The sequence below is a fragment of the Chiloscyllium plagiosum genome, chromosome 4 (genome assembly GCF_004010195.1).
Source record: "Chiloscyllium plagiosum isolate BGI_BamShark_2017 chromosome 4, ASM401019v2, whole genome shotgun sequence".
Lineage (NCBI taxonomy): Eukaryota > Metazoa > Chordata > Chondrichthyes > Orectolobiformes > Hemiscylliidae > Chiloscyllium > Chiloscyllium plagiosum.
Genome location: NC_057713.1, coordinates 111,917,790 through 111,979,998, shown reverse-complemented (window position 1 = coordinate 111,979,998; position 62,209 = coordinate 111,917,790). Strand labels below are relative to the sequence as shown.

Sequence of the window (62,209 nt, the reverse complement as noted above, 5' to 3'; positions counted from 1 at the left end):
AAAAAAAGGGGGGGATATAAACCAAAGTGGGGGGAAAGGCAAACCATCATCCATTATCTCTTACAGTTTATCTAAGAGAGTCCAAGAATTCCTTAGCCTTTTCTGGCGATCCGAAGTTATACACGGATCCTTCATGGTTAAAGCGTAGCGTCGCTGGGTAGCGTAAGGAGTACTGAATATTTAAGTCCCTTAAATGCTTCTTCGCCTCGTCGAATGCCTTCCTCTTTCGGACCAGAACTGGTGAAAAGTCCTGGAATAACATGATCTTGGATCCTTTATAGATCATAGCTTGGGGGTCTTTTCCAAGATTTCTAGAGGCTTCTAGGAGTATCTGCCTCTCCTTGTAGCTCTGCAGCTGGAACAGGACCGGGCATGGGCGCTGGTTCGAGCCGGGCCCGCGTACTGCGACCCGGTAGGCCCATTCCACCCTTACCTGGCCTGATCCACCCTCCAGATTTAAAAGCTGTGGCAGCCTCTGCTCGAGGAATGCTGTAAGCTGGCCTTCCTCTTCCCGTTCGGGAAGGCCCAGCAAACGAATATTTTTTCGACGATCTCGATTATCGAGGTCATCAATGTAATTCTCTAATGTCCGGACTCGCTATTCGAGAGTCCGGACCTGATCCACGGCCGATTGCGCTGTAGTTTCGGAGGTCGCGGCCTTCAGCTCCGCCCCTCCGACTCGGCGCTCGATTTCTTTAATGTCTCGGTCGTGCTTCTGCAGCGCGGCCGAGAGTGAGTCCCATCGACTTCAGGATTCTTCGATGAAAGCGTCGATCTTAGCATCCAGTTTGGAGATGATTTCCACAAGGCTTGTCACTGTAGGTAAGTCCTCCGGGGCGGCTGTGGACGCCTCAGCTGCAGCTGGAGAGGGTGGGGGAGGGGTTCCTGCTTGCTTAGAGCTGTGGGCTCCCTTCTCTTTAGTCATTTTTACTAAAGATTAGATTGTTTAAATTTAATATTAAACAACTAATTAAATTAAACAACTATTATAAATGATTTGGTGAGTGTGGTGGGGGTGGGTGATCCACTTTACCCAAGTCTTGGGAGGAGCACTGGAGACTCAGACTTGCTGGGTCGCCGCCATCTTGGATCCCCTCCAAGCATGCAGATTCTTAAGGGTAGTCATCTCCAGATTACTTATTGTGACACAGACTAGTATGGTATAGAACTACATTGGTACAGCAGTCAAATGCACAAATGAATGAGTGAATCAATGATTGAATGGGTGAGAGCAAACTGCCATCTGAGGAAAAAAGTCTCACGCTCTCTAAAAAAGCACCATCTATTCATAAAGGTACACGGAACTCTTAGGTGAAATTCCTGACACCAGAATTCAATGGCATGGAGTGTTCAGAATGGAAGAATTCCCAAAGAAAACATCCCTGAAAGAAGGATCAGTGGAAGAAAGCATTTATGACTATAGAGAAAGTGGAACATTCTGGAAGACATATCCTGCCTGGACTTTGAGAGTCTAAGTTTTAATTTAGTTTTTCTTTTATTACCTGTGTTTATTGGAACAGCATACCAGTAGAATTTGGTTCAGTAAGGGAATAGTTAGTAGTTAGGAGGGAATTGTTCGTAATTCTTGTTAATTTGTTCACTGTTAGGGTTAAATAAATAAATAGTGACTTGTTACTTATAAAGTGAGTATCAGGGATTCTTTTCATTTAACTACATTTCTAACTGTGAGAAACAAAAGCTCACTCACTTTAATAATTTCAGTCCGAGACCAAAAATCTGAAACAGAGTTGTTTATTTGTACACTTGCAAGCGGGTGCCATGTCTAATTGCCAGGTAAGGCAATGACAAATGCACAGTAAACCCCAACAAACCCTTGCAATCTATTCAGTTTTTTCCCATATGTTTTCCTTATTCCATTGTTTGCCCCCATCCTCCGCTTACGTCATTCATTTCCTTAAGACTGATCCCACAACTTCTGTTTATCCGGCCTTGTCAGTGATAAATGTCTATCTCTGCCTCCTATAAGGTTGTTTGACGTCATCCCATCCTTTGCTTACCATTATCTGCTCCCTCCATCTGCGCTGCCCCTCACAGCATCTTATCACTAAGCCCTTTTAATTGGGGTTTGTTCCTGTGTCTCTGTACAAGTGGGAAACAGATGTTTTTCCTGTTTGCCCATACATCCACCATTGTTCTGTAATCACGTCTCATGCTAACATACCATTTTCTTTAACGGATTATATGTTTCCTCATTTTTGCTAAGTCAGCTCTCGTCCGAAACAATCCCAAACTAATGTGAATTCATTTACTCTGTATCAGAACTTATAATTGCAGAAATAACATTAATTCACCTATATCCCACATAACAGATTACAAGGTGCAAGGCAAGTTTCTCTGAGTGTTTCAGGTTTAATTATTAGAACAGATTGGGGCTGGTGTTTTGGGTTAGTTATCAGAGGGGCTCAACTTTTTCCCCTTCGTAACAATTCTGTCACTGCTTTTCTTCATTATTCAGTATACTTCCAAATTTTATATCTTGCAGGTTTAAAAAGCCTGACTGTACAGCAAGCCTGGATCATAAATTAATGTCATACTTTTATCATAGATCATATTCATGTGGGCATCACTGGCAAAGCCAATACTTATTCTCAATTTGTAATTGCAGTTGAGATGGTGCAGGTTAATCTCTGTGAAGCATTGCATTGACTGTGCTATTGGTATGCCCCACATCCAGTAATAGTAGAGGAACTGTTCCAAGCCAGGATAGTGTGTGGCTTTGAGGAGCACTTGCTGTTGGTGAGGATCCCATGCGTAAGCTGCAATTGTCCTTTTAGATGGTAGAGGTCAAGTGTTTAGAAGGACCTCTCCAAGAAATTTGTATTGCTAGTTGGATTGATTTTCCTGTCAATGGCAATCCTTAAGATAATAGGAAAAGGAGATCCACATCCCAAGCTCAAAAAAGGGAACTTATATGTGGGTTAATCATCAAGCAGAGGAATTTGAAGAATCAAGGCTTGTGAAGAGTTAAAGACCACACGATCACAGAAGAATACCTTATTCCTAGAAATCCATTTAATTATTCTCAGAAGTTGGGTTATGGGTACTTTGTTTAAAGAACCTCTGAAAGATTGGAGTGAGGACCAGAGATCCTGTTAAATCTGGGAGGAGCCTGAGACTATAAAAACAAGGGTGGAATTATAACCATTCTCAGCTGTTCCTAATGGCAGAACAGAAAGTTGGCTGAGATCACTATCAGCAAGGTTTACTTAAATATTGTAAGTGAATTCAAAGCCCTATAAGGACTCTTCTAGCCAATACCCTGAGAGTCATTCAATTGTAGACATTCCTGACACTGCCTTTTAGGATCCTTAACCCTCAATAACTTAGTTTCACTGACTGTGCCCTTCAACAGCAATCCCCTACCTCTCCTACCACCACAGCCAGGATGTCAGACCTTCCTCCATGGCTCCAGCCTGACTCCCAGTCCTCGTTTGGATCCCTCTTCCACTTCATGTCTGACATCACTCTACATCCCCAGCCCTCATTACTGATTCTGGTCCTGAGCTTTCTTGCAAGCTCCCCTCTCTTGTGCCACAGAGTTCGACATGGAAGACTGTTCATGCCAGATATGACTTCACAAACCAGACTGGCATGCCACCTTGAAACAAATACATACCAACTGCCAAGAGATATTAAAGATTCCAAATGTTTGCAGCACAGAAGGAGGCCATTTGACCCATTGTGGCTATGCTGGTCAACAATGATCTGACTGTACTAATCTCATTTTGCAGCTTTTGGTCCATTGCCCCAGAAGCTATGGCAATGTAAGTGAATATCTAAGTAGTGTTTAAATATTATGAGAATTTGATTTAATCACCCTTTCAGGCAATGAGTTCCAAACTTCCACCCCCCTCTGCATGAAAAGAAATCTCAACTCTCCTCTTAACCTTCTAACTGTTACCTTAAATCTATGACCACTGGGTATTGGTCCTTCTACTAATGGTATAAATATCTTCTTAACCACACTAGCTATGTCCCTTATAATCATATATACCTTTGTCATTTTTCCTCTCAACATCCAATCTTTCACCATATCTCAGACCTTCCAGTCCAGACAGCATCATGGGAAATCTATTATACCCTTTCTAGTGCAGACGTATCCTTCCTATGCTGTTATGACCAGAACAGCACACAATACCCCTGACATGTCCTAACCAGCATTTTATAGAGTTCCGGCATAACTTCCTTCCCTTCCTTGCCTAATCCATACTGACTAATCCATGTCTGAGATATGTTCTTTCCTTCAGAACTCTAATAACTTCTCCCTCAACGAGGTTAGATTAATTGGCATGTAATTTCCCTTCCTCCCTTTTTAAATAATTAGACCATTAGTCTACTCCATTCCTTTGGAATATCACTTGTGGCCAGAGCAGATTTGAAAGTTACATCAGGGGTCCTGATATCTCCCAACTTGTCTCCATGAACAGCCTGGGATACAACTTAACCAGGCCAGCAAATTTATCTCCTTTTAAGGCTGCTACATCTTCTAGTACCTCCTTTCTCTGTCAGATAATTTCTTCTAATTTGTCACAGTCATAGACCTATAGAGATATACAGCACTGAAACAAACCCTTCAGTCCAACTCGTCTGCACCGACCAGATGACCTAAACTGATCCAGTCCCATTTGCTAGCATTTGGTCCACATCCCTCTAAACCCTTCCTATTCATATACGCATCCAGATGCCTTCTAAGTGTTATAACTGTACTTGTTCATTCCATACACACACCACTTTCTGTCTGAAACATTGCTCCTCAAGTCCCTTTTAAATCTTTTCCCTCTCACCTTAAATCAATGCCCTCAAGACACTCCCCTATCCTAGGAAAAAGACTCTGGCTATTCATCCTATCCATGGCCCTCATGATTTATAAACTTCTGTAAGATCACCCCTCAGCCTCTGACGCTCCAGGGAAAATACCCCACTATTCAGCCTCTCCCTGTAGCTCAAACCTTCCAATCCCAGCAAAATCCTTTCTGAACTCTTTCAAGTTTAACAGCAACATTTCTATAGCAAGGAGACCAGAACTAAATGCTGTATTCCAAAACTGGCCTCACCAATGTCCTGTACAGCTGTAACATGATGTCCCAACCCCTTTAATCAATGCACTGACCATTAAAGGCAAGGATGCCAAATGCCTTCTCACCATTCTGTCTACCTGTGACTCCACCTTCAAGGAATTAAGCACCGGCACCAGTGAGTCTCTGTTCAGCAACTCTCCCCAGGACGCTACCATTAAATGTAAACAGTTTAACCCACTAAAATGCAGCACCTCACGTTTGTCTAAGTTAAATTCCATCTGCCACTCCTAAACCCATTGGTTCATCTGATCAGGATCCTGTCATACTCTGAGATAATCTTCTTCACTGGCCACGACAACAACAGTTTTGGTGTCATACACAAACTTACTAACTATACCTTGTATATTCACATCCAAATCATTTATATAAATGACGAAAAGAAGTGGACCCAGCACTGATCCTTGCGGCATACTACTGGTCACAGGTCTCCTGTCCAAAAAACAACCCTCTACCACCATCCTTTGTCTCCTATCTTCAAGCCAATCTTGTATCAAATTAGCTAGCTATCCTGGATTCTGGTTAATCTAACCTTACTCATCAATCTGCCATGCGTAACCCCCATCGAACAGCTTGCTGAAATCCATATAGACAATGTCTACTACTTTGCTTCATCAACCTTCTTTGTCACCTCTTCAAAAAACTCAATCAAATTAGTGTCTCATAATTTCTCATGCACAAAGCCATGCTGACAATCCCTAATCAGTCCTTGCCTTTCCAAATGCATGTAAATGATCCCCTCCAACAACTTGCCCACCACTGATGTCAGGCTCACCAGTCTATAGTTCGCTGGCTTTTCTTTACCACCTTTCTTTAATAATGGCACCACATTAGCCAACCTCCAATTTTCCTGCACCTCACCTATGGCTGTCGATTATACAAATATCTCAGCAAGGTACCCAGCAATCTCTTCCCTAGAATTCCACTAAGTTCTGGGATACACCTGATCAGGTCCTGGGGGTTTATCTACCTTTATGCATTTTAAGACCTCCAGCACCACCTATTCTGAAATATGGACACTTTTCAAGACATCACTATTTATCTCCCAAATTTCCTAGCTTCCATGCCGTTCTCCACAGTAAAAACTGACATGTAACATTTGTTTAGTAATTCATCCACCTCCTGTGGTTCCACACTTAGACGACTTTGTTGATCTCTAAGGACCCTCCACTCTGATTCTATAATAGCTGTCTTTTTCCATTGTGAAAACCGACCCAACTTCGAGGAGGCAGTGGTATAGTGGTAATACCACTGGGCTGGTAATTCAGAACGCTAGGTCACCGTTCTGCACTCATAGGGATTTAAATCCCACCATGGTAGATGGTGAAATTTGAGTTCAATAGAAAAATATCTAGAATCAATACCTTGCCTAAGAGTGACCACGTAACCATTGTCAATTGTCATAAAAGCTTAGAATCATGAATGTCCTTTTGGGAAGGAAATCTGTTGTCCTTACCTGATATTTCTTTCCCGACAATTTGGTTGACTCCTAACTGGTCTCTGGAATGGCCCTAGCAAGCCACTCAGATCTAGGGGCAGTCAGGTATGGGTGATAAAGGCTGGTTTAGCCACACTTCATGAATGAATAAGAAATTATTCAGTGAGGACGAGGCCCATAACTTCTAGGTTCACACACAGATTACCTCTATATGCCCTAGTTATTCTTATATATATTTTTAAAAATCTCTGGCATTTCCTTATTATATCCACTAATGTTTCTCATTATTTTCATGCATCAATACCATTCTCATGAAGGTAGAATATAATTATAAAATTATTTTCTAATAAGAGTAATCAAGACATGCAGACATATTCCACGTTGGAAACGTGACAGGATCTCATGAGACCTGACTTACTACAAACGCTCCTCTTGAGTTTATCGCTAAGTTTGAATGGTCTTAGGAGAGAACATTTCAGCAGCCTGGGGCTGTTTTCCCAGGAGCATTGGAGGCTGAGGGGTGACCTTATAGAGATTTACAAAATTATGAGGGGCATGGATAGGATAAATCAGCAAAGTCTTTTCCCTGGGGTCGGGGAGTCCAGAACTAGAGGGCATAGGTTTAGGGTGAGAGGGGAAAGATATAAAAGAGATCTAAGGGGCAACTTTTTTCACACAGAGGGTGGTACGTGTATGGAATGAGCTGCCAGAGGAGGTGGTGGAGGCTGGTACAATTGCAACATTTAAGAGGCATTTGGATGGGTATATGAATAGGCAGGGTTTGGAGGAGTATGGGCCGGGTGCTGGCAGGTGAGATTAGATTGGGTTGGGATATCTGGTTGGCATGGACGGGTTGGACCGAAGGGTCTGTTTCCATGCTGTACATCTCTTTGACTCTTATCCAGTTAACTCATCTTTCTCGTCCTTTCTCAACACCACCAGTCATCTGCAATTCTTGCAGGTCCCATAAAAACCCCCATTGATTTCAGCTTAAATACATAATGTATACATATGGAGTGGAATTTTTTATTTCTTAAAATGTGAAATCTTGTCATGCAATTTTTTGCAAAGGTTGCGGCATAATTCTTATCTCATTTTAAGAGTTAATTATCTCCATGGCAATCATAACACTTTTGACATGATCAAAAGCAGATGTGAGGGTGTGATAGGGCAGGGTGGTAACTGCTGAAATGTCATTGTGAATGCAGGGCAATGGCCAGGTAGTTCAGATCTTTAAAGTACAGTTACAACTGAACTGAAGGAGTTTTTTTCCCAAAAGGTGCACATGGTTGAAACTAGCATTGGGAGGGGAAGGGGAATGTCAGAGGAGAGTGATACAATAAACTGCTCAGAGAAAGCACTCTTTCTGATTGGATTGTCAGTAGTAGCAAGGCTATATCAGATGGCAAGATCAAAAAGAGGGATATGAATATGTAATTGAAGAACAATATCAAAAAGAAGGGAAGATTGGAGATGCAGGATTAGTTTGAAGGCTCAGTAGGTCAAGGATGAGGAAAGAAGGTGATATTGGTTTTGAAAGGGAGTTGGATGGGACCTGAGTGTAGAGAACCAATTACAATGCCAACTAGCGTTGTAGCCAAAGGCGGGGAGATTGGATAGTGAGCAGCTTAGTTGAATTGACCCAAGAGAGAAGGAGGTGGATCTTCCATGTAAAAATAACAAAGTATTTGTTCTTCACACCGGCACAGAAAGTGGAACCTAATTTAAAGACATTTGGAAAAGTGAGTGAAACTCTTTTTTTGGATGTGTGAATTTTAATGATGTTCTTAAAGATAAAGCAATGAAGAGGCAAAGGAGTTAGGAAGGGAACTCCAGAGAATTTATACCAGCATTCCTTCAGCCTGATTGTGATGATGAAGCCAGTTGTTATAATTTTAACGTAGACAAGGCCAGCTAATATCATACATCGACATTCAGTAATGCTGTACCATTCAGTAATGCATTTAACCATTAAACGACAAAGCTATCTTGGCAGGTTTGAATTTCAGCATTGTCTGATATGGTCACAATAACAATGTCTTGTGACAAAACTGTATCCAGTACTTGAAATACAATGCAACATTTTCAAAAATGAAATCTGCTAAATTGCATAAACACAGTCATTATTCAATATCTGCCACCAGAGGGAGCAACACTCCCACAGTGCTCCAACTGAATCCAGAACCAGACATCAAGTAATTTACCTGTCATGTTTCCTTGGCCTCCTTGAAATTGGATTTTTAAATTCTTAGTTAAGTTTTGTGAAGACACATCAGATTAAAACTTTGCATTTTAATTCTGCTTCAAAATGCACGTAAGGTTTGGAATAAATTACTGCTATTATTAAGTGACCTTAAAGGTACTTAAAACATTCCTGACGAAGGGCTTATGCTCGAAACATAGACTCTCCTGCTCTTTGGTTGCTGCCTGACCTGCTGTGCTTTTCCAGCACCACAGTTTTCGACTCTGATCTCCAGCATCTGCAGTTCTCACTTTCTCCTTAAAGCTACTGAACTCTTATAAAAAACAATCTGGTTCCACAATGACTTTTAAGAAAGTAAACCTGCTGTCCTTACCCAGTGTAGCCTACACAAAGCTCTTCAAAGTGGTTGACTCTTAGCTGCCCTCGGAAGAAACCTGGCAAGCCACTTAGTTGTATCAAACCAGTACAAAAAGTAGTGAGCCCAGAAGGACAACTTAGCTGTGGCCAATTCAGACACCTCAAAGGCACATCCTGCTTAACGCAATGTCCTTCTCAAGAACAGGGAAAAAAATCAAAATACAGCAACAGAACCACCATAATCTCTAACTTCATGGCCTGGCACATAGCTTACTGCTCTATCAGTAATCCATGTCCGATTAATGAGCAGTGGAGGAGAGCATACCAGAAGTAGCACCACTCAAATCTAAAACTGAGCTGCCAATCTTGTGAGTCTGACAGTAAATGCATGGTGATCAAACAAAGCAGCATGCTATAGACAAGAGCTAAGCAGTCCAGTAAAGCAATCTAACAGCAAAAGATCAAAGATTTGAACTCTTCTGTACCCCTCTAGCCATGATGATGAGAAATTAAACTACGACTAGGAGGATGCTCTCTGAACAGCATGTGGTTGAAAAGACACGGTTGAAGCATTTGCTCATAATCTTCCACTAAATGTGTTCAGTGAATGATTTTTCATGTCTCTTGAGGTCCCTGCCATCACAGATGCCAGGTTTCAGCCACCATGATCCACTCTACATAATAAGAAACAGCTGGGGGAGCTGAACATAGCAAAGCAATGGAACTGGATATTCCAGTTATATTGCCAAACATCTGTGCCCCAGAACTAGCAGTTCCTCTAGCCAAGCCACTCCAATTCAACTGTAATACTGGCATCTAGCTGACATCAGATATATCATAAACAAAACAGTCCAAAATGGATTATTCCTGCCAATTAACTTACACCCAATCTTCAGCAAAGTGATGCAAGAAGTCATCAATAGTGCTATCAAAAGGCACCTCATCAATAATAACCTACTCGCCAGTGCTGGATTCTGGGGTGAGCCAAGTCCACACAGCTACAAACTCTATAATATCATCATTCCGAACATTGATAGGAGCTCAATTGTCGAAGTGAAGTTTGAGTCCTGATGAAGGCCTTATACCCAAAACGTCAACCTTCCTGCTCCCCTGAGATTGCCTGATCTGCTGTGCTCTTCCAGCACCACATTTTTAGACAATGACTCTCCAGCATCTACAGTCGTCACTTTCTCCCTATATTATTGAACAGTCCAAGTCAAAAATGAGGCCTGTGGGGATCAGGTGAAAACTCTGCATTGACTGGAGTCATACTTGGTGCTTAGGAAGACCATTGTGGTGTTTGTATACCAAATCATTCTCAGAACTCAGATCACAGTTGAAGAAGTTCCTCAGAGGGGATTTTAACTTTCCAAACATAGACTGGGATTGCCATAGTGTTAAGGGTTTAGATGGAGAGGAATTTGTTAAGTGTGTACAAGAAAAATTTCTGATTCAATATGTGGATGTAGCTACTAAAGAAGGTGCAAAATTTGACCTACTCTTGGGAAATAAGGCAGGGCAGGTGACTGAGGTGTCAGTGGGGGAGCACTTTGGGGCCAGCGACCATAATTGTATTAGTTTTAAAATAGTGATGGAAAAGGATAGACCAGATCTAAAAGTTGAAGTTCTAAATTGGAGAAAGGCCGATTTTGATGGTATTAGGCAAGAACTTTCAAAAGCGAACTGGGGGCAGATGTTCGCATGTAAAGGGATGACTGGAAAATGGGAAGCCTTCAGAAATCAAATAACAAGAATCCAGAGAAAGTATATTCCTGTTAGGGTGAAAGGAAAGGCTGGTAGGTATAGGGAATGCTGGATGACTAAAGAAATTGAGGGTTTGGTTAAGAAAAAGAAGGAAACATATGTCAGGTAAAGACGACTGACGGGACTGCTTCCGTGTTGTATGACCCTATGACCTTATTGAGAGAATGGAAGAAATAGAACAAAGAAAAGAATATTAGTTATTAAAACAACACCAATGAATAAAACTTGAATGAAAAGAACACCATATTTGTAATGGTTAATTTTGGTGACTGAGAGGTCAGCTAACATTAATTAACATCAGTCACACAGTTCAAAGAGTACTGAAGCATAAACTAACTTGTCCTAATTTTCTGTAACATCTTTGAATCAAAGATGGGAAATTGTGTCTCAAAAACTTGATTGAGTTTTTTGAAGAAGTAACAAAGAGGATTGATGAGGGCAGAGTGGTGGATGTGATCTATATGGACTTCAGTAAGGCATTCAACAAGGTTCTTCATGGGAGACTGGTTAGCAAGGTTAGATCTCATGGAATACAAGGAGAACTAGCCATTTGGATACAGAACTGGGAGGTTGGAGGTGGAGGATTGTTCTTCAGACTGGAGGCCTGTGACCAATGGAGTGCCAAAAGGATCGGTGCTGGGTCCTTGACTTTTTGTTATTTACATAAATGATTTGGATGTGAGCATAAGAGGTACAGTTAGTAAGTTTGCAGATGACTGGAGGTGTAGTGGACAGCAAAGAGGGTTACCTCAGATTACAACAGGATCTTGACCAGATGGGCCAATGGGCTGAGAAGTGGCAGATGGAGTTTAATTCAGATAAATGCGAGATGCTGCATTTTGGGAAAGCAAATCTTAGCAGGACTTATACACTTAATGGTAAGGTCCTTGAGAATGGTGCTGGACAAGGACACCTTAGAATGCGGGTTCATAGCTCCTTGAAAGTGAAGACACAGGTAGGATAGTGAAGAAGGCGTTTGGTATGCTTTCCTTTATTGATCAGAGTATTGAGTACAGGAGTTGGAAAGTCATGTTGCGGCTGTACAGAACATTGGTTAGGCCACTGTTGAAATATTGCATGCAATTCTGGTCTCCTTCCTATTGGAAAGATGTTGTGAATCTTGAAAGAGATCAGAAAAGATTTACAAGGATGCTGCCAGAGTTGGAGGATTTGAGTTATAAGGAGAGGGTGAACAGGCTGGGGCTGTTTTCCCAGGAGCATTGGAGGCTCAAGGGTGACCTTATAGAGGTTTACAAATTTGTGAGGGGCATGGATAGGATAAATAGACAAAGTCTTTTCCCTGGGGTCAGGGAATCCAGAACTAGAGGGCATAGATTTAGGGTGAGGGGGGCAAGATACCTAAGGGGAAACTTTTTCACACAGAGGGTGGCACATGTATGGAGTGAGCTGCCAGAGGATGTGGTGGAGGCTGGTACAATTGCAACATTTAAAAAGCATTTAGATGGGTATATGAATAGGAAGGATTTGGAGGGATATGGGCCAGGTGCTGGCAGGTGGGACTAGATAGGGTTGGGATATCTGGTTGACATGGACAGGTTGGACTGAAGGGTCTGTTTCCACACTGTACATCTCTATGACTCTATGACTCTCACAGCAACCTAGACTACACCTCCTCCCACCCTACCTCCTATAAAAATGTCATTCCTTATTCCCAATTCCTATACCTCCCCCGCAGCTATTTCTAGGATGACCAATTCCACCTTAGAAAATCCCAGATAGCCTCCTTCCTTGCTCGCAATTTCCCTTCTCACGTGGTCGATGATGCCTTCCAGCCTATCTCCTCCACTTCCCACACCAACACCCTTGAACCCCACCCCTCCCAATGCAACAAGGACTGAACACCCCCAGTCCACACTTTCCACCCCACCAACCTTCGCATCCATTGCATCATCCTCTGCCACTTCCACCAACTACAAACGGACTCCACTACCAGACATATATTTCCCTCCCAACCCCTATGAGCCTTCCAGAGAGACCATTCCCGCCACTTCCTCCTCGTCAGGTCCACGGCCCTCGTCAGGTCCACGGCCCTCACCAGCTCACATCCCACTCCCGGCACCTTCCCCTGCCACCCCAGAAAGTGCAAAACCTGTTCCCACATGTTCCCCTCACCTCCGTTCAAAGCCCCAAAGGATCCTTCCACATTCAACAGAAATTTACTTGTACCTCCACCAATGTCATCTACTGTATCCATTGCAACCGATGTGGTCTCCTCTACATCGGGAATACAGGATGTCTCCTTGCGGATCATTTCAGAAATCATCTCTGGCACACCTGCACCAACTAACCTTACTGCCCCACAGCTGAACCCTTCAAGTCCCCTTCCCACTCTGTCAAGGACATGCAGTTCCTGGGCCTCCTCCATCACCAAACCATTACCACTCGACACCTGGAGAAAGAAAGGCTTATATTCCACCTTGGAACCCAGCAACCACACGGGATCAATGTGGATTTCAATGGTTTCCTCATTTCCCCTCCCCCCACATTATCCCAGTCCCAAGCCTCCAACTCAGCACCATGCTCCTGACCTGTCCATCACCTTTCCCATCTATCTGATCCACTCCTTCTCCAACCTATCATCTTCTCCCTCACCTTCATCTACCTATCGCATTCCTAGTTACCTTCCCCCCAGCCCCATCCCCCCACCCCCCCACTTATCTCAGCCCTCGGCCCACAAGCTTCATTCCTGATGAAGGGCTTATGCCCGAAATGTGGATTCCCTTGCTTCTCAGATGCTGCCTGACCTGTGCTTTTCCAGCACCACACCCTCGACTCTGATCTCCAGCATCTGCAGTCCTCACTTTCTCCCAGCACTGAAATACAAACATACAATGTTGCATATTTGGTTTGAACAATAAACCAAAAATTTACAAAGTAAAAGAAATGAAGATAAAATAGAATAAATCAGACTATTTACTTTTTACAAAATTTAGAGATTTTGAAGGAACAGTAAAATATAATCCCATTAATCCTGTACTTACAATACAGGAACCAACCTCTTGCTCTAAAACCTTGATAGGATTAATTTAACTGTGGCTTCAACTCACAAGTTGGAAAATCTGCTCCCCTCTTTTGAGAGCTTTCATACACCAAATTTAAACATACTCAACTGCAAATAACCTCTTCAGAGTTTTAACCAAACATTTCAGGTCTGGGATTATTACTAAACTCCTTACTCGAAGGTAATCTATTTTCTATCTTGACCTTTTCTCATGAGCATTGCTGTAAATATCCAATGACTTCTGCAGTACTGCCCACAACTGAAACTCAACATGCAAAACTATATGTTCAAGTTATTGGTGTTCCCGTGAAACTTGTTAAAAATCTAGAAATTTCTAACAGAAACCCTAACTCACCATTGTTTCTCTTGCTCGGTTGTAACTTATTCTGATGTACACAAAAACAACATTTATTCTGAAAGCTTACTCTCAATCAAGTTGTTTTCAAAGAAATGATCATAGCTACTGAAATATTTGCATATTAATCAATAAGTCTTTAAGAGACCCAAAAGCCCATTTGTCACTAATTCAAAAGTCAAACATCTAAACTTGGAAAATAAATGATGTTAAAATATATGTGAATCTCATACCCTACACAAGTCATCAGATGTTAATGAGGAGAGCTTTGAATGCTTGACTGGGCTAGGTCTATCTGTGTCATATGCAGTGCCTCGGTCAGTCCGTCCTCTTTTTATATTTTTCTGTTTTAGTTTGATACTGCCAAGAATTTTGCTGAGGTATTTTAAAAGGACACATTGTGACAAGTCTGGAATCACATATGACAGACTGGATAAGGACCAGATAGGTTTTGTGCAACAACAATATAGTTTCATGATTAACATCAAAGACATTAAGTTTTCAGTTCCAGATGTATTTATTTAATTGAATTTAAATTCCTCAACTGCTATACCCCTATCTGTATCTCGATCATTAGATCAAACCTTGAATTATTGTTTGCTATGTTACTATATCAGATACTAATAAATTTGAAGGTTATAAGCATAGATCTGGTGAACAATACATTTGGAACTTAATGTGCTGTTTCAAATCTGCCTGCTGCTATTACCGACTGGTTCTGGAAGTGGACTCCCACAGCATCAAGTGAAACAAGAGGACACCAATCCTGGCATGCAAGTCAGACTATGATTTATATAAGATCCTAATATAACTTCAGATTCCATAGTGCATAGTGTGTTCCAAATATCGTCCATCCATCGGGACAAGATATTAAGTCACCACACGAGTGGTAATTAAAGAGACCTCTGTAGACTTCTTTTTGAAATAATTCATTTTTCATAGCCTCAGAAAAACAATGTTGGCTCCCTTTTTGTGATCCCCTCCCGTCCTTCAGATTTCTAACTTTCCAATCAGGTCGTGATTGGGGCACCACTATTACAATAGCTTAGACCTCTTGCAAGGGTCCTTGGGCAGATGATATGGCCAATTAATCAACTATAAATGTCTAATATCTACTGAAAATCAAAACCAAATTAACAGATTTTAAGGGTATTCACATCACAGTCATGTGTTCAGAATGAGGCATCAGAATATAAATACATCTGAACTCCAGGGGAGAAATTTGTCTTTTAATTTGCCTTCTGTTTTTGGATCACATACTTGCTCTTGTTTTTCTTGCTGCCTGACCTGATCCTTGTGCTTCTCTCTGCCTGTCCCAAATTTAGTGCTCGTCTCTTTCAATATTGTTTTATTGATAGCTTGTATGTAGTCTTTTAAATTTTGGACACCATATTCTTTAATGAAATTTCATTGCCGAAAACAATGACATCTGATGACTAATGATTATTAAACACAACATGCTGAAGATATTAATACAATTCAACCAATCTATCAAAAGACAAAAGTGCATGCAAGGCATCATTCCACTTGCTCAATGCTCAGAGACTCTTTGTAATAAGGTAATACTCCAAACAAGCTCATACAAGAATATTTAGCAGAAATCACTGGGTTAGGTTTGGTCAATGTCAACACCTCCTATGATTCAGCAATTTACATCCTACTTTATTGTACAGGAAATGTGCCTTCTTTAGTCAGATGTCAGACAGCCCTGACTCACAGGAGAAAAAAAGTGGATGCTTCACCAACTTAAAAGTTACTGTTCTATTTTGAGCCATCTGAACTCCGCTCGCAATTTGCCAGCTTCTTTTTTAGGAAAGGTGTCCGGCAGCCATAAGTTATGTTTCTGTCTATTTAAGACTTTAAGACTTGAAGACTTTAAAAGCCAGAACTTATACTAAAAGCTTTATATGGAGTTCTATGACTACCAACATGAGAGTTGGTTAGAGATATTAGGGCTTAAAGTCGTTATGTAATAATGAGACTAATATAAAATATAAGCTACTAATCAAAAGCTTCAGTCCATCTTACACTTCAGATGTATCTATTATTTTGTAAAACAAAAACTAGAATGCATTAAATAGTGAATGATTAAACAGGAAAGTTCCTGGTACAATTTCTGGGCTATTCTGAGTTAGTTGTGGTAGGGGCCCGACAGTAACCTTTAGTATCAGGAGGGGAACCTGCAGTATTCACATTCCTAATTACTGTGCACCAAACCTGTGAGTAGGTAAATATTTCGGCTCTGAACCAGAACAGGATCACATCTTCTTGTGGCTCTTTCTGAATTTAAATAACCTGCCTTCGTGCACCATAAAATCTCAGAAATGCACATGAACATTTGTATAAGGCACCAAGAAATAGGATTCCCACAACAGCAATGGGAGAGAATTTGAAATGGGTGAAGGGAAAGATTGCCCTTTAAAGATATGGGTTCTTCCTGTGAATAGCATACACTATTCACTCTTGGGGCTTAAAATCCAAATGGATAGAACTTGAATTTTCTCTGCTTTCTGCCAGAAGGAATCATAGCAAAAGAACAGTCTAAAACTACATTTAGAAAAAATTTGGATCAATGTTAGAAAACTCAGTAATCTGGTGAAATTTGAAAGGACATAGTAACTAATGGAGGTGATGGAAAGGTTTCATTTACAGAACAACCTCGATTACCTGAACGAGACGGGCGGGGAGTATTTTGTTCGGGTAACATTTTTGTGGGACCTTGAGATCTTGTTCAGATAATCCAAAATTCAGATAATTGATGTTCAGCTAATCGAGGTTGTTCTGTAATGATGATGAACTGAGAAAAAGAACAAAGCATATTGTTGAAGAAGAATCTTTCAATGTAATTCTATGATAATTGAGGGGTGATTGATAAAACAGCATTGTTCTCAGTATCAGCATTTATTGCCCTCGCTTTGCTTAACAAAGTAGGCCTTCTATCCAAACTATGAACAAGGAACAAGGGTAGGCCATTCAGCCCTTCAAGCCTACTCTGCAGTTCCACAAGATCATGGCTGATCTGAATTCAACCTCAATTCTATATTCCTGCAAATCCCCGATAATCTTTCATCTCCTTGGTAATCAAGAATCTACCTACCACTGCATTTAAATATTTAACGATCCAAATCTGCTGCCTTTTGAGGAAGGGAATTCCGAGGACATTCAAGTCTCTGAGAGAAAAAAATATTTTCACATCTCTGTTTTAAATGAGCACACTCTTATTTTTAATTTATGACCTTTGGTTCTGGATTCTCCCACAAGAGGAAACATCCTTTCAACATTAAGTTAGCTCTAACTCTTCTAATCTCAAGAGGTTACAGGCATACTGCAGTTCCTGTAATGATAACTCTCACAAATGATGTTAGGTTGTGTTTTCCAGGGCATCAACACAGAGGAGGAATGGCAGTATAAATTCTACAAAGTGAAGCCATCTATAGTGGTAGATGTAGTCCAATATAAGTGCATCCATCCAATGTTTTATTTGTATGATGTTAAGCTCAAGTGTTGATAAACAATGAATAGTAATTAATACATGGCACTGGTAACTTTAGTCTTCTCAGTGAGGTGGCAGAATTTTTTTATCGAAGAATACCTGACCCTTGCTATGTTCTTGTGCTGACTGGGTTGATAGTAGCTGATTTAGTTCAGCTTCTTTTCAATGTCAGACCAGGGGACAGGAAGACTCTTTTTCCAAACTGTCTTTACCTTGTAGTTACATGGCACACACCAACTCTGCAGTCAGGGTGGTTGGTGAATTCATCCACAGAGCCATTCAACTGGTCATCTTTTATGATTCATTGCCAGTGCTTTATCTTTATTTCACTTGCAGTTGGAAATCCAGAAATATTTCAATTATTTATGAATCATCTGTGCTATTACTGCAATATGCTACATTATTCATTTGCTTGATTTGTTATCGCTGTCAAACTCCAGAACTGGAAATATATTTCATTCCTGAGCACCAAGCAAATATTTGGCCATTGGCTGAAAACTGGACAGTATGACCATGATGCAGTTGCAACTTGTTGAGAAATATAGCTGCATAATGTGTCAGTGGACTAGAAACATATGTGTGCGTTTACCAGGGAGAAGAATAACTGCAACTGACCGCATATTTTTCAGTTTTCCCAAGCCAAAAGCCAACAATAATTTGGCTGACCATCACTTTTAAAAAGGACTCAGTCACATCAAAAATGGTGAAAAGAAGGACAATTGAACCACACTACTCAGTGCAGTTACATATTAAGCATTTTTTCCCTTTATTACATAAGCACAAGGTCTGGTGTAATCAGTACTCCACTCTCAGTCATCATTTGCTGCAATGCAATTGGATATGTGATCAGCTTATGTCAAATATTGTATTCACTGTACAATCAACATGAAGTCAACACCGACTGAATACACACAATTGTGCAAGACTGGAAAGTGCAACAAAGGCTGCGATTTTCATCACAGATAACATAACTACAAATACATTGAGGTTTTAAAAAGAAAAGTATAGCTAACACATCTAGATACAACATTGTGGGCCCCTTGCTCAGATTTTGTATCATCGATAGCCACAGGTGAGGTGCTGGAAGACTGGAGGTTGGCTAACATGGTGCCACTATTTAAGAAAGGTGGTAAGCAAAAGCAAAGGAACTATACACCAATGAGCCTAACATCAGTGGTAGGCAAATTGTTGGAGGGAATCCTGAGGGACAGGATTTACATGTATTTGGAAAGGCAAAAACGAATTAAAGGTAGTCAACACAGCTTTGTGTGTGGGAAATTGTGTCTCATGGACTTGTTGAGTTTTTTTGAAGAGGTAACAAAGAGGATTGATGAAAGCAGAGTGGTGGATGTGATCTATATGGACTTTGGTAAGGTGTTCGACAAGGTTCCTCACGGTGGACTGTTTAGCGAAATTAAATCACATGGAATAGAGGGACAACTAGCCATTTCGATACAGAACTGGCTTGAAGGTAGAAGACAGGGGTTGGTGGTGGAGAATTGCTTTTCTGACTGGAAGTCTGTGACTAGTGGAGTGCCACAGGATCAATGCTGGGCCCACACATTTCATCATTTTTATAAATAATTTGTATTTGAACACAGGAGGTATGGTTAGTAAGTTTGCAGATGACACTGAAATTGGAGGTGTAGTGGACAGTGAAGAAGGTTACCTCAGAATACAACAGGATCTTGATCAGATGGGCCAATCGGCCAAGGACTGGCAGATGGAATTAAATTAGATAAATGGAAAGTACTGCATTTTGGAAAGGCAAATCAGGGCAAGTCTTATACACTTAATGGTAATGTCCTGGGGAGTGTTGCTGAACAAAGAGACTTTGCAGTGCAGGTTCATAGTTCCCTGAAAGTAGAGTCACAGGTAGATAAGATAGGGAAGGAGTTGGTATGCTTTCCTTTATTGGTCAGAGTATTCAGTACAGAAGTTGGGAGGTCATATTGCAGCTGTACAAGACATTGGTTAGGCCAATTTTGGAATACTGCATTCATTTCTGGTCTCCCTGCTAATAGGAAGGATGTTGTGAAACTTGAAAGGGTTCAGAAAAGATTTACAAGAATGGTGCCAGGGTTTGAGGGTTCAAGCTATAGGGTGAGGCTGAATAGGCTGGGGTTGTATTCCTTGGAGCATCGGAAGCTGAGGGATGACCTTATCGAGATTTACAAAATCATGAGGGGCACAGACAGGGTAAATATGCAACTTTTCCCCGGTTTGAGGGAGTGGAAAACTAGAGGGTATAGATTTAATGTGAAAGGGGAAAGATTTAAAAGGGACCTGAGGGGCAACTTTTTCATGCAGAAGAAGCATGTATGGAATGAGTTGCCAGAGGAAGTGGAGGCTGGTACAATTACAACATTTAAAAGGTATCTGGAATGGTACATAAATAGGAAGTGTTTAGAGGGATATGGACCAAGTGCTGGCAAATGGGACTAGATTTATATGATGATACCTGGTCTGCTTGGACGAGTTGGACTGAAGGGTCTGTTTTCCTGCAGTATATCTCTATGACTTTATTCTACTACAGAAGTTTAAAGTAACAGCCTATTCCTTTGACAGAATTAACGGCAGTGCAATTCCAGGAAATATATCTTTTATTTTTATTAACAAACCCAAGATATACCACGTGGATTCTGAAAAATACTTTCATGACAATTTCGAATCGACAAAAATGGGAGATGGAATGAGAGGCAAACATGCACTTGCATTGAACATCTTTTAGGCAAACCTTCTTCTGTTGGATTTCAAGCATTAAAATTCATCATTAGACGGGCCTTCTGGAGCTAAACACCTTCATACCATTCTGCATCGATGAACGAGCATATTTTGTCAGTAAAGTTCCAATGGTCTGCTTCTCTCCACATAAACCCCTGTTAAAATGGGAGATTAATCAAAGAGCTTGTAAGTTGGTTTAAATACAAGGTTAGATATATGAAATGATATTAACAGGTTTTTCAGTAGTCAGCTTTTTCTTAAAAAAATTAAACTAAGACGAACTCCATTTATCCTTCTGGGGAAGGGAACAAATAAGTTTAAAGCTTAAAAAATGTGGAGGGTAAATCTTAGTGAAAAGTTCATCCCAACATTTCCACTTGGAATAAGAAATAGTTTACAAATCTACCAACGAGATATTGTTAATTTTCCAGGTTTTTGGTATTCTGTGCAATTGGCAAATTTGGTTCTTAAGAGTCAGCTTCACTAGTGGGAGATCTGATGGCGTCAGTGGGAAGTTTGTGCAGCAATACTTAATTCTTATTCAATTTCAGTTAGTGCAAATCTCAATATGGAAAGGGGAGTCTTTTGAGAACAGGTTTTTCTGGGTTCGATGCAATGCTGCCTACAACAAACATTAACCATCAGCCAAAGATGCTCCTGATGACTGATGGTAGGCAAAAACACAAAATAGAGAACAGGTAACTATTTGAAATCATTAAGCGAAAGCCTCCGTCCAGGAAGATTTTGTGAAAAGATTATTTCTGCCTGTATGAACAGACTCAGGAGTTGTTTATTATAAAAGTTGGTATCAAATAAAGGTGTGCAACTTTTTGTAATTTTCTTAATATCCAGAGCTATTCAATCAATCAGAGTATAAAGGCCATTTGAAACTTCACAGCTTAAACATAAGTCAGGTAAGCCGAAGAATTCAAAACAGAATTTCTGTCCTATTATTAAGTGACAAGTTTGTATTTGTATGATATCTTCCTCATGTGTGCTTCACGGTCAGTTCATTAATTCTGAATGTAATTACAGTTGTTCACAAGTAAACAAGCAGAATCAATTTGTACATTCAACAGCAACTTACATATCTAACAGAAAATATCCATGTGCTTCATAACAATTGATGCCAATGTGATATTCTATGTTACCTGTGCAACATAGTTCACATAGAGTTAGGTTCTTGAGAAACAAATATCCTGAACTTTACTTACAACACTAACTATATACAAGACTACAAAGTCAGACTTACATGTGAAAACTGGGTTCTCTGATTACTGATGTTAGCTGCATCACACATAGATAGTTGTTTGAATATAATGATTGCATAAGAGACAGCTATTGAGGGGAGACTTGCATCTTTATATCAGAACAGCATGTTGTGATGTCAAGCATATCTTACAGGTTTAAGCCTGTTGTGACTTATTAGAGAGATGACTGGTGGTGGTTTATCGTCAGTGTCACCATGCCTCTTGTGATAAGAGAGATTTAGGATGAAAGTCCTTCGTGGTAACCTAAACTTGTGTGGAAATTGAACTCATGCTGTTGGCATCACTCTGCCTTCCAACCAGCCATCTAGCCAACTGAGGAACCATGTCAAAGAAGCTTCCAAAGTTCCGTCCAAGGCTTAACCATAAACTTAATTAACATTTAATTGACTTAAACAGACTATCCACAGCTGCCAGACAGATAGACACTGCTATGTTGATCTCATCTCCAAATCATACACTTGGAATCATATTGTTGTGATCAGCAGTGGGAATGTAAGCTGATTTTGGCTCATTTAGCTCTGTGAACTCAGCCAGCAGAGATAACTCCTTCTTAAATGTACATTTCAGATAGCAGAGATAACTCCTTCTTAAATGTACAGCTCAACAAAAACTATTTTTTGTATGAAGACAGAGTCAGCACACTGCTACATAAGGTTTGAAATAAACAACTTGAGTGTAAGACAGCAAGCAGTGAACTTTATTCTTCTAAAACTGTCTACCAGGCACTGAAAAAGCCTTGTTGAATGCTTTTAAAAGGAGTAGATTGGATGAAATTGAATAACACAAAGCAGATGCCATGGTGACTAGCCAACTGCCTCTTGAAATGGCTGTCAGAATGTTAAAATGTGAAATCACAATCAGGCCAGTGATTAACAAAAAAATCTTAAACCAAAATCACAATGTCAATTAAGATACTTCTCACCCAAAACTTTTTAAAATTCCTAACTGACGTCATTTCACGAAGTTCTCCTCCAACTTTACAACACTTTCCATGCTCCCTTCTTTGCTTCTCCCCTCTCTCTGCCAGTGGTGGCAGACTCTTCCAATCACCCTGATCCTATCTGTCTCAATTTCCCATTTAAACCTCATGACGTCTCCAACTTTGTAAATCTTCGAACTCCCTTCAAACACATCTCTCTGATGAAGCCTTCACTCACAACTCCTCAACCAAGTTTGATATTCACTCTTCACATTGGAGCACTTCAGGAAGTTTGTCTATGTTAAAAATGCTACATAAATTGAAGGGTGTTGATAAGGTGCAGCGATTGTTTATATTCAATTAAAGTGTAAAGTCTTATCAAGAATAGACACTTAGTGCAACTTTCTGTCATCAAACGATTTAATTCCAATAGGTTTTATAACTCAGTGGGCAGCATCCACAGCTCTGAGATAGAAGGTTTAAATCCACTCTGGAATGTGTTGGCCTTGGGAGAAAATCATGACTAGTTCACTATGTTGATAATCAGTTGGCTAATCCTTTCAATGCTTCCCCTTTATTCCTTAGAGGGAACAAAAGTATATGCTAAGGTATGAACTAAGAAAAGTTCAATTCTAACTTGTTCAATTCATCCCAGAACCAAAACTTTCAGTGGAATTCTCTAATTCCTGGGCTGAGGTTGACAGAATCCATTGTGTTTTTTTAAGTGATGTCTCACAGAGCTCAAATAGTGTTGCTCATCTCCTTCAGCTTACTTCCTTCACATTTCAAGTATATATTATTACAACCCTGTTCGGGATCATTAATACCTGAAGTAAAATCCAAACACCTTGTTTTACCAATGGAACTGCATCACAAGATTTCATACCTCTAAGTAAAAGCAAACTTTTTATTGTATCCAATATTTAAACAAAATAAGTATAATTAATTTAACAATGTCATCTATAACTGTGGATGTTTTGCATTCGCACTTACTTCTTATTTCCCCCAAGAATTCCCTTATACTTTCTGAAATCTTAAGTGTTATTTATTTCTATCAGGACCATCCAAATTTTTGCCAGAAGCTTCTGAAAACTACTTTGATTTGCTTCAGTTCCAGCTTTTCTGAGGCAAGACTTTCATGACCCACCAATCATCCCCTCCCCCAAACCCCTATGACTGGGGATACCTCATTCTCATGTTCTGGTTGTCTAATCAATAATTCCAAGCTCATCTGGATGCTTTGTTTTCCTCCGAGAGTCCATGAAGTCCACTGCAGGTTCTTCCAGTAGCCTCAATCTGGGCTGTCTTCCAGTTTTGCTTCCTTCAAGTAACACCAATTGACATTAAGCCCAACCTGCATTCATGCAGCAAATAATGAAGTTTGCTTTTTTTTACCACCCAGTTGCAGCACAGGTCTACTAACTGTTAAGTATTTTGGCTCCCTTCTCTCAGTGATCTGCTACTTGCAAACACCAGGCCTAAGTAATTTCTGCTATCAGCTTACAAGGATTGTAAATGACTGGTCTCTAGTTCGTTACCTAAGTGAGCCCACGTGCTGTTTTATGATCTTGTTTTTCTAGCTGTTAACTTTTTAAGTCAACATTGTTCCATCTTTAACATGTAATTAACTCTAAGCCTTTTTCAAAATTGCACTTATTCAAGTTTGGCTTTTTCTAGTTTCTCAATCAGGGAGCTTATGTTCTACGATTAAAACTTTAAACATTGTTTCTAATCCTTTGAAATAAGGCTAATGCTTGTGTGCCACCAACCTGCATATGTACTGTTTTCACATGAGGAGACTATTGTGCTGCAGTTACCATTTAAGTCTAACTGACCAGGAAACTCTTCCAGTCCTACTACCTGCCACAGGCATATCCCAAGGCTGCACAGGTTGATAATCAACCTATCGGCCTTGTTACAAAACTCCTTTGGTGGCCATCAAATCCTGAGGTCGGACCTGAACCCAGAGTTTATGGCACAGAGATAGGGACACCACTACTGCACCAGAAGATCTCCAAGTGAACTATCGACTAGATAAATGCAACAGTAAGGCCTGCTTTCTAGCATTGGGCGTATTCAAAACATATTCAAGTCTAAAGTAATTCCATTTCCCAATTTACATGGTTTCAGTGTTCCTGATTCATTTCCTATTCATTCTAGACTTGACCTCGATCAATTCTCAGTCCAGCATGTATATGTTCAGATTAGGGGGACCAGGATGCTCAGCATTGAGCTTATGGGAGTGAGAGTTTGGTGATATGTCAGTGCTGTATCCAATGACTTCAACAGTTTACTGTGATCTTACAGACTGAACTGAATTCACACCTTCTTATTAATGACCATTTATGACAGAATATAGCAGGGCTACAGATCTTTGATCCCGCCTGTTGGTTGTAGAATTGCTTAGCTCTAGCCATAGCCATTGATATGTAAGTTGCATGTAATTCTGTGTTTAACATTACTAGGTTGGCACCTCATATGCAGGTACAGCTGGTGTTGCTCTTCAATGTGAAATCAGTGTTGTGGCAGAAGGGTAGGATGGAAGAACGGTACTTTGGATCTGAAGTTACTGCTGGCCTGGATTATTAAAGTGAGAATCCAGGCTTGGAATCAAATGTTGAGAAGTGAGTAACAGATGGGCCAAGTTCCTGTTCCGTTAATCCTCAGAACATTAGAACAAATGGTTACACTTGAAATTTAAAAATATTAGAAAGCACAAAAGTGAAGAACGATAAAATATTGGAAGGTCGAGATTCCCAGAGAAATACAGTCGTACAGTAGATTCAGTGAGCTGTACAACATGGAAACAGATCCGTGGGTTAGTAAATTTGTAGATGACACTAAGGTTGATACAGTTGTGGATAGTGATGACAGATGTAGATTACAGAGGGACATAGATAAGCTGCAGAGGTGGCTGATGGAGTTTAATGCAGAAAAGTGTAAGGTGATCCACTTTGGAAGGAGTAACAGGAATGCAGAGTATCTGGGCTAATGGTAAGATTCTTGGTCGTGTAGATGAGCAGAGAGATCTTGGGGTCCAGGTACATACGTCCTTGAAAGTTGTCACCCAGGTTGATAGGGTTGTTAAGAAGGCATAGGGTGTGTTAGCTTTTATTGATAGAAGGATTGAGTTTTTAAATCGTGAGGTCATGCTGCAGCTGTACAAAACTCTAGTGTGGCCGCACTTGGAGTATTGCCTACAGTTCTGGTCACCGCATTATAGGAAGGATATGGAAGCTTTGGAAAGGGATCAGAGGAGATTTACTAGGATGTTGCCTGGTATGGATGGAAGGCCTTATGAGAAAAGGCTGAGGGATTTGAGGCTGTTTTCATTAGAGAGAAGGTTGAGAGGTGACTTAATTGAGACTTATAAGGTAATTAGAGGGTTAGATAGGTTGGACAATGAGAGCCTTTTTCCTCGGATTGCGATGGCTAGTATGAGGGGACATAGCTTTAAAATGAGAGGTGATAGATATATTCAGATGTCAGAGGTAGTTTCTTTACTCAAAGAGTAGTAGGTACGTGGAACGCGCTGCCTGCAACAGTCGTACACTTGCCAACTTTAAGGGCATTTAAATGGTCATGGATAGGTATATGGATGAGAATGGAATAGTGGAGGTTAGTGGGCTTCAGATAATTTCACAGGTTGGTACAACATCGAGGGCCGAAGGGCCTGTGCTGCGCTGTAATGTTCCATGTTCTATGTTCTAGACCCTTTGGTCCAACTCGTCCATGCCGACCAGATATCCCAACCTAATCTAGTCCCATATCCCTCTAAATTCTTTCTATTGATATACCCATCCAGGTACCTTTTAAAATATTGTAATTGTACCAGCCACTGCCACTTACTCTGGCAGCTCATTCCATTCACACACTACCCACTGCATGAAACATTTGCCCCTTAGATCCCTTTTAAATCTTTTCCCTCTCACCTTAAATCTATGCCCCCTAGTTTTGGACTCACCTCCTCTGGGGAAAAGATCTTGGCTATTTACCCTATCCATGCCCCTCACGATTTTATAAACCTCTATGAGGTCACCCCTCAGCCTTCAACGCTCCAGGGAAAATAGTCCCAGCCTATTCAGCCTCTTATAGCTCAACCCCTCCAACCCTGGCAACATCCTTGTAAATATTTTCTCAACCCTTTCAAGTTTCACAACATCCTTTCTAATAGCAGGGAGCCCAGAATTGCAAGCAGTATCCCAAAAGTGGCCTAGGCAATGTCCTGGATAGCCATAACATGATCTCCCAACTCCAATACTCAATGCACTGACCAATAAAAGGCAAGCATACAAAACACCTTCTTCACTGTCCTATTTACCTATGACTCCACTTTCAAAGAAATATGAACCTGCATTCCAAGGTCTCTTTGTTCAGCAACACTCCCCAGCACCTTACCACTAAGTGTAGAAGTCCTGCTTTGATTTGCCTGTCTAAAATGCAGTACCTCACATTTATCTAAATTAAACTCCACCTGCCAATCCTCAACCCATTGGACCATCTGATTGAGGTCCTGTTGTACGCTGAGGTAATCTTCTTCGCTGTCCACTACACCTCTAATTTTGGTGTCATCTGCAAACCTACTAACCATACCTCCTATGTTCACAGCCAAGTCATTTATATAAATAACAAAAAGCAATGGACCTAGTACTGATCCATGTGGTACAGTGCTCGCCGCAGGCCTCCAGTCTGAAAGGCAAATCTCCACCATCACCCTCTGTCTCCTATTGTCGAGCCAGCACTGTATCCAAATTGCTAGTTCTCCCTGTATTCCATGTGATCTAACCAGTCTACCTTGCGGAACCTTGTCGAATGCCTTACTGAAGAGATCAAATCCACCATTCTACCTTCATCAACCCTCTTTGGTATTTCTTCAAAAAACTTAATCAAATTAGTGAGACATGATTTCCCATACACAACGCCATATTGACTATCCCTAATCAGTCCTTGTCTTTCCAAATACATGTACAGAGGAACCTTGATTATCTGGCATTGGATTAACTGAATTTCAGATTATCTGAACAAGATCATAATGCTTGGCTAACTAGGTTATCCAGCATTCGATTATCTGGCATTCATTTAACCAAATTAAATACTCCCCGCCTGTGTCCTTCGGTTAATCGAGGCTCCTCTGTAAATCCTGTTCCTCCAACAACTTGCCCACCACTGATGCCAGGCTCACCAGTCTATAGTTCCCTTGCTTTTCCTTACCACCCTTCTTAAATAGCAGCATCACGTTAGAGAACCTGCAGTCTGTCAGCACCTCACCAGTAGCTATGAAGGATACAAATATCTCAGCAAGGGGCCCAGCAATCATGTCCCTAGCTTCCCACAAAGTTCTCGGGTACATCTGATCAGGTCCTGGAGATTTATCCACCTTTACATAGATTTTAGGCCATCCAACACCTCCTCCTTTGTAATATGCATACTTTAAGATGTTGCTATTTATTCCCCTAAGTTCTCTAACTTCCATATCCTTCTCCACAGTAAACACTGATACAAAATACTTATTTATTATCTCCCCTATCTCCTGCAGTTCCCCACATAAGCAGCCATGCTGATCTTTATTCTCCCCCTAGTTACTCTTTTATCCTGAATGTATTTGTAGACTCCCTTTAGATTCTCCTTAACACTATTTACCAAAGCTACTGGCCTCCTGATTTCCCTCTTAAGTATACTTCTACTGCCCTACTGTCTAGGGATTCACTCGATCCCTGCTGTCTGTACCTCACATATGCTTCCTTCTTTTTCTTGACCAAAACCTCAATTTCTTTAGTCATCCAACATTCCCTACACTGACCAACATTCCCTTCACCCTAAAAGGAACATACTGTCTCTGGACTCTCGTTATCTCTAAATAGCAGTAACCCCAGGCACAAGCAGTGAAAATAGGCAAGGCGTGAAACAATTGTTACGATAGGAAGAAATCTATGAAATGTTTATCTCTACAGTCCATTGAAATCACTTACAGAACATAGAACAATACAGCGCAGAACAGACCTTCTGCCCTCGATGTTGCGCCGACCTGTGAACTATTCCCAGCTCGTCCCCCTACACTATCCCAGAATCATCCATGTGCTTATCTAAGGATTGTTTAAATCTCCCTAATGTGGCTGAGTTGACTACATTAGCAGGTAGGGAATTCCACGCCATTACCACTCTCTGCGTAAAGAACCTGCCTCTGACATCTGTTTTAAATCTATTACCCCTCAATTTGTAGCTATGCCCCCTCGTACAAGCTGACGTCATCATCATCGGAAAAAGACTTTCACTGTCTACCCTATCTAACCCTCTGATTATCTTGTATGTCTCTAACAAATCCCCTCTTAGCCTTCTTCTTTCCAATGAGAACAGACTCAAGTCTCTCAGCCTTTCCTCATAAGACCTTCTCTCCAGACCAGGCAACATATAATTGATGAAGTGTAACTCATAAGTTTGTTGGGTCTACTTTTTTTTAATCTTTTTAAAACAAAGAATTCAGTAACTCACAGTGAACAGCAACAGACAGAACAAACTCAATGCTAAAGGTACCCACTGGATATATGGAGCAATATCTTCCTCAGTCCACTTTGCTCGGATGCTAAACAGGCTGTTGAAACGCTCCTGAATATTCTCTGGCAGATCCTCGACATTTAGTTGAAAAATCACTTGTGGTCTTGAATTTCTATCTACAAGAGCTATACCCTGTACAGTAGAAAAATATATAAGCATGCATTTAGCACAAAATTGTGAAAGGAAATCTGAAAGAAACAACTGATTAATTATCAAATCAACAGTAAATGTCCAGTAACAAAGCACAAATAACTTCAGGTTAGGTTCACTGGCTGGAATGAAACGGTGCTACCATACTTGGCCAGGTTTCCATTCTTAATGACCATGATTGGCTGCTCCTAAGAGTGCTATGGTAGCTTAGTGGTTAGCACTGTTACCTCACAGTGCCAAGGACCTGGGTTTGATTCTATCTCTGCGCAGGTTAGGTGAATTGGCTCTGGGTAAATGCAGGGATAGAGTGGGAGATTCCATGTGGGGTGCTTTACAGGGGGTTGGTATGGACTTGATGGGCCAAATGGCCTGATTCCACTTGTGAAACAAGTGAATTCACTTCTTTCTGGAACTGGATGGACTCGCCTGTGATACTGCATAACATGAAGTTTGGGTACATATGAAGAATTACATCTGAATTTCTGCAGAGAATGCCGTGCCATAACACAGCATTTCAGTGTGCAATCGAGACTTTGATAGAGGAGAAGAAGGGGAAAAAACATAATATAGGCTTTTGACTTTTTTTCCATTTTTTTTCTTTAATGCAAGGTTGTTTTATGAGTGCTCCAAATTCCTGATATTTAACAAAATTCTGCTTTGAACATTTTATACATGGTGGTACAAGAAACACAGCTTCAAAAATAGTAATATAACTGCTCTGTCCATTTTCTATTTACTGTTCAGCAGTAATTTCATCGGACAAAAGTGCCAACATTATTGAGTATATGTGGTCTTAGTGAATTTTGAGAAGACTTGTAGCTCAGGTTGAGGTTCTGGATGTAGGTTTGCTCACTGAGCTGGAAGGTTCATTTCCAGATGTTTCGTCACCCTACTAGGTAACATTGTCAGTGGGCCTTCGGGTGAAGCACTGCCTCTCTCACTAGTATCCTTACATACAGATAAGGAAAGACACCACTTTGCCTGGGACAACACATCCATCCTAGGACAAGCCAAACAGAGACACACACAAGAATTCCTAGAAGCATGGCATTCCAATCGGAACTCTATCAACAAACACATCGAATTAGACCCCATCTCCCTCCCCCGAAAAAAAAGAACAGGAAATGACATCACCACAGGAAATGACATCACCAAACCAAAGAAACCCAAACATATAAATAGAAAGCAGGAATCATCAGCAGTGCTTCGCCTGGAGACCTACTGAAGATGTTACCTAGAAGGGTGACAAAATGTCTGGAAATGAACCTTCCAGCTCAGCGAGCAATCCTACATCCAATATATGTGGTAATTGCTAACAAACAAATATGGCAATTCAGAGGACTCAATTTCGAACAGCAGCAGGTGCTCTCTCTGCAGAGGAGCTGCAGGTTTTGCTGTGGACCCAGTCATTTCTATGATGTCTTGGAGGATAGGTGGTGTTGTGCTTGCTAAGGTTCAAGAAAATGAACACATTCTCCCTTTGGTTAATTATTTCTTACTTTGTTTGGGAGCTACACATATCAAAAATCCATTCCTCAAACTAAGGCTGCAAGTCATAGGGGATAAGTTAGCTCAGTTGGCTGGAGGGCTGGTTGGTGATGCAGAGTGACACCAACAGTGTGGGTTCAACTCCTGCATTGACTGAGGTTACCATGAACATCCCACCTTCTCAACTTCTCCCCTCACCTGAGGCATGGTGATCCTCAGGTTAAACCGCTACCAGTCACCTCGTTCTGAGGAGACAGCAGCACTATGGCCATTTTACCTTTCACTTTGAATCATAGAAGGAATAATTGAACAGTGCATTGACTGACGAATGTGCCATAAATAACATTCCCTAAATGGAGCAATGGGAAATGAAGGAGGGTGGGGAAATTACTATGACTGAAACAAAGCACCTTTCTAGGTCCAGAAATTCAAGGACATTTAAACTCATTCATGCCAAAATACCATGAAATCAAGGATTAACAGGAGTTAGTCGTAGACACATATAGCACGGACAAGCCCTTCGGCCCAACTCTCCATACTGACTAGCTTTTTTAAACTGAACTAGTCCCATTTACTTGCATTTGGCCCATATTCCTCTTAAACCTTTCCTATCCATGTACCTGTCCAAATGCCTTTTAAATGTTGTATTTGTACCTGTCTCTACCACTTCCTCTGGCAGCTCTTTCCACAGACACACACTCTCTGTTGGTCCTCAAGTCCCTTTTAAATCTTTCCCTTCTCACTTTCAACAAATAGCCTCTAGTTTTAGGAAAACAATAGTTGTAACTAGTTTTTAAAAAGAGACGGGGGGATCCTTAACATGTCTTCCTTTTAAATTACTCTTTGGTTTAATCTTTGTTCTCCCACATTCAGCAAGCAGTGCTCTGATGTTGCCACCAAGTGACTTAGAGTCATAGAGATGTACAGCATGGAAACGGACCCTTCGGTCCAACCTGTCCATGCCGACCAGATATCCCAACCCAATCTAGTCCCACCTTCCAGCACCTGGCCCATATCCCTCCAAACCCTTCCTATTCATATACCCATCCAAATGCCTCTTCATGTTGCAATTGTACCAGCCTCCACCACATCCTCTGGCAGCTGATTCCATACACGTACCACCCTCAGGCAGCTTTCATGGTAATTTTTCTAGTCCTAACACACAAATTACCAGGCCACACCTGAAGTAATGCATTCAACAATAGTCTTTCTACTTAAGGCAGAATGTAAATGAATTCAAAACAGTTCTGAGAAGGTTTACTGGACTTAAATGGATGGGATGGCCATAGTTGATATCTTATTTTCCAAACCACCTTAGAAAGGGATATAAGTAATGAACCATAATTTTATTCTGGGTGGGCCTAATGCTTTTTGTCACATGCAGTTCAAGAGCAGCTCCAAATATTTACTGGCTGACGTGCCACACAACATTGTGATACATGACTGAGGCAATTATTAAGCTACGTGCAACTGAGTTTGACAGAAAAAGAACAGAGTAAATTCTCATTAGTTCCTGGAAATATCCCATATCTGAATCAATCTTCACAACGGCACGGTGGGCGGCACGGTGGCACAGTGGTTAGCACTGCTGCCTCACAGCACCAGAGACCTGGGTTCAATTCCCGCCTCAGGCGACTGACTGTGTGGAGTTTGCACATTCTCCCCGTGTCTGTGTGGGTTTCCTCCGGGTGCTCCGGTTTCCTCCCACCATCCAAAGATGTGCAGGGTCAGGTGAATTGGCCATACTAAATTGCCCGTAGTGCTAGGTAAGGGGTAAATGTAGGGGTATGGGTGGGTTTCGCTTCGGCGGGTCGGTGTGGACTTGTTGGGCCGCAGGGCCTGTTTCCAAACTGTAATCTAATCTAACTGTGCTTTCAATGGTACAGAAATTCACCACAGAGCTAAGGAAGAAGATTGGACACAGGGTCTGGGAAAAAGCTGAGGATGGGGATGGGGTAGACAAAGAAGAAAGATTGAAATAAAAAAAAGTACTGAAAAAACTCAGCAGGTCTGACAGCATCAGTTTTTTTTCTCTCTCGCCACAGATGCTGCCAGACCCACCAAATTTCTCCAACACTGATTTTATTTCAGATTTCCAGCATCTGCAGTATTTTCATTTTGGTGAAAAAACATCTAATTCCTGATAATAGGGAGGCACAGGGATCAAATTCAATATGTACAGTATTACAGTGGTTTGCATTAGCTGTTTGTAGAAAGCAGGAATCAAACAGAAAGCAGCTAATACTACTGTGAAATATATGAGAACAATGGTTTGGATTCTGAGAGTGAGAACAGCAGCCCAGGCAAGGACTGCAGTACAGGCCAGAGGGATGGGGCATGGTTGTTGGGATGTTGCTGTTTGTTTTTTGTCTTTTAAAGATTTGATTGTGATTTTTGTTAATTAAATCTATTACTCTTTTCCCTTCTAGTTTTCAAAATGGAAAAATCAGGGTGATTATTAAATGCCAGTGAATTTTCTAAGCAGTGACACAAATCCATCTGCCATTTTTTAATATCTCCTCTGGTTGGCCTCAGGTTTTATTTTAAATCTCGCTGTTGTCCGATACTGATATGGGCCTGTTCATCAGAGGAGGTACCGTGCAGGAATTAGCCATAGCTTCAGAGAAATAACAAAGAATGAAGAAGAAGTGACAAGGAATTCAATTCCTGAATCTTCTAGTGCAAACACCAAATGATACTAGCAATAATATGGGAGAAGGCATTGTTCTCATTGTCTACTCGGGTGTAGGTGAATAATAAGGTAGGTGGAGGTGGGAAGGGAGGAAAAAGCTGTATGGGAGCAAAGTATCTTAAAGTATAATAAGCAAGATAAAATATTATCTTATTCAGTATTCATACTGGGCAGCACAAAGCATCCACTAGGACATAAACAGAATGCCAACTATTCAAGAAATGTGTACCTTGAGTTGGTCCAGCCTTGTTGACATGCCCTCAGGTACACTTTGTTGCCACACCTCCTCAAACTCAGACAGATTGAATTTTACAGCATTTCTTAACAGCATCAGTGCGATGGATTTACAAACTTCATCCTCATTTATTGCATAAAACACTTCTTCTGCTGAAAATGGAGTGCAGCACTTTGGTAACTTATAAACATACGTTCAGACAGAGTCCACAACCACATACAGAACAGACAGGCAGGTTCACAATCATTATTATCTACAAAATGTTATGGTTTAGATGGCAGAACAGTAAATCAAAATGCACAACAACATCTTTCACTGGGTAAATGTAGACTGTGATGTTGTCCACATTACATACAGACCAGTGAAAGTTCTCTACTGGCTGATGTCAATCTGCTGGGCAGTAAGCGGCTCCACTTTCTACAACTGCATATGAGGGGATGGAATTGGACTTGCCTTTAACATGTTACAGCAAATTGTAGAAAATGTCAATCGGTTCTGAGCTATAAAACGGTATTCACTATCTCAAGAGAAAACTTTCACCCTTTTCTTACAACCAAAAAGAAGTTTCAGCAGCAGAAGGGCACCTGAAGATGTCTGGAAACATTCAGAAAAACTTCAGAATAGGTCACACAGGACAAGTCTACAGAGTTAAAAGCATGAGGGTTGAATGATTTAAGAATTCTAGTTGGATTCAAGCATGCAAGTAAAAAATTTAAGCCCTTCCGTCCAAGTCCCTGTGAACAAAGGAAAGAAGGTAAATAATCATAGCTGTATCAATACAGAGCAAAGTGCAAAGTGCAAGGTTAGCCTTACAAGGAACAGACACAAGTAAACAGCAATCTTGCAGGCATCACCTGTGACCATGGGACGACACACCCAATCTGTTCACTGCAACATAGCAACAAATTTTATTTGTATAATTCTTTTAAAGTAATAAAATGATCCCAAAGTCCTATAGTGGAGCATTGTATAGGAAAATATGACACAAAGCTACATAAGGAGAAAGTGAGGACTACAGATGCTGGAGATCAGAGTCAAAGAGTGTGGTGCTGGAAAAGCACAGCTGGTCAGGTCACATCCTGACGAAGAACTTATGCCCGAAACGTCAACTCTCTTGCTCCTCGGATGCTGCCTGTCCAACTGTGCTTTTCCAGCGCCACACTCTTCGACTAAGCTACATGAAGAGATATTCGGCCAGATGAGCAAACGCTTGGCCAAAACAAGGTTTTCAGAAGTATCTTAAAGGGGCAAAGAGAGGTAGAGGGTTGGAGAGGATGAGGAAGTGTATTTTAAGGGCTGCTCTCATGAAAACGTGGCCATGATTAGTGGAAGGCTAATTAAAATCTGGGATGTTGAAGGAGCCCAAACAAAGGAGTGCATATATCCTGGAGGTTTGTGGGGTGGGGAGAGGTTACAGAGATAGGGAACAGTGAAGCTGTGGAGAGAAAGATGAAAATTTTAACATTAGTGCATTGCTTGACTGGGAGCTACGGTAAATCAGTTAGCACAGAGTTGATGGGCAAACAGGACTTGCAGTGACAACAGAGTTGCAAATGACCACAGGTTTAGAATCATAGAATCCCATTTAGCCTATCAAGTCTGCATCGACCCTCCAATGAGCATCACACCCAGACCCCACCCTATCCCATAACCCCTCATTTGCCATGGCTAACGCATCTAGCCTGCGCATCCCTGGACAGTTTAGCATGGCTAATCAACTTAACCTGCACATCTTTTGACTGTGGGAGGAAACTGGAGTACTCGGAGAAAACTCATGCAGATACGGGGAGAAGATGCAAACTTCACACAGATTCCAGCCCAAGAACCCGGGTCAGTGGTGATGTGAGGCAACAATGCTAACCATTGAAACCCCAGCCACCTAGCACAGGGAGGAATATGGGAGACCAGCTGGATGAGTTGGGATTATCAAGTCAAGAGGCAACAAAGATAATAAATTGTTGCTTCATCGTTATAACTAAGGTTTTATTTTTGATGACTCCGGCAAAGAAGAGATTGAGCTAATTTATGGGGCATTTTCAGCGTTTCCATGTTGGATTATATGCTCCTCACTTGCTGGAGAATTTCTGCCCCCAACAGAGGTAGTGGCATAATGATCCACAGTTAGGAAGGAATGGTCTTGAAAGTTTATAACATTGATTCCATCAATTCTTACAGTCCAATGTCAAAGAAGTTGGTCAAGAAAACCTCAAGCTGAATACCCACTATCACCATCCTTTAGCTGGTGAATCAATGCTATTCCATTACAAACAAAATTCAGTGGTAGCCACGAAGGGGAATGAGGACACTGAACTGCCTTCAATTGCCATCACCAAGCACCACCACTATCGACAAAGCTCTGAAGTATCTATTTGTCCCTGGACTTGAATCATTAATGTTCAGAGAACTGGCTTGCCTTAATGACCATCAATCTTCCTGTTGGTGTGTCTGTCCATGACAGTATTAGGAGTATTGTTTTGGAAACCAAGTCCCAACCTCACACTGATGCCACCTTCCATCATTTTGTGACATTAAAATCATAGTAAATGGGATTGATTAAGAACAGGTTCAGCACCTCAAAACTGCGCATCCATGATGTCCTGAGGGCTGTCAGCAATGGCAGAATTGTAAGTCAGCAGCAATCTGCACTTTCATTACCCTACCATATTCTTCAATACTCCATCAACATGCCAAATGACAAAATATAATTCAATAAGGAGCAAAGAAGAGCATACTAGCAAAAGCACCAGATGTACTTGAAATCGAGGTGCTTACCTGCCCAAGCTGGAACACTGAAAATGTATGAGCTGAACAGCAATAGCAGCGTGCTATAAATCAAGAGCAATGATTTTACAGTCAATGGATCACATCACTGCTCCACAACTCTGCCACAGACATCACAACGCAACAACATGGCGAACATATACCCAACTATAAACTTCCACTTTAATCGATGAAATTCAATCAATCAAGTTGTACAGATCACTTACCTTCATTTGTGTATCTTTTGCCATAACAATTAAGGCAATGTTCTATCATCTCCCTGAAGGGAAAAGGCACAAGCACATAGTTTAATATGAGAAACAAACCGACTAAAGAACTGTACTTCAACAGTTGGGAAATATTTAAAAGGAAATAAAATAGAATAAATCAAGTTAAGGTAGAAAGGGAGTAAATTTTATACTGAGTTTTCAAAGTTGGTGAGGGAGATGAGATCAGATTTGAAATAAAGCAGCGTTTGATAGTTTCAGATTGAATCATAAGAGAGAAAACCAGCTGAAATATAAAGAATACAGGAAAGCTGCACAAAGGAAATCTGCATTGGTTAAATGCGATTGTGCAGCAAAAAAAAACTGTGATGTGAATGGAGCTTATTATTTATAGAGAAAATAATTATTCAAACTTAAAGGTGGATAAACGACTGCAAAATGATTTCTACCCGAGAGCCCTTAAAGGGAAACAAAGGAAGAAATAACAATTGTCGAATCGTAATTTTCCAAAATCCTTTTAGAAGTATACAAGAGGACAGAAAGGTAGAAACTGTGACATCACTCTTATGAAACAAAAAAAAAAGCCACGATTTCTCGGTCAGCTGTTGTTCAATACTACATGAAGACACTGCTGAGCACTTGGACAAACACAAGTTATTCAAATCCGGTAAGCATGCATCTCTGCAACAGAGATCATGTTGTCAACATTTATAGAATTCCATGAGGGATTGAAAAAAACGGGTTGACAAAAGACAATGCACAGCATATGGTACATCTAATTTTAAAGGCGTTTCATAAGATAACAGATAAGGAGCACCTGACAAGGATAATGATTGCATGGATAGATTGTTGGTTGGCTAAAATCTAAGGATCAAGAAAGATGATTCTGAAGCTAGAGAAAGTGTGCTATCTCACAGGAGCCCAATGAGACTACTCTCCCCTGCTACAAACCTAAATAATCATAACTTAAAAAGTCAATTTAGTATTATGGCTGCTCACAGAAGTGAACTTCACAACTGCTACACACTACAGTTCCTTTATGTGCCAATTCTCAGGTAGAAGAAGCTTATTATTTAATAAAAACTGAAAGAACTGTGGAAGCTATAAATCAGAAACAAAATCAGAAATTGCTGGAAACGTTCAGTAGGTCTGACAGAATCTGTGAAGAGTTCTGCGGAAAGGTCACCAGAGCCAAAACATTAATGCTGATTTCTCTTCACAGATGCTGCCAGACTTGCAAAGCTTTTCCAGCAATTTCTGTTTTTATTAATGTTGTTACTGACTCATGTACATAATTCTGTGTTTGATAGTGTACGTTTACCTGCCTATCAGATCTAACCAACTAGCTTACATTAATTACGCAAATGACAGCATTCAACACACAGAATTTATTTACAGCAACTACAATCTGCAGTTCTCCCTGAAGCATCAGAGCCACTGATATTTTACAATAACTTTCAAAACCTGGTCCATGATAAAACACTAAACAGTCAGCAATTTAGTCCACTTCTGTCATACATGAAGACTGATTGATCAGCAGTACCCAACTAGTCGACCATTGACAAAACTGAAAGGCAAACCAAGGAATCACTGTTCCTGCCATATATTCATTCAAAATGCAGCATCTATCTCGGAACATCCAACACATAGGATGTTTGGAACCTAATTGTTTGGTTACATGTGCCAAATATTTTGAATTGCTAATTCCTGTAGGGGTAGATGAATAACTGAAAAAAAGTCTTCCTGAAAAATATTTATTCTGTGTTTCAAATATTTGCAAACTGCAATGTAAATGATATACAAATTACAGAAGCAGTGCAAATAATAAAGCTTAATCCCTTGTGTATACTTTTTTGATTATTAATTAGGTTTTTGTTACAAAATCAAAAACATTTCATATTTATTACAGGATTCATTCCCAGGATTCATTCTTGTGCACTTGCTCCAATGCCAGCACATTCTTCCTTAGATACAGGGCCCAAAATTGCTCATAATATTCCAAATGTGATCTGACCAGAGCTTTATACAGCCTCAGCATTAGATGGCTGCTCTTGTATTATAACCTGCTCAAAATGAATGCTAACACTGTATTTGCTATCCTAACCACCAACTGGACTTGCACATTAACCTTAAGAGAATCCTGAACTAGCGTTCCCAAATTCCTCTGTGCTTCAGATTTATAAATTGTTTCCCCATTTAGACTATACCTCTATTCTTCCTACCAAAGTGCATAACCTCACACTTTTTCTCATTGTATGCCATCTTCCATTTCTTTGCCCACACCCCTAATCTCTACAAGACCTTCTGCAACTTCCCCACTTCCTCAACACTACCTGCCCCTCCAAATATCTTTGTGTCGTTTGTAAACCGAGCAATAAAACTCTCAATTCCTTTGTCCAGATTGTTAACAGTGAATGGTTGTGGTCCCAACACTGAAACCTGCAGAATTCAACTAGTCACTGGCTGCCATCCTGAAAAAGTGGATAGCACTGTTGCCTCACAGCGCCAGAGACCTGGGTTTGATTCCCACCTCGGACAACTCGGTGTCTGCATGGGTTTTCTCCAGGTGCTCCCACAGTCCAAAAGATATGCAGGTTAGGTGAATTGCCCATACTAAATTGCCCATAGTGTTCGGTGCGTTCGTCAGGGATAAATGTAGGGAAATGAGTCTGAGTGGGTTGCTCTTCAGAGGGTCGGTGTGGACTTATTGGGCTAAAGGTCCTGTTTCCACACTGTAGGGAATCTAATCAAAGAGTAGTGCTAGAAAAGCACTGCAGGTCAGGCAATATCTGAGGAGCAGGAAAATCGACCTTTCAGGCAAAATTGGATTGAGTCTCATTCCTGATGAAGGGCTTTTGCCCGAAACATCGATTTTCCTGCTCCTCGGATGCTGTCTGACCTGCTGTGCTTTCCCAGCACTACTCTAATCTTGACTCTAATCTCCAGCATCTGCAGTACCCACCTCCGCCCAATTTAATCTAAAACCCCTTTATCCCTATTCTTTGTTTTCTGCCAGTCAGCCAATCCTCTGACCATGCCAGTACCTTGCCCCTAACACTATGGGCTCTTATTTTATTTAGCAGCCTCCTGTGCAGCATCTTGTCAAAGGCCTTCTAGATATATAAACAGGCCTCGTCTATTGGCTCATTTTTTATAGAACTTGCTTGTTAGCTCCTCAAAGAATTCTTACGGATTTGTCAGGCTTCACCTCCTGTTGACGAAGCCATGCTGACTAAGCCCTATTTTCCTAAGCAATACCAAACACGCTGCAATCCTTAAATTTTAAATTAGATTAGATTTCCTACAGTGTGGAAACAGGCCCTTCAGCCCAACAAGTCCACACCGACCTTCCAAAGAGCAACCCACCCAGATTCATTCCCCTAAATTTACCCCTGACTAATGCACCTAACACAACAGGCAATTCAGCATGGTCAATTCACCTAACCTGCACATCTTTGGACTGTGGGAGGAAACCGGAGCACCCGGAGGAAACCCACGCAGACACGGGGAGAATGTGCAAACTCCACAAAGACAGACAGCTAACCACTGTGCCACCATGCCGCCCCATAATGGATTCTAAAATCTTTCCAATGACGAATATCAGGCTAACAAGCTGATAATTTCCTGCCTTTTGCTTTGTTCCCTCCGCTGTTTGTAAAGGCTTCCTAATCCTTTGGCTTCCCACTAATCTTCATCACATTGTCTGCTTTCTCTTTTCCTTTTATACTGCCCCTGACTTCCCTTGTCAGCCATGGTTGCCTTGTCCTCCCCTTCGTATCATTCTTCTTCTTTGGGATGAATTTCTGCTGTACCTCCTGAATTACCACCAGAAACTCCTGCCATTACTGCTCCACTGTCTTCACTGCTAGGCTCCCCTTCCAATGAACCCTGGCCAGCTCCTCCCTTATGTCTTTGAAGAGGTGACTAAGGTAGTGGACAGAGGAATGTCTATGAATGTTGTTTATCTGGACTTCCAGAAAACATTGATATAATCCCACATAAGAGACTGTCAACTAAATTAGATACCCATGGAATTGAGGGCAAATTACAGACATGGCTGGGAAATTTGTCAAATAGCAGGTAGAAAGTAAAGATAATGGATAGGTACGCAAATGGCAGAACGTGACCAGCAGCGTCCCACATGGGTCTGTGATAGGGCCTTAATTATTCACATTATTAATGACTCGGATAATTACATCGATATCCAAGTCAGATGTCCAATTTGCTGATGACACAAGGTTTAGTAGTATTGTCGACAATGTAGATGAAAGCATAGAATTACAAAGGGATATTGATTCACTAGGTAAATGGACAAAACTGTGGCAGATGAAATTCAATGTAAGTAAGTGTGAGATTCTCCATTTTGGACAGAAAAAGGATAGATCATGATACTTTCTAGATGGTATGAAGTCAAATGCGGTGGATGTCCAAAGAGACTTGAGGGTCCACATACATATCTCTTTAAAATGTCATGAAAAGGTGCAGAAGGTAGTCAAGTAAGCTAATGGAATGCTGGCTTTTGTATCTAGAGGATTGGAGTACAAGGATGCAAACATTATGCTGCAGTTATACACAATCCTGGTTTGATCCCACTTGGAGTACTGTGGACAGATCTTTACAGCAACACGTGGGAAGGATAGAGTCATCTTGGAGTTGACAAGAATGATATGGCAGCACGGTGGCACAGTAGTTAGCAATGCTGCCTCACAGCGCCTGAGACCCAGATTCAATTCCCGCCTCAGGCGACTGACTGTGTGGAGTTTTGCACGTTCTCCCCGTGTCTGTGTGGGTTTCCTCCGGGTGCTCCGGTTTCCTCCCACAGTCCAAAGATGTGCAGGTCAGGTGAATTGGCCATTCTAAATTGCCCGTAGTGTTAGGTAAGGACTAAATGTAGGGGTATGGGTGGATTGCGCTTCAGCGGGATGGTGTGGACTTGTTGGGCCGAAGGGCCTGTTTCCACACTGTAATGTAATGTAATCTAATCTAATCTATAGATACATGGATTTCAGGTGTTAAGTTATGAGGAGAGATTATACAAATTAGGCCTGATTTCTTTAGAATTTAGAAAGTTAAGGTATGATCTGATCAAAGTCTTCAAGGTATTAAGAGGAAAAGACTGAGTAGATAAAGATAAACTATTTCTACTTGTTGGGATTCTAGAACTAGAGGGCAGAGTCTGCGAATTAGGGCCAGATCATTCAGGAGAAACATTAGGAAGCACTTTGACACACAAAGGGTGGTAGATGTTTGGAAATCTCTTCCAAACAAAAAGCAATGGTTGCTGAATTAGTTATTAATGTTAAATTTGAAATAGATACATTTTTGTAAAGCAAGGGATATGGAGCAAAGGCAGAGAAACTGAGTTAGACCACAGATCAACTGTGATCTTACTAAATGGTGGAACAGGCTTGAGGGGCTGAGTGGCCAACTCTTTTTCCTATGCTCCTAGAACAACAAACTTTGGAACAATTGTAAGCAGGACAGTGCAGAGCTCCTTTTGAACACTGACAATCCAGTGGAATTGATGGCGAGGTAGCAGATGAAGTTCAATGCAGAGAAGTGCAAGATGATGCACATTGGTACAAAGAACACAGAGACAGTATGAAATAAAGAGTACTATTATAAAGGGTGTGCAGGTGCAGAGAGACCTGGGTGTTTTGGTGTATAAGTCATTAAACTTGGCAGGATAGGTAGACAGAGATGGTAAAAAGGCATACAGTATTCTTGGCTTCATTAACAGAGGCTTGGATACAAGAGCAGGGAAGTGATATTGAACTTACACTGGACACTGCTTAGACCTCTCCTGTAGTATTGTGTATAGTACCTGGTGTAACACTTGGAGGGATGTGAATCATCAGAGAGACAGCACAGAAGAAGTTTGTGAGAATGGATGCAGGGATGAGAAACTTCAATTATGAAGGTAGATTAGAGAAGTTGAAACTTGGAGAGAAGCAGACTGAGGGAAAATCTGATGGAAAGTTTTCAAAATCATGGCAGTCTTGACAGTTTAGACAGAGAGAAACTGTTCCCACTCACAAAAGGATCAAGAACCAGAAGGCATTGTTTTAAAAGTGTTTTGCAGAAGAATTAAATGCAAGGTGAGAAAAAGACTTTCTAATACAAGTGGCTCATTTGGAACGCACTGCCAGAAAGTGATGTAGAGACTGGAGGCATTCATTTAAGACCCGAATGATTACTTAAGTAGAATATTAACATGCAGGGTTATGGGGAAAAGGTATGAGTTTTACACTTGGTCGAAATGCTTGCAGAGCTGACTTAATCGACTGAATAGATTCCTTCTGCACTGTAACAAATCTGTAATTCAATGAAGAGAATTGTTCTGGGGGAGTTCAGTAACGTGGATGCATTGGAGAAGCTGGGATTATTGAAGGTTGAGAGTAGATTTTAGGAGAGATGTTTTACGTAACGGGGATCTAAACAGTGACAATAAAAGATGCTGTTCCCAGTGGCTGAAGGTTCAAAGACCAGAGGACAACGATTTGAAAAGATTAGCAAAAAAAAACTTTGGAGACATGAAGTAAATCTTTTTACAGAATTAGCAATTACGATCTGGAATGGACTGCCTGGGAATATAATGGAGACAGTCAACTGTGGCTTTCAATCAGGAATTAGATAAGCAGTTGAAGGAAATTTCCAAGTCTACGTAGGAAGTGGAGGTTGTCCGAAAGGTTTGTTGTTTTTGAGGCATGGATGTGACAAGTCGAATGGCCTCCCTCTGTGCTATATCTATTCCATGATTCTGTGAACTCTTCCAAGACTAATCATGACTTTAATGACCAATTAAAACTGAAATTTGCATTACTGGCTTTGGAAGAGTTTGAAAACTATCCCATGAACTGTGATATGCTGAGAGAAATTAGATTTATCTGTTTTTACCATCAAGACTCCCCTCAGTACATCATCAAAGATACAAGCAAATTATGAACACTTACCAACAATCAGTTAGACATTATCAAGTTTACCACTGTCTAATTAAAATCAAGGACAAGGCATTTTTCAGAATAACCCTGAAAGACAGCTTTATTTTGTGTCAAAGTTTATGACCAGAAACAACATCACATCGCCTTTCAACAACAGTAAAGTGAGTTTCAGTCACCAGCACCAATGGTTTATTTGCATTGTGTCACTCACCTGGGTTCAAGAATTTCCAGTTCTTGTAGACAAATAGCGAGAGGAATCTTACTGAAAGACCATGACTCAGAATCAACCAACTGGGTCACATGGCTCAGCAGCTTTATTTCATATTCAAATTCCAAAATTCTCCAATACCCTAATTAGCAAAGGGAAATAAAGGGGTATGGTAAAACTATATGGTCCAAATCTTTTAGTTTAGCGTCTTTTTAAAAATTAGGCACTGAAACAAGAAAAAGTGGGTTTAAAAACCAGCATTTGAAAGAGGAGGCTGCAGTTTTTCAAGAAAGTAACCTGATACCCATTGCATTGTGGAAACAGCTGTTTGGACAGTTCGGAGACAATTTGACCTGAGAAGGTGGACTGATGTAGTTTTTGGTGCCAATAAGAAGTTAGCCAGTCTGTAGACTAGTGACAAGTTATCAATGGCAATTTCTTTTTGCCTGCCAACAACTGTTGATTGTGAAATAACTGCACAGAGGCGGTATCCTGTCACCAAGTTTCTACCTTTATTTGCTTGTGCACAGTACACTGACTGAGGAGATTCTAATTTCCTGTTTTTTTAATTTTATTAGACAACACATAGTTTACAAAACAATTAACAGTTGTATACAGAGAAACAGCAATTTTACAAGGGAGAGGAATGGCAAAGCCAGGCCCACACCCTACCATTCAACCAGTTTTCCTGTTTATATTGGTTAGCCAGAGCTTTTCTGATTAGCCCAGATTAACAACCCCAATCAAGGATCTCAGAGTCAATAAGATCCAGCTTGTTCCAATCACAACAGATTGGTTCTCAGGTAACTGCGTAACTTGGAGCGAACAGCAAGTTAGAAATAGAGAAAAGTGTTCAGTATTCCCAAGGTCAGGAGCAGTTTCTCTGTGTTCTCTTTAATCAAAACTCACTGCAAACCTAAAAAAAAGTTTATCTTTCCTGCAAAAGTCATTGTAAGCTGTGAGAGACTTGTTGTAAGTGAACTAATCAGTTTCTGTCTCTCACTTTCGCGCTGGAGAAAGGTGACTGAAGCAAGGTACTGACCAGCAGAAGTCATAAAGATTATTTCAAGAATAAAACCTGGGAACTGAACTGTTTTTCCAATCTATCCCCTCTTGTCCATAACCTATTAAACCCAGTCTATTTGCCTGTGTGTGCATGAGGGGGAATTTAAAAAAGGATTTGAGTTTTATTAGAAGTATTATACTTTGATAGTTTATAACTTTAAAATAGAATAGAATATCCTTGATTGTCACATGTACTCCACTTCAGAAGCGCAGGATTGTAGTGAAAAGTTTTACAATGTTACCTCTTGAAGGCACCATCTTAGACACAGAATCTTAGATACAGAAGAGGAATGAAAAGAAAAGTAGCTGCATTACTTTATAGAGTTTAAAGAATAAGTTAGAAATAAGACAAAGTCAAAGGAATGACATTACAGTCAGATAAAAAAAAATTCCACATAAACATTACATTGCAGCAGCTCAATGCAGGGGCTTCCCCACGTGGTCTGACTGCCCATGCCAGAACCCAGCCCAACAACCCTCCCTACTCTGCACTGGTTCTCAGCTGCTCCAAGATAAGTTCCAGGACAGCTTCCCCTGTGCCAGCCTCCATCCAGGTCTGCTTCTCCCGCATTGGCCGTTGCTTTGGGTCAGCTTCCCCGTGTCAGCCATTGCTCTAAGACGGCTTATCCCTCGCCAGCCACCATCCTGGACTGCTACCTGTAGCTGGAATCTAATTACTTGTAATAAATTGTAATTCTTGTTCAATACTGAAACTGGGGTCATTCTTTCTAACAATGTGGCTTTGAAAGGTAAGTAAATTGGGGACCTTTATGTGCTTTATAAATTCTTTACCTTTGTATCAACTCCTGGAATAGCTGGGTTTAATTTCCAGCCTGCGACTCCAGGGAGTCATATCAGTAAAGAAGAATAAAAATGCACAGCTTGCTATTTTAACTTAACCCTCATAAATATTATTCTGGCTTCCTAGCAGTAACAGACACCACATTAATCAGTGAAGCTGTTTGTTTTAAAGAGGATGAGATACAACAGCATGAGTGCAGCCTTTTCCAGAAAGCATTAACGCACCAATGAAACTTATCCCCGGAGCTACTGCAACAGTGATGAATAATTGTCGACAGAATCACATGAACCCAGCAGCTCAGGTATCATAGACAAAAAATAGCAATGCTTCAGCAAAGCAAAGCCCAACCCTCTTCAATGATGTTGCTTTCCCTACAAATAATTTATTAAAGAATGATCGTTCAAATAAATATTTTCAAGAAGAAATCAGTCATGACCTTAGAAGAGTATTTAAATCAACAAGAGCATTATGGGTCCTTCATGTGCCAAGGTGGTTATAACACCCTTCAATAGTGAAGAATTAACTGACCGAAGAACTTGACCAGGGCTTTTTCATTTACTAACATAATCATTCTGCATACTGTGAACTGAATATCATACACACTGTAACTAACAACTTGAGATTAATTTTTGTGTTAGGCCGAACTAAAGGTTTTGGCTCGGAATACACAACACCACAGATAGTTGGGTAACATTAAACTATATTCACAACGCTCAGTTTAACAACACCATTTGGTTTCTCAGTTAGGTGCCCTAATTGGTCCATTCTAAATGTTAACAACTCATGGGTATATCTCCAAAAGTAAGGGCAACTTCCCAGCCACTTAACCTGATGAACACTGTCTAGTAAATATTTTCTGTTAATTCTACTGTGGGGAGTAAAGAGAACAGAGCCATCTCAACCTCACACCTCATTTTCCCTCAGGAATCACATGATAGTGAGCAGAAGAGATGGTGTGGCTAACATTTCACCATCATCCTTACTGTCGGCTGACATGACAATGGCTTGTGTCTGGGACCTTTACAATTTCGATGGCTCAGTATTGTAAGATGCAATGCAATTATCAAAGAATCCATCAGTACCGCTCTTGATACAAGATCTTACAGCTTGGATTCTGTCCAGGCCCACAGCTTTTGTTGCAATCAGCCCACTCAGCTGCTGCTTAATGTCACCTGGACTGAAATAAATAATGGTTGACCATGGGAACCTTCTGCTATTTATATCTCAGCAATATTCTGCATTAACCTGTTAGTCTAATAAAGGACATGTCATCTCATCTGGTGAATTGAAGACACCAAGATTGAATTTCTGCAGATGTTTCTTCTACTCATTCACAATAATCTCAATACAAGGTTGTGTAAATACAAAATAAATGGTGTTTACATTATTTTTGTCATTCTACAGCAAATCAGATGAGTAAGAGAAACTGCTGTGGAAATTCAACACCATGAGTTATACTCGACACTTTAAATTTACCTTCAATCCTGCATGCATGTATCTGCTGTAATTGCTGCATTATTTCCTGTTCACTGGCTTGAATCCTTTCCATTAAATCTTCCTTTGTATACTGCAATGCAAAGGAAACAGCAGTTTCAATTAAAAGACAAACATGTCAGAAATTAAATTTCGTAACTTTTGGCAAAGCAACACATCGAAGGAAAAGCACATTGGAAGCATGATGCTTCACAGTGTGGCAGCTTGCAGTTTTAATTTATCTCAGGAGTTGGAGTGGACCTGTGAACTGACACTGTGTGTAACTTCACAATCAAAGAAAGAACCATCCTATTGTTGGCTTTCACTCCCCACTCAGTTGTCACCTAAAATTCCAGTATAAATCCTGACAGCCATTTACTGCTCACCCAGCAAATCAATTGTTGTGTTGGTCCCAGATAAACATCCTGAAAAATGAGGGGCTTGGAATGAAGATTGACATCTTCAATAAAATTCTCCCTCATAAGATCATATGAACTTTATTATAAACTTGGAAATGTAACAATTATTTTCTGTGTTGGAGATATTCTTCCCCACTATATTATTCTTCAAATTATGCAGCTTTTCACACAAGATTAAAAGAAGAATGTAATGCATTTGTATAATGCCTCTCACAATGTGTCAAAGCATAATCAACTCAGTGCTTTTGATGTGTGGTCACTGTTGCAGTATAGAAAATTTGTAATCAATGTGAGCAGGATATCACAAACAGCGATGTGATGAAGGCGAGTTATTCTGTGTTAATACATTGATCAAGGGATAACTACTGGCACAGATACTTGGGAAAATTACTCTGAACTTGTGTGAAATAAAGCCATGGGATCATTTACATCCACCCATCCACCTTGGAAAGCAGCTGATGTCGTTGTTTAATATCTAGTATAGAAGACAGCACCTCAGGCAGTATAACATTCCTTCTGTGTTTCAATGCCTAAATTCTTGTGCTCAAGTCTCTAGAGTGTATGTAAACACATAGCATTCAGACTCAAGGACAGGAATGCTATCAACTGAGCTAAAAGTTACTCTTCATAGTTCAGCAAATTTGATGATAAGACCAGAATAGTTCTACATTTAATTCATGGTTTATGCTGAGGTCATTGATTTCAAGCTAGACAGTCTGATGGCTGTTACAATCATCCTAAGCATTATTAGTTTGAGGAATTCATAAAATCAACAATAAGTTCTAGTTCAAAACACAGAGTTAAAATATATTTTATCTCAGGACTTCCCAAACAGTGGAACAGTCAGAAATGGGTGTCGTAGACCTCCAAATGAGGTTTCACAGCCGTGAGGTGCTTTTTAATAAAATGCTGGACATGATCTTTGAGTCCTGCTCCAAAGGGGCAATGGAAAAGTAGGTTGTTAAAAATTCCTGAAGGTTAAGCACCTTGCTTCTAGCACCCCGCAGCTCATGACTCCAACATCTCTCTGCCCTAACACTCATACTTCTCATTAAAGTGTCATAGTAATTTTAAAAGCTCAAAATGGAGTATCTGTGGGATAAGATTTGTGATGCACTCTTCTACATTTTGGATAGAATAGTCTGAAAGGAAAAATATACACTGACAATACCTTTGAATACGTTGAATTTCTTTCTTTCTCACTCGAAGGCCCCTCATATTGGTTTTCCATTAGAAGTTTCTTCAACTTCTTCAATTTGGGTCGAGTTCTTTTTAATTCCCAGTAGCTTTTAGCAAAACCATAAATCTGTCCAAATCAAAGCATTTTTAAATTAAAACAAACACTACTAGATTATTGGAAATATAAATAACTGTTCGTTGAGGATGAATGACGCAATCTCAGTTCGTTTTGAAGGTGAAGTGTATTATTTCTGCAGCTTTATATTTAAATTGATAGCAAAGAATCTACTTATACTTCTCATTTAACTCCAAATAATTATCTTACCCTTTGTATATAACCTGCATGTTACACTGTTTCATTTACTCAAAAATGTTTCCACAGCCTTATTCCTGGGCCCCACAAACTTTATTCTCTGTCAAATTTCCAGGCTTCTTTTCCTCTCCACTATTCTGTCCAACCACTTAAACTTATTCCAAACCAATCTTTTGTTTCCACATCCCTCTTCTTTAAATCTTACACTGCCATCATTTTTTTTTCCAGTCATCCCTGCACTATAGCCAATCACAATGTTCTCCCCTTGGTTTTATTCCAGTCCCTTTTCTGCTTCAAACCTGTTCATATCTAACAGTTTCCAGTCCTGATGAAAGGCCAGCAGCCTAAATGTTAATTCCGTTTCCCTCTCCATAGATACCACCTCACTTGTTGACTATTTCATCGTTCTTCTATTTCAGATTTCCAACATCCACAAAACCGTACTGTTTTTAAACTTAATCTGTTCCGTCCCTTCACAATTTGAAATCACTATTAAACCACCTATGATTTCCTGTTCCAAAGAAATTAGTCCCATGATTCAAGCAATAATCTAGTTTATAGTATACTTTCTTATCCTCCTTCACATCCTTCCTATAGAGTAGCATCCAGAACTGCAAATAATACTCCAAGCGTGATCTCAGCAGGTCTTATAGATTTACAATACATCTGAGCTTAAATATTCCAAATCACTTGTCCTACATCCTATTATTTTATCAGTTGCTGATTTGAACTGCTGCTTTCAATAATTAGTAAACACCAAAATACGACTAAGTCTGTCCACCATCAAAGAAGCTCAAGTTTTGATTGTGATAAAGGATGCTGTTGTTCCATCAAAAACCATAAGCAATCCACAAGATTGCTCTCCCTGCCACCAGATTACAGGTAAATTCCTGCAGCATTGTCACATTGTTGTCACAGTGAATATAACTGTGTTATCCATAGGATCCACTTGCACAAATCATCAGGTTTAAGGGAACAGAACCTTACAGCCTTTCAACCTTTACTACTGAGAATCAGTAACAATATCATGGAATATCATAACACAAAACTTCTATTTATACAAGACCTTAATGTGGAAAAGTGGTCAAAACTGCTTTCACACAAATACAGTCAAAGACTGACAGGGTCAAAGAATAAATGTTAAGAACCAAAACCAGTTCTGAGGAAGGGTCACCAGATCTGAAAGGTTAACCCTGATTTCTCTTCACAGATGCTGTCAGACCTGCTGCCCTTTTCCACCAAATTCTGGTTTTGTTTCTGATTTATGACATCCTCAGTTCTTTTAGATTTTTTTTAAAGTAGACATTAAGAAACTGATTAAGAATTTGTTCATGCAGGAAAATTTTATGAAGAATCTTAAAGATGAATTGTTGCTGGGTCACAATTCTGAAATTCCCCCACCTGAAGACACTCCTGCTACTATTCTCAGCCTAGATCAGGGAATTAACTTACAGGACTTTATTAGGCAATTAGCTTCTAAGCCAATGGTGACAGAAGGAACCAACATAGCAGACTGTCATTAAGCCACTAATGGCAGACTAATTCACACGAACTGAAGGAAAGAGGATCCATCCTAACTCAACCTCGCTCATACATGATTCCAGGGCCTGCTGTGCTTTTCCAGCACCACTCTAATCTTGACTCATACATGATTCCAATAACATACCAATGTACTTATCTCTTATCTGTGCTCTGAAAGGCCCAGCAAGCCATTTAGTTGCAGCAAATTATCTGCACCAGTTCAAAACATCAGCCCATCTTTTTCTCATGACAACGAAGAATAGACAATACATGATGGCCATGTCAGCAGTAGTCACATTTGGAGATTTTATTTTTAAACCATTGTATCTCAATAAATAATTATGTGCAGAAAGATAATTATCCCTTCAAGAAATCCTTGTTTACATAAAGACTTCACCTGACAGTGTATCAAATGTTCTGAGCTTGATTCAGATCCAAGTTGATCAGGGGTTTTGCAGTCAGGTATGATGAGCAACATGTTTGATGTATCAGCAATCTTCAAATCATACGTTTTATCTTCGCTGCACAGCACAGCATGTTCATCCATATCACCTCGAATAATCAAGCTGAAAGCAAAAAATTAACATACTGAATGCTATTTAAGCATTAATTAATAAGGCTAAATTTATAACTGCTCAATCTGAAAATGTCAAAACATTAAAAACAAACCACTCAAATCTCCAAGTCAATAGAAGCCTAAGAACCTTAAATTACCACATGAGCAAGAGCACAACAAAATCTATAGAAGGATAACAGAGAATGAGTGCACAGTGAGAGAGAGACAGTAGCAGCAGTGAGTGTGAGTGCACAGTGAAACCAGTGGAAAGGTAAAACAGCACCAAGTGGCAGCATCAAGCAGGAGGTCAGAGTGAGACCAGGCAGGAGAGTAAAAGACAGGCAACAGTAGTGTTGAGAATAAGTGCACAGTGGGATAGGTCAGCGAATATAAAAAGCTAGCTGGTTCAGAGCCAACTAACTGCATTCAATAAAAATAGTGTGCTGTCTCAGGAAAGCAGTGAAATGATTGATTGGTGAGTATTTCTCTTTCTCAACCCCTAGAAAATGACTTTTAATTCAAGTTAGGAGCTGAGTAATTAGAAGCATCAATTAACATAAACATGACAATAACTGACTGAATAAGAATATGAGCATGGAGCAGGTCTAGAGCCATTAATTAAATTTAATACTTAAAACAACGTCCAACTAGCCTGTGAAAGAAGGAACAGATTTTATTTTAGGACATGTGAGCTGGAACTTGTTTCTTCCAATTCCTGTGGTACGTGGAAACCTCAACACAACATCTGAGGAATGATGAGCATCTGAAGGGAACAGAGTTCAAAAATAGTATTGTATAGCTAACTATAATGGTACAAAGTATAATAATGTAGTTCAGACAGGTACTCAAACTGGAGAGTGCTGGAAATAATACTAAGAAAGATTGCAGGTTAATCCATGGCACCAATGGGCAAGTAACTGCACACGAGGGAACAGAGAAGAACACAGAAAAACAATTATGAAAGGAGATTCCATAGTCAGGATGACAGAGAGGTATTTCTGTAACCATCACTGTGTTGAGGCCTCATATTATGTTATTATTATTGTTTGGAAATTTGCGTTATTAACTGATAGAGCTATATATAGCTTTAAGTTTGACTTGTATTTCTATACTGTGTGTATTAAGGAGAAGATGTGGTTTTAGTTTCATTTTAGGTGTTCCATGAATGATGTTGGAAATTTGTTGGTATATGCATTTTGCATGAGGATTCACACAGTGGAGTATATCTTAAGGTGAACAATTCATAGAGGAGAGAAAAAGATAAAATGAAAAGCTGTTAAAACCACAGCATCATCACAGGAGTCCAGAATCATAGAAAAGCCAGAACCAGTCAGAAGGTTCAGTCAAAGCAAGAAGGTGCTGATGTTTTAGCAGTTTCCCAACAGTCAGGGCTGAGGAAAAGGTCTTGGGTTGCGTAAGAGAAAAACATCCCAAGATTCTGAGAGTTTCAGTCTGTCGATAGGAGACAATGGAGGCTGAAGTGCTAACCTCATAAAAGGACTAGCCAGGAAACTGCTCAAAGCTAAGAAGAAAGCTCCAGAAACCAATTACAAACATGTCAATTAAACAAGGACTTTTAAAAGTGAGGTTGGGATGACACTTTACTGAGGTTTGAATATCTGTAAAGTTGTTGTTGAGGAGAAGAGGGTTCAATCTTTATTTCTGAGATTTGTAATAAATTTGTAATCAATTTAAAGTAGTTCTTGTATAGTATAATATAATTTGGGACTTTTTTTTCCTTTTGTGTATAATAAACTTTGATGTCCTTTTATTATAAGGACATTGAATATGAGCCGCTTGAATATATTCAGTGACTAACCACCAAAGTAAACAGATAGCAAAAATAAACATACAGTCTATCCAGGAGAAAGTGAGGATTGCAGATGCTGGAGATCAGAGCTGAAAATGTGTTGCTGGAAAAGCGCAGCAGGTCAGGCAGCATTCAAGGAGCAAGAGAATCGACGTTTTGGGCATGAGTCCTTCTTCAGGAATGAGGAAAGTGTGTCCAGCAGGCTAAGATAAAAGGTAGGGAGGAGGGACTTGGGGGAGGGGCGTTGGAAATGTGATAGATGGAAGGAGGTCAAGGTGGAAGGAGGCCTATCACCCTCACCTTGACCTCCTTCCACCTATCGCATTTCCAACACCCCTCCCCCAAGTCCCTCCTCCCTACCTTTTATCTTAGCCTGCTGGACACACTTTTCTCATTCCTGAAGAAGGTCTTATGCCCGAAACGTCGATTCTCCTGTTCCTTGGATGCTGCCTGACCTGCTGCGCTTTTCCAGCAACACATTTTCAGCATACAGTCTATCCAGCCAGCTCTCACCCTGGGGCCTAACATGTGCAGTATTACCATCAACTGTGATCATAATCACGATGAGTCCTGCATCGTACATTGCCTCCCTAGTGCCAGAATAAAGAATATCACATAAATGAGTCAAGGTTATTCTGTCGAAGGAAGGGAGTAGGCAAACAACAGCCAGATATTGAGGCCCGATAGTTAGATTTCAAAATTGAGGGAGGATATTAAAAAATAGCACAATGAGTATTTTGCAGCAATTGAGGGGAGAAATGGGAAAAACAGAGGACCAACGCATAGCTTGAGGCATGGTGCAGGAGGGAGAGCTTCAGATTCTTTGGACATTGAGACCAGTTCTGGGGCAGGAGTCACCAATTCCTATCAAAGGGTGGGTAACATATCAACAAGGCCACAGCCAAAGTCTGCGTGGGATGGTTCGCTAACGTGGTTGAGGAGAATCTAAACTAAATTGGAAGATTTAGCTTAAGCATACAAGTATAAAGTGAAAACGTCAGCCAGTAATGGAGAAGGGAGACGTACTACACTCCATAGGAGTGAACTAAGGAGGACTATGTGGCATACAACGATAAGTTTACAGCATGTATATAAATGCACAAAGTGTGATGAACTAACACTGATGAAGCACAAATAGTCACATGGAAATATTGTGTAGCAACAATAGTGGAAAAGTGGGTTAAAATGGTGAGGGCTATCAAGAATTTAAAATGTTCAAAAAAGACAGGGTGGGAAAAAGGGAGATGTATTGGAGTACTGATTAAAGAAGACATTGCAGTGTAGGAAAGAGAAGATATCCTAAAAGGGGCAAAGACAGAATCTGGTTCAGTCTGAGAAGCAAAATTGGTATATTGTGCTGCTGAAGTGTCCTATCAGCCTCCAAATAGCGAGAGCAAGATAGAGGACCAAATCTGCAGAGAAATCAGAGATATGCCAGAACAGTTGGGTGATGATACTGTGGGGCTTTAATTTACTGTATCATTTGGAATACTGTTAGAGTAAATGGGTAAGGGGGCAGGGAATTTGTGAAATGCATGCAGAAGAACTTCCCTGGCACATAAAAAATTGATTATCAAAATTGTGCCGGATGGGACATGAGCAAAGCACAGGTCTTCGAAGATGGCAAGAAATAATGCGAGTGGCCAGCAAACCACATGGGATTTTGGGCTTCAAAGAGATATTGTGTTCAAAGGCAGAAAAGTGAGGCTGACCTTTCTTAAAACTCTGGTTAGGCCACAACCATAGTATGACAACCAGAACCAGTCGCCATGCTTGAGGAATGATTTGAGGACTCTTGAGAATTTACAGGGGAACTTACCAGAATAGTTGGCGGATCGAGCAATTTAGCTACAAGGTGATGTCTGAAAAAAACACAAAGGATTAGGGTGCAGGTTTGCTCGCTGAGCTGTAGGTTTGATACCCAGACGTTTCATTACCTGGCTCGGTAACATCATCAGTGGCGACCTCCAAGTGAAGCGAAGCTGTTGTCTCCTGCTTTCTATTTATATCTTTCTCCTGGATGGGGTTCCTGGGATTTGTGGTGATGTCATTTCCTGTTCGTTTTCTGAGGGGTTGATAGATGGCATCTAGATCTATGTGCTTGTTTATGGCATTGTGGTTGGACAAAACCAACGTCATCTATAAAATTCCATGCAAGGACTGCCACAAACACTACGTAGGACAAACAGGAAGAAAGTTAGCCACCAGGATACACGAACACTAGCTAGCCACAAAAAAAACACGACCCCTTCTCCCTCATAGCCCTACACACGGATGAAAAAAACCACCGTTTCGACTGGGACAACACATCTATCCTGGGACAGGCTAAGCAAAGACATGCCAGAGAATTCCTAGAGGCCTGGCACTCCAACCACAACACCATAAACAAGCACATAGATCTAGATGCCATCTATCAACCCCTCAGAAAATGAACAGGAAATGACATCACCACAAACCCCAGGAACCCCATCCAGGAGAAAGATATAAATAGAAAGCAGGAGACAACAGCTTCACTTCACTTGGAGGTCGCCACTGATGATGTTACCTAGCCAGGTAATGAAACGTCTGGATATCAAACCTACAGCTCAGCGAGGAAACCTACACCCTAAACTTCAACCTGAGCTACAAACCTTGCGAACACAAAGGATATTGAGGAGGGGGTGGAACTGGTTCAGGTTTGCAAGGTTCTAACAGGTATGAATAAGGTCCACAAGAAAAAGCTGTGCCCAGTGACTAATGATACAAGAACTCAGGGGGCACAGATTAAAGATCTTGGGCAATAGACGCAGAAAGAATGAGGTAGAACTTATTTTGCAACACGTGGGAATAACGTAGAACTTTCTGCTGTAAGAATGATGGAAACAGCAATGACCAATGGTTTCGAAAGAAGATTGGATTGGGCACTTAACAGGGAGAATGTGCAAACTCCACACAGATAGTCGCCCATGACTGGAATCAAACCTGGGACCCTGGTGCTGTGAGGTAACAGTGCTAACCACTGAGCCACCATGCCGTCCTGACTTCTAAGACACTGAAGCAGAATGTGTATATGTCCAGCATGATCTGGATCACGTCCAGGTTTAGGCTGACAAGTGCCAAGTAACATTTGTGCCTCACAGGTGCCAGGCCATGACCATCTCCAACAAGAGAGAATCCAACCATCACTCCTTGGTGTTCATTGGCATTACCTTCACTGAATTCCCTCAGTATATGGGGCTTAAGAAGGACCAGGAACAGAGGAAGTGGTAGATACAGGTAGTTACAGCATTTAAAAAGCATTTGAATAGGTATATTAACAGGAAAAGTTTAGCGGGACATGAGCCAAACACAGGCAAGTGGGACTAGTTTAGTTTGGGCGATTTGGTTGACATGGGTGAATTGGACCGAAAGGTCCATTTCCATGCTGTATGACTCCATGAAATTGCCATTTAAAAACTGTGGCTATAAGCGCAGATTAGAGGGTAAGGATCTTGTAGATTCCTTCTTCCCAAAGCCTGTCCACCATCAACACAACACAACGCTCTCTATTACATTTTCACTCATCTCTCTGAGGTTGAATTTGATTTTATTCTTTAGCACTGTATGGTTACTTCCCATGTTGAATGAAAAAGACACCAATTGTTAATGCTGTTTTAAAATAAAACACCTCATTGGAGGCTATGTATTTGAACTTTACACGTGTGGTCCCTGGAGTTAGCATTGCATACATGGTCATGTTCCAGAGAGACAAAGAAAGTTTGAATTCTGCTTTAGATTGTTGCCAGTGAAAAGGTCAAGAGACACACAAAAGCAAAGTCCTATGGATGCTTGAGAAGCTCAACAGGTCTAGTAGCATCTTGGAGAGAGAAACAGAGTTAAAATTAACTCGCTGAGCTTGTCCAGCAATTTTTGCTTCTGATTTCCAGCATCTGCAGTTCTTTCCTGTTCATATCTGATACGAAGTCACACTAGACTTGAAACAAAGTTAAAAGTCACACAACACCAAGTTATACACCAACAGGTCTATTTGGAAGCACTACCTTTTCGAGCACTGCTCCTTCATCAGGTGGTTGTGGCTGAAGGAGCAGCGCTTCGAAAGCTAGTGCTTCCAAATAAACCTGTTGGACTATAACCTGGCGTTGTGTGATTTTTAACTTTGTACACCCCAGTCCAACACTGGCATCTCCAAACTCGAAACATTCAATCTCTCTCCTTCTCCCCAGACGCTGTTGAGTTTCTAGGGCACTTTCTGGTTTTATTTCAAGGCAAAAAGACAAAACTGTGCACGCTGAGCTGTGTCACAGCAGGAACCCTACCTCTGCCCGGACTCGATGTGTTTACAGAGCGTCTCGTCCACTTCCATGAGACAGTAATCCTCCGAACTGCATCTCTCACTGAAGGATAGGCATTGGACTGTTGGTTTTAACTCGGACGGGTCCAATTTGGCGACTTGTAAAGTAGCGCGAATCTGCGGCAGAGTCCTCTCACATTCAACACCGCGCTGTTCCATGTTGACAGAGGGGGACTGATTGACAGAGCAGGGAACCAAGAGAAAGGAGCCGGCCACCGGAACCTTCAGCAATAAGATACTGTATCCAATCCGAGCCGAAGGCGGGAGAATGCCTATTTCCTCAAAAAAAGAAACATCGCGCCACTTCTGTTTAAAGCTGCCCAACTGTGATCTGAGGTCTGCCTGATCAATACCAACAGTTTTAAATACAGATAAAATGAATGGGAAACAAAGACCGAAACGTTAACTCTGCTGTCTCTCCACAGACCAGCTGAGCTTTTCCAGCAATTTCTGATTGCCAGCATCCTCAGTTCTTTTGGGTTTTTTTTATAATGAATGGGATGTTGCTGTTGGGCTGACAGAAAAAAAGCGTGAAGAAAGGGTTTACTAGAATAGTTCCAGAAGCTATTTGGGGGAGCAGGTTGTAATTGTTATTGCTGCTTGGGTGGTTTTATCCTGTCCCTTATATCCCGCTTCCTATCCCCGAGGTTTTTGTTCTGATCCTGTTGTCCTCAAAGCTTTCCTCCACAAAGCTGCGAAAATTCTGCCCTTTTCGTCTTCCAAATCAACATACGACATGCCGGAAATTTTAAATAAATACTGGTCTCAGCGGAGGGGCAAAGAGATCTAATATCCAATGACATTCAGCAGAACTGAAACAAGAGCAGGAAGCAGAGTTTCATTTATGCCTCACTTTGCAACAATATCCCAAAGTGATTGACACACTGATTTGGAACCCAGGAATAGGAGGAGGGCATGCAGATCCTCCAGCCTGTTCAGTTATGCATAAGATTATGAAACAAAAACAGAAATCGCTGGAGGAACTTGTGACAGCAGATCTGACAGTGTCTGTGGAGAGACATGATTCGAGATGCCGGTATTGGACTGGGGTGTACAAAGTTAAAAATCACACAACAATGCCCTGTGGAGCGAAAACATTGTTCATGTTTCGAGTTCAGTGACCCTTCTTCAGAACCTCAAATTCATTAGGTTATGGCTGTCCACACTACCATACACATAGCCATAGTTTCACAGTCCTTAATATGCTTTTCTAACAAAAAATTATCAATCTTAGTTTTAAGATTTCCTGTCGATCTAGCCTCAGTAATGCTCTGGGGGAGTGTGTAAATAATTCTCAAATTCTCTTTGTGTTTAGAAATGTTACCTGACATCAGTCTTTACTGGCGTACAGAGTTTCAAAGTTATTCTGCTTGACTGTGGATTGTGGCCCCATAAGCAGATATAGTTTCTGTCGATTCTTCTTAATTATCTTAAACGGGGTTGAGTCTGTCTGCTCATGCCCAGAGTTTTCAGTCATGTCCAGATATCAGGAAACTCACAGTCACAGAGCCTCCATAACATCCAGCTCAGTCCACCAACATCCTTGTAAATTCTTGAATAGCAGCTCCTTAGGATGGATGCTACTGGATGCAGCTGAAGGCAATTGACTTCCAGTATGATCAGTTTCTGGTCCTTGGAAAGGGAGTGCCACTAATAATCTTGATGCCTTTAGTGAGACAGGTGGACGCTACAGGGAGGAAGAGTGCTTTATTTCTCCTTCCAACTCCATTTTGATTCAGCCCCTCCCTATCCCTCACTTTTGATGGTCTGCATTGCCCTTAGCAGACTTTGCACATAAATTAATCAATTGGATAACATGGGCGATTTACTGGTAGTGGTTAATAGGTAAATACCATGGGTGATTTGGCAATGGGGAAGAAAACAGTCAGTTTGTGTAAGAGCACTTCTGGATATAAAAAGATGCATTCAAAAAGGTTCCCTATGGGTGACTGGTTAGCAAGGTTAGGTCTCATGGAATACAGGGAGAACTAACCATTTGGATACAGAACTGACTTGAAGATAGAGACAGAGGGTGGTGGTGGAGGGTGCTTTTCAGACTGGAGCCTGTGACCAGTGGAGTGCCACAAGGATCGGTGCTGGGTCCTCTACTTTGTCATTTCTGTAAGTGATTTGGATGTGAAATTAAGAGATTATAGTTAGTAAGTTTGCAGATGATACCAAACTGGAAATGTAGTGGACAGCTAAGAAGGTTACCCTCAGATTACAACGGGATCCTGATCAGATGATCCAATGGGCTGAGGAGTGGCAGATGAGTTTAATTAGATAAATGCAAGGTGCTGCTTATTGGAAAAGCAAATCAGAAAAGAATTTATACACTTAATGATAAGGTCCTAGGGAGTGTTGCTGAACAAAGAGACTTTGGAGTGCAGTTTCATAGCTCCTTGAAAGTAGAGCTGCAGATACATAGGATAGTGAAGACGGCGTTTGGTATGCTTTCCTTTTTTGGTCAGAGCATTCCGTATCGGAGTTGTGAAGTCATATTGTGGCTGTACAAGACATTAGTTAGGCCACTTTTGGAATATTGCATGCAATTCTGATCTCCTTCCTATTGGAAGGATATTGTGAAACTTGAAAGGGTTCAGAAAAGATTTACAAGGATGTTGCCAGAGTTGGAGGATTTGAGCTCCAGGAGAGGCAGAACAGTCTGGGACTGTTTTCCCTGGAGCGTCAGAGGCTGAGGGGTGATCTTATAGAGGTTTATAAAATTATGAGGGGCATGGATAGGATAAACAGACAAAGTCTTTTCCCTAGTGTGGGGGAGTCCAGAACTAGAGGGAATAGATTTAGGATAAGAGGGGAAAGGTATAAAAGGGAACTAATGGGCAGCTTTTTCATGCAGAGGGTGATTCGTGTATAGAATGAGGTGTCAGAGGAAGTGGTGGAGGCTGATACAATTGCAGCATTTAAAAGGCATCTGGATGGGTATATGAATAGGAAGGGTTTAGAGGGATATGGGCCAAGTGCTGGCGAATGGGATTAGATTAGGTTAGGATATCTGGATGGAATGGATAAGTTGGACCAAAGGATCTGTTTCCGTGCTGTACATCTCTATGACTCTAACTGTCTCAAAGTAAATCAGATTCTGGTGAAGAACTTCCTTTTTCTTTTCCACAGAGATGCAGAGGGAGGGATTCCTCAAGGTCTGCAGCAGCCTCCATTTCTGCATCTTCCATTTCTAAACCAAGCTTAAGACCAGCCACAGGATTAGTCACAATTCATACATTGTGGGTATGAATATGAGCAGAGGTATGGGTCCACACACCATTCAGGGGATTCATCTCAGGTCAAGACTGACTAATTTTGTCATGATCTGTGTGCTTGTAGTCCCAGAACATTCTATTCCAGAAACATGTCTTCAAATACACTGAAGAAATTCACAGACTATGTGAAAATTAAAATCTCCCATTATAACAACACTATAGCTGGAATAATCTTCTCTCAACCTTGTCCTGATATAGTCTACTGCTCTATTATTATGGTCAAAATGTCAATTAACAAATTGCTCCAAAGTATGACATTGTTTGTGTTCCTCGGTTCCACCCATCAAAAAGCTACTACCTGATCACCTTTACTGATATTCATTCTAATGCTGTAATATGTGTTCAAAATCAACATTGCTCTGCCTTCTCATTTTCTAATTATAACCTGGAATATTGATCTCACATTTTGTCAATAATTGTCAGTGATAACTACTATATCATATTCCTTAAGCTGGATTTACACATCTACATCACATTGAAGTACAATGACATTTTATGCAGGCAAAGAAAAGCAGTGACAATCATCTTCAGTACTGGAAAACAGTATGATGCACAATACAAGAATAATGGTATATGGAAGAATGTGGGGCTGAAATCAAATTGTCCTTCCTTCATAGTTATGATATTTTTCAATTTGTTTCTGATTCTGGAGTTTTTGTCATCACACATGACAGAATCCCAGTTCCATTTTATTTCACTGAGGCTGGATATGAACTTGGATGCCACACTTGAAAAGATCTACTGGAATTTTCAGGAAACAGGTTGGGGACAAATTTGACTAAGAGTGAGTTCGCAAAAGCTCAATTCATGTCCCTGGATCAAGTCATTGGACATAGACTCATAGAGTCGGAGATGTACAGCATGGAAACAGACCCTTTGGTCCAATCTGTCCATGCCGACCAGATATCCCAACCCAATCTAGTCCCACCTGCCAGCATCCAACCCATATCCCTCCAAACCCTTCCTATTCATATACCCATCCAAATGCCACTTAAATGTTGCAGTTGTACTCGCCTCCACCACATCCTCTGGCAGCTCACTCCATTCACGTAACACCCTCTGCGTGAAAAAGTTACCCCTTAGGTCTCTTTTATATCTTTCCCCTCTCACCCTAAACCTATGTCCCCCAGTTCTGGACTCCCCGACCCCAGGGAAAAGACTTTGTCTATTTATCCTATCCATGCCCCTCATAATTTTGTAAATCTCTATAAGGTCACCCCTCAGCCTCCGACGCTCCATGGAAAACAACCCCAGCCTGTTCAGCCTCTCCCTATAGCTCAAATCCTCCAACCCTGGCAACATCTTTGTAAATATTTTCTGAAGCCTTTCAAGTTTCACGACATCTTTCCGATAGGAAGGAGACCAGAATTGCACGCAATATTCCAACAGTGGCCTAACCAATGTCCTGTATAGTCGCGACATGACCTCCTAACTCCTGTACTCAATACTCTGACCAATAAAAGAAAACATACCAAACATCCTCTTTATTATCCTATCTATCTGCGACTCCACTTTGAAGGAGCTATGAACCTGCACTCCAAGGTCTCTTTGTTCAGCAACACTCC

General features: G+C 40.8%; 1 protein-coding gene across 3 annotated transcripts; it reads right to left on the bottom strand.

Annotated features, from left to right (window-relative positions):
- Window positions 1-20,323: 20,323 nt before the first annotated feature.
- dscc1 (DNA replication and sister chromatid cohesion 1) lies at window positions 20,324-57,628 on the bottom strand. Of its 3 annotated transcripts, none has more exons than XM_043688974.1 (9): window positions 57,329-57,628; window positions 51,065-51,233; window positions 48,826-48,960; window positions 47,239-47,329; window positions 43,899-44,037; window positions 36,747-36,799; window positions 33,754-33,908; window positions 29,178-29,326; window positions 20,324-20,607 (listed from the first exon to the last, which is right to left on the bottom strand). In XM_043688974.1, the coding sequence occupies exons 1-9, from the start codon at window positions 57,520-57,522 to the stop codon at window positions 20,502-20,504; spliced, it is 1,191 nt and encodes a 396-aa protein (XP_043544909.1). In that variant the 5' UTR covers window positions 57,523-57,628; the 3' UTR covers window positions 20,324-20,501. The 3 variants fall into 3 exon arrangements, with proteins under 3 accessions (XP_043544909.1, XP_043544908.1, XP_043544910.1); XM_043688973.1 differs by having other exon boundaries at window positions 33,754-33,911; window positions 57,329-57,622; XM_043688975.1 differs by lacking the exon at window positions 57,329-57,628 and adding an exon at window positions 51,337-51,447 and having other exon boundaries at window positions 33,754-33,911.
- Window positions 57,629-62,209: the final 4,581 nt, after the last annotated feature.

What these genes read in the sequence shown, in the direction of transcription:
- dscc1 (XM_043688973.1), bottom strand. Translation starts at nt 57,522, where the DNA reads ATGGAACAGCGCGGTGTTGAATGTGAGAGGACTCTGCCGCAGATTCGC. An exon ending in AACATTTGATACACTGTCAG is followed by an intron (nt 48,961 to 51,064) that starts GTGAAGTCTTTA and finishes TGATTTGGACAG; the next exon opens with ATTTATGGTTTTGCTAAAAG. An exon ending in GATATTGCTCCATATATCCA is followed by an intron (nt 20,608 to 29,177) that starts GTGGGTACCTTT and finishes CCATTTTAACAG; the next exon opens with GGGTTTATGTGGAGAGAAGC.